General features: G+C 34.5%; 3 protein-coding genes across 6 annotated transcripts; 2 read left to right on the top strand and 1 right to left on the bottom strand.

The window, feature by feature from the left end:
• The first annotated feature begins 16,408 nt into the window (after positions 1-16,408).
• On the top strand, positions 16,409-21,573 carry LOC120627650 (kelch domain-containing protein 3). Its single transcript, XM_039895663.1, has 6 exons — positions 16,409-16,461; positions 16,563-16,815; positions 17,152-17,617; positions 18,329-18,524; positions 19,437-19,613; positions 20,293-21,573. Exons 2-6 carry the CDS (start codon positions 16,564-16,566, stop codon positions 20,354-20,356), a joined length of 1,155 nt encoding a protein of 384 aa, XP_039751597.1. The 5' UTR covers positions 16,409-16,461; position 16,563; the 3' UTR covers positions 20,357-21,573.
• A 2,686-nt stretch (positions 21,574-24,259) lies between these two features.
• On the bottom strand, positions 24,260-28,769 carry LOC120627509 (DDB1- and CUL4-associated factor 13). Its single transcript, XM_039895515.1, has 5 exons — positions 28,522-28,769; positions 27,750-28,294; positions 27,193-27,359; positions 25,869-26,169; positions 24,260-24,572 (listed from the first exon to the last, which is right to left on the bottom strand). The coding sequence occupies exons 1-5, from the start codon at positions 28,598-28,600 to the stop codon at positions 24,321-24,323; spliced, it is 1,344 nt and encodes a 447-aa protein (XP_039751449.1). The 5' UTR covers positions 28,601-28,769; the 3' UTR covers positions 24,260-24,320.
• A 3,056-nt stretch (positions 28,770-31,825) lies between these two features.
• On the top strand, positions 31,826-51,434 carry LOC120627276 (prolyl 4-hydroxylase subunit alpha-1). Of its 4 annotated transcripts, none has more exons than XM_039895212.1 (14): positions 31,826-31,970; positions 36,513-36,715; positions 37,378-37,523; positions 40,806-40,968; positions 41,999-42,016; positions 42,150-42,173; positions 42,900-43,081; positions 44,185-44,324; positions 45,923-46,074; positions 47,065-47,218; positions 47,681-47,905; positions 49,195-49,254; positions 49,763-49,928; positions 51,067-51,434. In XM_039895212.1, the coding sequence occupies exons 2-14, from the start codon at positions 36,540-36,542 to the stop codon at positions 51,183-51,185; spliced, it is 1,725 nt and encodes a 574-aa protein (XP_039751146.1). In that variant the 5' UTR covers positions 31,826-31,970; positions 36,513-36,539; the 3' UTR covers positions 51,186-51,434. The 4 variants fall into 4 exon arrangements, with proteins under 4 accessions (XP_039751146.1, XP_039751149.1, XP_039751150.1 ...); XM_039895215.1 differs by having other exon boundaries at positions 31,826-31,978; XM_039895214.1 differs by lacking the exon at positions 31,826-31,970 and adding an exon at positions 35,568-35,780.
• The last annotated feature ends 6,448 nt before the right edge of the window (positions 51,435-57,882 follow it).

The following is a 57,882-nucleotide window of genomic DNA, read 5'->3' as shown; positions in this document are numbered from 1 at the left end:
TGCACCCTAGCACTAAGTACTATTACTGTTTTCCTTGTATTTTTCCTATTGTTTTGTGTTGCAATAAAGTTTTTCTATTCTATAATGTTCTCAAAGGTGTGTGAAGTCCACCAATCCACACTGGGCCAGCGTGGTTGACTACGGCCTTGACCCCTTCTCATTGTGGGAGAAGACCCGTGCTCTGTAGTGGGCTCGGTAATAGCTTGATATGATGATGATAATGAACCCCTCGTTGGCCGTCCTAAGCGCATATTGAGAAGCTCCGGCATTGAAGCAGCATGGTGGGCTTAAGATATCAAACTCTCTCTCTTATATAGAGGAAACCTGTGCTCAGTGGGACAATAATAGGCTAAGATACATCTGTTAGGATTTAAATTTAACTAGCATTATAATTTCCACTTCTTTGTTATTTTTTTAATTTAATCTTATTTTTGAACGAGACGTTCGGTTGTAATTCTCCGATTGGTTAACGCCGGTAGACGCAAAACGGCGGGAACCAATCAAATTGCTTGGATTCTACCTGGACGCTATGAGTTTTGGCGGGAAATTGGGTTTTCTTCTTGGCGTGTTGGATCGTTCTTTTAGAGGGTCATGAAGTGAATTGCGAGGTTGTAAAACGATAAGTTCATATTGTCATAGTTTATAAAGTAAATTAATAAAGTGATATTTGTATAGTATGTTTATTTGCATCTTTTCGTGGCTTCATCGCTATCCTACTACAGTTCTAATACATCTTAATGTAATTTAAATTCTTTTCAAATGTCCAACTACTTAAACATACGCAGTGATAAATTATTGATAGTGTTACGTCCCAATTACGTGGCCATTGTATTAATACATTACATAATTACTAAAGCAAAGACAACATACAATTTGCATACATTAAAACCCGGAATGAAGGTTAAGGCTATGAACCTATCCATACGTCAGTATTCCTAAACTGCTAAACAGTAAACTAGGTATATTTTTTACAAATATTGGTTCGCCGCAAATTATTACCTCGCTTTGTAACTCTTACACACATATTCGGCGTATTACTAATTTAATAATAATAAGTTTATAGTTTAATTCGTATGATTCCGTCAACTGAAAGAACTTAACTGTGTTGCTCTGTAACAACAACGAAACGACATTTCAAGTTTATTAGTAAATTCACAAATGTTTTTTTTATTTATTCCGTTATGAACATTATTATAAGTCACGCACAATGACACATAAACTTGTCTTTTTGACTGCCATATTTGTTACTGTTTTATCATAACTTTTGAACTGCTTTGCCGACGGCTTGGAGCGCGGGAAAATTGAAGAAAATTGAAACTCTATAGAAATATACTTTCTTTATATATAAATATTTAACAAAAAGATTTTCTTTCAGGCGTAGCCCATATGCAATGCAATTATCTACCATATGAAAGAAAAAATTACATTTAAAGAAACACAAATTAAATTTAATGCAATCATTATAATAATAAAATAAACACTAAATAACTTTAGTAACAAAGACAAAAACAAATATATATATTTCTATTTGATAATTGACTGATATGAGTTATGAATCGTTACATGGTCGTTACATGGATGTTTTGAATCGTTATAGTAGTTATGGTTGCTTACTTCGGACCTCATGAGAATTTGAGACACTCAGCGGGCGATGGAGAGAGTTATGCTGAGAGTATCTTTACGTGATCAAATCAGAAATGAGGACATACGTAAAAGAACTAGAGTTTCTGACATGCTAAGCTAGTTCCGAAGCTGAAGTGGTAATGGGCCGGGCACATAGCTTGAAGAACCGTTGAACGTTGGGGTTCCAAGGTGCTTGAATGGCAATGACATTAGGCAATACCCCGCAATTCTAAACGCAGCGTTGGTCGGCCTACAACGATGTGGTCTATATACAGAAAGCGTTAACACCTGTAATATTGAAGCAGGAAAAGCCACTCCACTTTATAAGTGTTTCTCGAACAGCAGGTTAGTCACTTCATTTAATTTAGTATTTGACAGTAATTGTTTTACTTCTAATGTTAGAAAGTTTGTGAGCTAGCAATATTCCACCGGTGTTAACGCACTACCACGCTGTTCCAACGTGGGTTGGAGTGCTTGAATGATTATTATTATAACACGTTGGTTATACTAACCTAGACGCCTTGAGGTGCCTCCAAAACAGGGCATAGGTACTGTTTTCTCACTATAGGCTGAGAACATTATGAAGATCTCTCAGGCACGCGGTTTGCTCACGATCGTTTCCTTCACTGATAAATAAATGCAAGTGATATTTAAATTGCTTAAATTAAAATGTCTATAGTATCTATACTATCTAAGTAGCACAAAGGACGCTGCTGCCCATACTTCATTATATTTCCTTAGTCACCTCGTACGACACACACACAGGTCAACAACACACACAAAAAACCCCATTAGTTAAATAGCAATGTCGGTAGCACTCAGCCAAACCCGCAACGCTTAGTCGAATTATTGCCTTTTAAGTTTTAGCTACACTGAATTTTCGTAGATACCTGATTATGCACTTTAAGTTTACGATTACTAAATTGTTTAGCAGGTAGTCTTTAATCAATAAAGTAGGTTTACGATTAATTCGAAATTCATTTATTTCAATTAGGTTTAATATTTAAGCACTTTTGAAACGTCAAGTATGTCTGTTTATAGTGACTCTTCCACCGGTTCGAAAGGCAGATTCTACCGAGGAGAAGCCGGCAAGAAACTTAGCAGTTGCTCTTTTCCAACATCGTTTTGAAAGCGGAGCGGCTTGCTTCCAGGCAACCTTTAAGAAATTCATCAGTAGTAATCTCGATGTATTAAATAATAATAAAAGATTTATTATAAATAGAAAAAAAAAGTTTCTGCCTATAAATCTATAAAATCTTTTTATTAAATATATTTCCATGCTCGCCTAAAATGATGTAGTTTATTCATAAAAAAAGAAATCTAACGCGTCGTCATAACACACTAAATTGGAGGGGCAACCTGCAAAGAGCGTTTCAAATGAAGAAATTCACAAAGGGAATAATCATTGCTTATTCCACCTCTACGTGTTAGCAGACGCTGTAGTTTTGAATGAGATATACAAAGAGGATACAAACACTACGCGGGTATCTATTTAGGCTGTGTTTACGAGGTGTGATGCAGTCGGCGTCGCTTTGATGTAAAACTCATCCGTCTCTCCCTTATGAGTGCCGCGACATATTGACACAGCTTACCGAAGTGCGTTGGATTTCACTGAAGACGGAGATTATTCCGTACCTTACGTATTTACAAAGTAAAAATTAGTATGATAATTTATTACCAGTAACTCTTTTTTTTGTTTTTTTTTTATTTTACAAGTTAAGCCCTTAACTGAAATTACTCTACTGGTGGTAAATGAGATAGATCCAGTCTGAGATAGTAGCGGGCTGACCTGTTAGAGGTATGGCAGTTATTTTATAACATTACTGCTAAACGGCTTTAAGGTGGTAATGTACTGGAACGCTAAATCGCTTGGCGTCACATCTTTGACGGTAGGGTTTTAACTAAAATCTGCCTTAGTATCCAGGCTCTGTGTTGCAGTACCATGGCAGTAGGTTCGTGCCAAGGTATTCTGCAACGCTGATTTATTTTAGTAGAGACCGAACGGTCGTTAATAAGCCATAAAGTTATTCTTCAATGACAACTGTTATTTACTTACTGTTATTTATTTCAAGTTTTATTCGTAGTACACAGAGTAATAAAAGACAGAAACCTCATTCGGCCATTATTGGATGCAGTGCATTTTGTCTAAAAACAGTAAAAACGCCCGCGCACGTAATCCTGCACCACACCTGCGGAATGTTGCTAGCTCACAAAAAATCCTATTTTCCCAATTTTATGATAAACTTTTAGAACATCAGAGATAAAATAATTACAGTCAACTGCATAATGGAATGAAGAAACCGCCTCCTGTTCGAGAAACACAAGTCTAAAGTGGAGTGGTTTTTGATGCATCAATATTAGTCGTGTACACGGTTTCTTTGTGTTCTTATTTCTGTGTCGTACTAGGTATTTGATGTGCTCTTTAGCTTAGTTCAAATTAATTTGAAGGCGTAAGAAAAATTGATTTGCATTTTTTAAATAATCACTAAGATAATACGATATCGACTTGGGCCTTTTTTTATGTACGCGATAAGTAAGGTTGACTTATCGGTCAGCTAAGATCCCAGAATAGGACCCCGTGCAACCCGCAGGTAACTGGGGAGCTAGGGGGGGCTCCTTTATTATTTTTTCCAGTTTTCATCACTTCACGCTCAGTCTGCCTTTTGATTCAATGGCTGTGTAATGTGGTGTAGCCGCATTTATTTTGCACTTTTCCTTTGGTGTTGCTAGTTTATTTTGCATTCTCTGCGTGTCGCTATCGCTTTGAAGTCAAAGCTCTTTTGACTGCGCTTACTCGACGCTGACCGCAGTGCAGAGTGAATGATACTTTTGCTATGAATAGCGAGCTGGCTCATCTAGTGCATATTGAGCTTTTTTTCAGCAAACAAGGATTTCTTTTACATACCTATCGGAACAGTCATAAGACAAATCATTATAAAGAGCGTCAAATGACTAGATTCATTCACAGAACGTTGCAACTGAAACTGGCTACATACAATTTTAGATCGCGACTCAAAGACTGAGGCTGATCATTTACGATATATTTGTTCTGAAAAACAAAAGAGTTCAACAAGTGGAAAGGGTCTGAGATAAATAAAAAAATGAGTAATAAAGGTAGATAGACTTATGTTTTGGAACATAGTTTTTTGGTAGGTAAATAATTTTTAAATTTACGAATGTTATACCTAGTTATAGCCATCATCTCACTACTATGTACACATTTTTTATGTAGGCCTATTTGAATTAAAAATAATTGACTTGCCATAGAGTATTAAAGTATGCATCGTCTATACCTACTTATAATAAAACTGTAACCGGTCGTTTATACATTAGAGATAATGAAAAAAAATTTTGAAGGGCAGTTAATAATTGACACAGAAGCCAAAACTTTATTTTTTTTCATTTTTCATATTTATTTCAAGTTTAGAGTAGACAGTGCTTTTGTGCAAATATGAAGTGCATGCAACTGTGTGTCGACACCACGTATCCTGTGACACAGCTGATAGTAAGTCGATACTCATAAAGGGCATAAGAAATGGATGAAAAATTATTCACACACGCGAGTATTGACTTTACACATATTGACAGGGGTGCGTGAGCCTGCGTAATTGATGTAGGGCTGTCTCAGACATGATTTTTGACAATAATTTTTTCATGACTCTAATTATGCAGAAACTATCGACATAGATATCTTTCTTAATAATTAAGTAGGTGTAAGTAAATAAAAAACTTACAAATACACAATAGAGTAATTGATGATCAACTGACTTTAAAATACGTCTACAAACCCATTATTTTACTTTACATTATTGGCGCACATGGTCGCTGACATGTACCTTTTGCAGGTAGTCTGGTACGATGCCACTTAGACACCAAATAGGGGTATGGCATAAAACTGCCATACAGGTTACTCGCTCCTATTAAAGGCTGCATCAACAATTACAACCTGATGAGATTGCAGTCAAGAGCTATTTTTAGAAAAAAACGACCCTGTTCTGCTTTATTTTTATTATTATTATTTAACTCTTTATTTGTACACCACTATGAAGTTAGGAAATTAAAAAGAAAGAAGAAGAGAGAAGAAAGCCTTGAAGAGTTTCCGTCTGTTTCCAGTTAGTGAAATTTCTATTTAATTGGAAATCTATGCCAAACATCTAAATCTTGCCACATTTATGAGAACGGAACTAAAAAGGTTTATTCTTGATTACCTTAGCCATAGGTACACCATTCACCAACTCTGAGGTGACTATAACTATTGCTGAACGGTTTAAATGCCTAGGAATCTCCTTGGATTAGGCGTTACTTATTTAGGCATTACCTTTTTCGTTTTTTCAATAATAAAAGATCTAAGTTAGCAATAAAATATTAATTGGTTGCAAGCCCTGCACCAATTCTGTTTGGGAAGCCACCGAAGTCGGATGTCAACGCATGACGCGTTCTGAATGTACTCCTCCGCGACTCCGTAATAAATAGAATTTTTTTTATCGGCGCCCACACTCGCCGCACGCAAATATTGCGCCCGTAATCTGACTGGGAGAGCCTTTGTCAAATATTAAGACGTGTGCATAAGTCATTGATCCGGGAGAAAGGTATCGGAAATACGTGAATCTGAATCTTAATGGAAATAAAACGCATAGAGAATATAATGTTTAAGTTGTAGTAAGTAGAGGTGACAGAGCTCGTCCGGGGAAGAACCATTGCCATACTTTATTTCTGCATCTACGCTGCATAGCTATGGGGGGTGGTTGCCGGTGTAATTATAAAAACACAAGACTAAACACTTAGGTACTTTAGGCTTTGTGGATACGGGGTGGCACTTTGTAGGACGTGTTTCTCGTATGCCTGCGAAGTTTTTCTCTGTTTATAGGCGATGGATTCCCACTTGCCATCAGGTTCATCTTCTGCTTGGTCCGTCAATTATTACTTCAAAAAAACAAAGAGGACACAAACGCTACGTTACTTGAAACAATTTAGACACATTGACGGCCGATTGGCGCAGTGGGCAGCGACCCTGCATTCTAAGTCAAGGCTGTTCGATTCCCACAACTGGAAAATGTTTGTGTGATGAACATGAATGTTTTTCAGTGTCTGTATGTTTATTTGTATATTATAAATATTTATGTATATTATTCATAAAAAATATTCATCAGCCATCTTAGTACCCATAACACAAGCTACGCTTACTTTGGGGCTAATTGGCGATGTCTGTAGTGTCGTAGTATATTTATTTATTGATTGGTATATCTGTAAGGAGCATGTATTGAGTTAACTTTTCAGAACAGTGCTCATTCGGAGTACCGGCACGCAAGTAAAGCTGAGCCGGCCTACCGCAGGTCTCGCGGGCAGGGGGGGTCCACCCCATCACTCCTCCGTACCGCACCCAAGCGTTACCTAGTCGGGCGGCATAGTTGTCTCCATTTATACTGATTTCACATGCAAAAAATAATATTTGAAATGACATTTAACATTAGGTACAATGTAGCATAACTCGGAGCTTACCAAAAGAAACTACATAGTTAGTATAAAGCTGTTTCTTTTGATATTACAAACAGCTTCAATTCCATTATTTATTTAACTTAATAAATTCATATTTTGAGATTTAAAGTACGTAACAATTTCGGCATTAATTAGTTATTATTATGCGACTATGTAGGTACCTAGTTCCGGCAGCGCTCTTTAATCTAACGTTATTAATAGCACTAAGCTTTGATGCATTTTAGTGAAATTCAGAACAACGTACATTTTGCTTTACGCGCGAGCACCTAATCTTGTGTTATTAGGAAAATGGCAACATAATCTGATGAGGTTATGAATCCACCTGAAAGGCTACATCGAAAATAAAATGTGAAATAATTGATGTGTTTACGTCCGCATATGATATGTTAAAAATAAAGGTTGGCACACAGATAATCAAGAAAGAAAAAAGAAGATGTTAGGTATAAAAGTCTATCTTTCCATAGCTTAACAAAAAGGTTGAAAAGTCGCAGGTGGTCATTAAACCCATAAAAATATGCCAGTGTAACGTTTTCTACATAAGTGCACAAGACGTTACTGCAAACAAAAAATACCTAATACGATATGCTATATAATATGTAGTCATCTATTAGAATTACGTGATTAACTAACCTAGATAGCAGATGCCTAACCTACACCTGTTTTTAAGATCAACTGAGACAACTTTTATTCATCATCTGCATCGTCACCAGATCAACCCATTACCAGCCCACTACAAGGCATGGTTCTGAAGACGATCTTAGTTTTGTTCTTTAATTTTTTATTTTTTATTTTTGCATTTTTGTAAGTGTATCTATATAATATCTTTATTTCTTTTTTAATTTCATTTTATTTTATTTCATTTGTTGAATTAATGTAAATTGTTTAATGTTTATTTGTAATAAATGATTATTTTTATTCTATACTTGTGGCTGTTTACGATCAGCTTTAAAAACAATTCCACCTGAATTAAATCATAAATCCATTGAACCCAAAAAATATTTTATATCGCATACATCGGTCTTTCAAATGCTCCTTATGCCGCATTACCGACCCAATATTACCAATATAAAACATTTTAAAACGCCCCGAGGAAATGGCCGCTGAAATGCGTAATTCGGCATAGCGATCCCCGGTCACCGTCTAAAAATGTAAAAATGGTTCCCTTGCATATTTTCCTAAGTGCCATAAAGTATGACATTTATTACGGTCAGATCTGCTCGAAACACTATTGATAGGCAAATGAGAGAGTTTTTTAAAAGAAAAACGATGTCTGCTTTTTATGTGTTCTTTGGATAAGATATTTTTTTCAAGTTGCTATTTGAACTGGCATTATAATAGCCTAATCAATAACCACACGCGCGTTAGGTAGATTCACCTAACTTTTTTGTTTTTTGCTACTCTGTCCTTGTCTAGTAGAGCTTGGCGTAGTTGTCGGTGTAATCACAGACACAGATTTAATACCTACGACTCATGTTGATGGGCACACAGGGCGGCATGTTGCAGGACGTGTTTCTTGCATGCCTTGCGAAGTGTTGCTCTGTTTATGGGGATGGTTTTCCACTATTCAACCGACTTAAAAAAATGGCGGAGGTTCTTAATTCGACTGTGTGTTTTTTTTTCACATGCCTATTTGTTTTTTTTATTGGTTAGGAACTCCGCCAATTATAAATTTTGAAGTTATTATATCTATAATTGGATAATTGCAAAAGTACCTACGAAAATGCGTGAAAAAATTTCCTTGACAAAAAAGCCGACTTTGTTAAGCAACTATAAAGCAAGAAATACATGTTTTCTATAAAATTGTATAGGCGGTGCCAAGTAAAATGTAAAATTAATAAGTTTTAGTACCTAGCATACTAAAGAAAGTAGGTACCTAATAACTAGGTACTTTCCTCGTTCCTATAACCATGGTAAGCATCCGTGAAATCATACGAAGAAGGAAATAAAAAGGGCTCTAATTTTGCGTAGCTCACAAAATATCGGTAAGTATATATTTTTTTTAATGCGTTTGTTTTAGCATCGTTGCCGTTTTCTTAAATTTTGCTAAATATTTTAAGCGTGTCTTTATCTCTGAGATCCTAGTCCGTTTTCATACGCAAAATGTATTAAAAATGATAAAACGGCGACGACTCTATCATTGATAACAGCAATAACTCCTCGAGTAGGTCAAGCACAATAGTGAGTGTCACCTATAATCGTATATTAAGGCCCTTATCCCAAAGCACCTTTGCGACAATAGAAAGGAATAAATCGCCGAAAAGTGCCCACATAAAAATGACTTACGGTTTTCAATAGCCAAATAAAGGTACGTGCAGATGAAAAGCACTTCTTAAGATCTTGGAGACAACTTAAAGCCCCTTAGGTACTTAAACGAATGTATGACAGAAACAATATACCTTGCGGAAATCCGCGTCATACTTATCGTTATCTACGATGATTATTATGCAATCGGACAAATGATAGGTAAGTATTAAATTGTGGGCTTCATTTCTTGTATTTTAACGTAAGATAAAATTGTTTTGAGGTATCTTAAGACTGTACATGTCATGAAATGGCAGACCTCCATAATTCGAGAAGAGAATCTACAGAAAATACCAAGAGTAATAATTCAGTAGCAGTAAAAAACTTTGCAGGAATAAAAAGCTGCCGCAACAAATATTTATGTCAATATACGGGTCAAACACCTACCACCCCATGTATTTTCGGCGGGGGTTAAAACTCAGTTCACGCACCAGGCGGCAAATGCGAAATCGTAATAAAACTATCCATATCACATGTAAAGTAGGCAGTCATAATATTGAAAACTTCTAAAGTCCATCAATAAATGTGACGCTGAGTGGGGAACTTTACGCTTTATCCGACTAATAGGGCTTACCGCATCACGATATCGATATTTGATAGTCGATAAATACTAATACATATTAGAGCGGTCTAAACAGGTAATATGATTATGCGTTATGCAAGTATGGCAACTAAGAGATAATCACTGCTCGTTTTGGTTACATTTCCCCTCATTTTCTGGCTTTCAGCCTGAAAATCGGTAATCTACTTATTGTAATACCTATAGCGTGTGCAAATCAGGTAGATATTATCTAACACGCACTAAGGTAGGTTATTCGATAATTCCAAATTATGCAATTACTCCTTAAAGACTCATTATTTCCATTGAAGAACTTTACCTGGGTGACAAGACAGTATACTTTCTATTGCAATATAATGCTCAGTGTTTTAAACTACAGGAAACGCTAAGAAAGTGTTTTCATGAAATAAAAAAGGTCTTACAAAATGCATGTTTTCAAAAGGAGGTCAGTAGAGTACCCCAGTAGAGTAGGTTCTATGCTGAGCGATTTGACTGTATAGTACCGTAGTCCATTTAGTTTAAGTTTAAACAGATCTGTTATTATTCCGTTAATGTCTAAAGGAAGGGCAATTAATATACGCACTCGCATTTACGAGTATTTTAGTAAGCTAAGACCGGCTTAAGCTATTACCTACCGACCATATTACAATCATAATGCATAAATTATTTGTTATGATATCGATATTTCTTATAAACCATAATCAATTTATCGATGTTTTCGTTTGGCTACACTATTTGTGACAGCAAAGGCGTCGATTCGAAGGAACCGCAACTATCAAAGAGAAATCTTTTCCGTGTATCAATAACGCCGACCGAGGCGTCGACTAGACACATTGCGCTCTTTTATGTGCCCTGACATCGTAGCTTATCGTATAGAATCACATCGCAAATGTGCTATGATTCTAAGGGTTTCTACACAAACTCATTGCTATTTCTTTGCAGTGTACTTTTGATCGATCACAATATAATCTGCAACGGTTATTAACATTCATTTTCGGGCAATCAATCAAACGATACGACGAACGACGAATTTTTGACGGCTGATTAGCGCAGTGGGCAGTAGCCCTACTTTCTGAGTCCAAGGCTGTGGGTTCAATTCCTATAACAGGAAAATGTTTGTGTGATGAACTGTGAACATTAATGTTTTGCTGTGTCTGTGCTTTGATTTATATGTTATAAGTAGTAACATAAATATGTTGTAAATAATTCATGATTTTTCATCAGCTATCTTATTACCCATAACACAAGCTAAGCTATTTCGGGCTAGACGGTGATAGATAGATAGATAGATAGGAAGTCTTTATTGCACATACAGAAAAAAAACAAATTGAACTAAACAAAAGGTAAATGAATATAAACCCCGCAAAGGCGGCCTTATAGCTTGAAGCGATCTCCTCCAGACAAACTTTGGTTGGTAAAGCAAGTTTAGTACGGAAAACGATTGATGTGTGTATTGTCGTAATATGTTAATATTTATTTATATTTAACAGACTATATGTGTTTTAAAACAGGTTTAGTATCAAACTGGTGTGTATATCACGATTGGAGCAGGCACTTAATTTGTAGCATAGTAGAGCCAAATTTTGAGGGTTTTAGCAAACAAAATATACAACCTATTACCGGCCCACCACAGAGCACGGGTCTCTTCTCAGAATGACAAGGATTTAGGCCGTAGCCCACACCACGCTGTCGGTCACACGACCTTGAGGAAATTATGGAGAACTCCAAAGAATGCCGGGTTTCCTTCACCGGATATTTAATTGCTTAAAAATCACATAACTCAGAAAAGTTAGAGGAGCTTGGCGGGGATCGAACTCGGTACCCCGAAAGGGAAACCCAACCACTAACCCACAAAGGTATTACCGCCTATTCCTATGGATCGTTAATAATATTACCCTCAATAGGGATATCCAACTCAACGTTGTGAAAAAGAACGCTCTATTAAAAAGCTTTCGATTTCGTTAAGTTGAAAGAGAGAAACAAAATTAGCATCAATGTACAAATGGTTAACACCACCGTTACATAGGTAGTACTTTTAAAACTCTCTCCCCTGTTTGTACGCTCGGATCTATTGAACTACAAAACGGATTTTAATGCAGTTTTTAGCAATATATAGAGTTTAAATGTTAGTAGTAAACATGCAAATTATAGGATGGAAAAGAAGATTTAATTCAAGAATTAGAATTCCAAGATTTGTAATTACAAATAGGTACATAGTCGCAAACTTATTCTTGTGTTCTTACAATGCCAATGCGGGGGCCTTACGAAATAAAATTAGGTACATTATATACTACGGAATCGTATTATTAATCACTCTAAACACATCAGTATCTACGTTGCACGCGTGCGAAGCTGGGGCGGGTCGCTAGTTGTAGTAAGTATAATCAATAAGCTCATTAAGTAATTTCTTAAACAAAAAAACTTCCACAGTGCAACCGTAAAGTTTTGATCCTGGCCCCGTCACCCGTAGGTAGGTAGTAGTTTTAACTACGCAAACTACTACAAGGTATATCAGCTAATTTTAAATTTGATACACACAACAATAGAGCACCATCTCAATATAGCGAGGGCGTGAAATTATTTTCTTTGGCGCATGCAGATTAGGGGTGCGTGGCGACGGGGCGCGGGATTAGTTCCGGTTTACTTTTTATAGGATTGCGATGATAAATGTTGCTGTTCGATAGGCTAACGGGTGGCGCGTGAAAAGTATTCAAATAACCACTTTTCCGATGCTTTGGTGATTTGAATATTTTGATAGTACATCAATATTGTTCTTTAGAAATTTCTAAGGCAGTTTATCGTACTCTAGCGAGCGAGTCATATTTATTTGCTGCATTTGTACACGCATGTGGCGAAAAGTTTCTAGTTTTATTTAATTATTTTGAAGCGGCAATGTCGCGTAGAAACTTTTTAGCGCTATACTACCATACTCCCTAACAGGTTAGCCCGCTAAAATCTTAGACTGCATCATTACTTACCACCAGGTGACATTGAATTCAAGGGCTAACTTTAGTTGATAAAAAAAAAGTACCTGTAAGTAGTCGAATATGGCTCAGCCGATGAACGGATCGTTATGAAATTTGTTCCTTTCATCCTGGAGTTGAACGTAGAATATATACATCTAGGCATTATAGTATTTGGACAGTATAGTACGTAATATATAGTATTAAAATAAATATACTTATATATATTACGTATAATATGTTTATAGTATTAGAATTGAAGAAGTTTTTTAATTTTATTTTAAATTAAATTGCCGCACTAACCGGTTCCTTTGTTTTTCCCAAACGCCAAAGGTTGTCTGGAAGAGATTGCTTTTGAATAAGACCGCCTTTGCACTTGACCACCGCTTTCTTATGTGTTTGTTACTTTGTACTTAATGAGTGTGTGCAATAAAGTATTCAAACTAGCAAACATTTCTCCCGGAAAAGCTGTCACCCGTGGGATTAAAAAAAAGTATTTGTTACCTATGCTTTAAGTGACCGCTTAACTAACATTGGTGAAATTTTGCAAAGATATAGTTTGCATAGGTACTCAAGACGGCTATGAGATACCTTTTATCCTGGAAAAACAGACGAAGTCGCGGACAACAGCGTAATATAACATACCGTTCTCTCCTATAACATATATGCTCGGTTTCGAAGTCAGACAAAAAACGAGTAAAATCACGAGGCAGACGGGAGGACGGACGACTGCCGAACCCAAAATATGATTTATAGATCGGCCGTCATCGGCAATGCGCTTTCTATACGTCAGGACATGTCACAGGCTCGGGTGGCGGCTTGGGGGATGAAGAAAAATACATTTCGCTGTGAATTTGGCTCCCTATCTTCCCATTCGCGATGTCAGGAAGCGATGTCATCGAACATGTTATCATACCTACTTCATTTTAATATTTTAATATAGTGATAACCACGTTATCTTTGCATTGTATGAGTCTTTTCTCTGTCTGAGAAAATGCAGCCTTATTTTTGCCTTATCCAACCGGCATTATGTCATGAAAATTCACTGTAATTTTAATTATTTCTTGAAAGGATTATTAATTAAATATGTAATCATTATTTTCTAGCACATTCGTTATGATGCTAAACAATTTAATAAAATTATCAAATACATAAATTTATTAAAGTTATCAAAAGATTAACTATCTATCTACTTTACAAAAACTACGTACTTAACAAAAACCTACCATCGTGGTCAAAATTGCAACCCATTCGACTCACTGTTGGGCAAGGACATTCTCCTTACACAACTATTATGTCGCTAGTGACAATAATAATTATTGGGATCGACTCATCTTGCAAAGTTAAAGTCTTACCGGTTGGTAAGACTTTGATTTTTTTTTGTAGTTAACCTATCTTTTAGCTATTATGTTAACTAATTTATAATAATAAAGCTGAAGAGTTTGCTTTATGTTTGAACGCGCTTTGCTCTCGATCTACCCGTCGGATTTTAGAAATCTTTTTTTGTATTTGATAGCCCAATTCTTGAAGGCTGAGGCTTTAATTTAGAATTATGTAGGGGATGACATCCTAGTCCATTAATCCGCACTGGGCCAGCATGGTGGACTACGACCTTTAATCCTTCTCATAGTGCGACCCGTGCCCTGTCCCGTGCCCTGTCATTACAGGGCACGGGTCTCCTCCCACTATGAGAAGGATTTAAGGTCATAGTCAATACATTTCGCCCTATCATCATCTCAACCAATGGGTTGATATGATGAGGGCATAAAGTTTGTCAAGTTATGTTTATCGATGAAAATTAATATGTAGGCTTGCAAATAAATTGGCCAAAATCCATGCTTCAGGTTTAATAAAAAATCCATAGCCAAAAAGGATAAAGAGGGAAAGTTTGTTTGTTAAAAGTTCTCTTAACTCTGGAACAGTCCGTTAAAAAAAACTTTATTTGGATTTCGTTCGTTTCCCAACTCTTGAGGACCGATCCTACCTCTGTTATAACCGCGCCTATAACAAATTACAGGTGTAATGATAAACTTCTACGAATGATAGCCAATGTTGTATTCTTGACAAAATCTATTATGGCATTACTTATCTCTGCGAAAAAAATCGAGGTAGATACGGCGGAACATTTGTATGAAATCGAACAATAATCGCTCATATTGTCAGTTACAATACAATTTGTTTGAAAACTCGGCGCGTGATAGAAATAATAACAAATGATTCGCGCCCTAACACCGCCTGGCGTTGAAAGATCACGCCTATTGCTCTTTACTGATGAAAAAAGAACAAGCATTAACCTTCGCATACATGTATAACTAGGTAGCGAAACATGGTAGTTCTCATTTAAATTGGTTTGTTTGTTTTTTCTTTTATAGCAAAAAATTAAATTATGGAAGAGACCTGTGATTACCATTTACGACCAACATGAATCCAAGCGTACCTAGGCGTGATGGTGAAATTTTAAATAAATTATAGGAGAATACAATTCTTTACAATTTAACTCCATACCATAAGGCCTGCAAATAATTTATAAATGAAACGGTTGCGTCACAGCAGATCGATTGGGTATCAGCTTCTTGGCACTTGCCAAGCACTTGCTCATCTAATAATAAGCAGGCAAAGGTATGGCTATCGCAACGTTGGATGAACTTTTTACTTAGGTACTGCCTGGCTAGTAGGTAAGCGGTTATCAGCCAGTGAGCGAACGAAATTTTCGTTTCGTGCAAACTGCAGGTAGTGCAGCTGGTTAAGTAAATAGGTACATATTAATATATTATGGTCTTGCATTCCTACTTTGTAATTATTCAACTAGAAATCGAGTCTGAGACTCTTTTATGGATAAATAACATTTATACAAATGCGCCAAAGTATGTTATGCAATATAACAATAAACCATTAACCTGTTTAACCCCTTACTAACGAATACCTACAATTAAAATATAATGAGAATTAAAGTATTCGTCTTTTTTGGTAATCTTCGATGTTTGTCTAAATTTGCATTAATTTAATACGCTACTAGTCAATTTGAATAATATTAGTAGGTTGATATCTATATCAAATTAGAAGGTAGTTTTATCCAAGGTTTGTTAGAATGTGGACGTCAAGTCTGTAAAGCAATCGTTGTTCTGAGTAAAAAATAACAAATTGAAGTGGACGTTTAGTGGTCGTCACTGACCTCTATTTATACCCTATAGTATAATAGAGGTCAGTGTTGGTCGTATATACATAATATAATACAAATATATTATATTACGTATATACGACTATGAGATATAATGAAAATGTTTTTATCTATAGGGTTGATTGTTATAGTCTGTGAAATAATCGTAGGTCTGTCAATGTTATCTGTAATCTGTCAATCCAATGTCAACTTTTTGCAATTGTTTTGCGTTGTGTTTTGCAATTTGCAATAGTATAAATTAATATATTACAAAAATATGTACTAGTTTAGTGAGTAACTTAAAACGAAGAAAATAAACTCAATAGTATTACTATAAAATAAAAAAGTTTAGACCTGTAAAAGTAAGCGCTTTCATTGAGGAATGTCTGAGCATATTTTTCGACTGAAAATTATTTAATAGTATATATTATTAGTATATATTAATAGTATTTATTTTTTTTAGAATGAAATGGACAGTGCATATTGAAGGGGGTCCTAGGAGGGTCAACCATGCAGCTGTATGCATTGGAGACCTGATATATTCTTTTGGTGGTTACTGCTCAACAGAGGAGTACAAAGATTGGGATCCTATTCCAGTGCATGTCTTGAATACAAATTCTCTTCGGTGGAAGTCAGTTAGCTGCACGAAACGAGATAAAGGCATACCCTTGCCCTTTCAAAGATATGGGCACACAGCTGTTGCATATGGAGACAAGGTAAACTCAGCAATAAATTTCTTTAAAGCAGAAGTAGTATGTAGTATGTTCTCCTTCGTCCTATGTTATAAATATTCTAATACCCCGTTTTACACGTACCCTCACTGCGAATTAATATTACAGGGTTTTTAAAAGTTGCTCAAATTTAGCCAGCATTATACAGCGCTATTAGAAAATTCTGTCATTTGTTTGTCAAGCAATACAAAACTATTTAGAATTAAATTGATAGCCAAGTAAACATATCCGTGTAGCAATGCTAATTTTGTCATACTTCATAATACTGTGTAATGGGCTGATATTAATTTGACTGAGATATCTGATTACCTATGTTTTTAGGTTTACATGTGGGGTGGAAGAAACAATGCTGTAGCATGTGACACCTTGTCTTGTTTTGATACAAAGACGTTGGAGTGGACCACACCAAAAGTGACTGGCATGGTGCCATATGCCAAAGATGGGCATTCAGCTTGCATTATTAAGAAAAAGATGTACATTTTTGGAGGATTTGAGTATATCTTTGACCAATACTCACAAGATGTTCACTGCTTGGACTTAGAAACTATGCAATGGAGCTATGTTAATACCCGTGGGGTTCCTCCCTGCCATCGGGACTTTCACACTGCTGTTGCATATGGTGACAGGATGTATATTTATGGAGGCAGGGGAGATATAAACAGTCCATATAACTCTGATGAAGAAATGTACTGCCCACAAGTTTATTACCTTGATGTAGTTACTGAAACATGGGTTAATGTGAATGCCACAGGTACATTGCCAGAGGCTAGACGCAGTCACTCTGCTTGTAAGTAATTTTATAACATGATTGATTTTTTCAATAGTTAGTGAAGTAGCTAAGTTCATGAATGTCCTAGAAAACATGTGAATTTTGCTTTCTTACTGTTCATTTAAACATGTGAATATTTATAAAATACTAATATTATAATACAAAAGTTTATTTGTTTGTCCTTCCTTCATAAGCTAACTGAGCAAACAAAGATCTTGATTTTTGGCATAGAGTTAGTTGAAAGGATGGAGAGTTACATAGGGTACAACAGGTGAATGGAATGGAGAAATACACCATGATACATGGTTTATAAAAGCATTAAAAACTACAAAAAACAGGTTAATGGAGAGACATGGCTTACGCAATCTCTTTAAAGCATTTCAATAGTGCAGAGAATGTTGTACATTTGCTGCTTAGTAGGTAGGTAATCAAAGGAATTTATATGTGGATTTTAAATAATAAAATACCACTTGTTTAATCAATATTTAAATATCCCACTTTTACTGAAGGTGAGGGAAAACATTATGAGGGAATGCATGCCTGAGGGTTCTCTGTAATGTTCTTAAAGGCATGCAAAGTCAACCAATCCGCACTTGACCAGCTTAACATGTTCTCATTCTCAGTGGAGAACCTGGTTCTGTAGTGGTTAATATTGATGATATTTGTCTTTATAGTGAATCACTTTATACTCCATAAAAAATTTAATAATATTGTAATTTTACTTTACAGGGTTATACAAGGAACACATGTATATTTTCGGTGGATTAAATGCAAAAACAAAGACACATTTCAATGACTTACACAGATATTCAATAAATGGGAACTATTGGGAGAAACTGAATGTTAGTGGCATTGGTCCATGCCAGCGGAGGCGTCAAGCGTGTTTGAATTATGAAGACAAAGTTTATCTATTTGGAGGAACAAGGTCGACATATAAATATATATTTAAATCCTTATAATATGAAAACTTTACCTCTGATTACCTGTGTGATCAGAAATGTTTTACATGTAGCTTTTTTTGTAACCATGATATCTGCAAAAGGAGCAGACGCCTATGGGGGTTCAGTGTACTCATAAAATCATAGTATAACTATGATCACAGTTTAACTATGATTTTAAAAGTAATTCTGGAGCTTCCAGTCAGATTACTTAAAGCAAGGTTACTATACCATTTCTTACTTAAATTAAGCCTTGTTGGCATAGAAACAGTTGGGTCAGGCTCGCTCTTATCTCCGAAGATTAAAAAAATTTTTGTTAATTTTAAAAGATGTGGAGTTTGAAAAGTGCTTCAGGCCTACTTGAAATATATGAAGTTTGAATGTGGGAAACACTTGCTAACTAATGACGATTTCATTTTTTTTGTAAAATAAGAGATACAAGTTTGAAAGGAGAAAAAATATGAAACTTGAAACTTAGAAATCCCTAACACTATGTTATGTGGACTTAGTTGCAAGCAGCCGTTTGTAACGTAATAAGAAAGTAAAGTAAATTGGATTCCATTTTATTTTTTATTCATAATAGCACCTGATTAAAGTTATAGATGTGTCAGCTTGGCAAGATTCCGTCTTATTGTAAAAGTTTGGAATAAGAACTCGGATTTCATTTTCAAAGAAAATTAAGCTTAATTTGTTTAATACACTCCACATCATACAGATCGTCCACAATATACTCTACGCATGTTTTGCTCTGACAACGGAACACCCTTAGATGTTGATTGATTTTACAATAAAGTATGCCAAGCAATTAATCATATAATATATTGATCTTAATTTTCTTTATATATTCTGAATAGTAATGCCTGCTTCGATCTAAAATTTCATTTTTTTTTCTTTTACAGCCCTTGTACACTCAACAATTATATCAGACCATTTGATGACTCTTACGATAGCCCGGAGAGATTGATTGACAACAGTGATTTGCATGTGCTGGACTATGCACCAACATTAAAGACATTGGCCATATTAGCTGTTCTAGAGCACGACTTGGATCTTACCTCACTACCACAGGATATTATGTAAGTTTCTATTTTATTTCAACTTCATTGTATCATTACCGCCCAATATGGGGCACGGGACTGCTCCCACAATGAAAAGACTATACTCCACCTTGCTGGCCCTATGCGGATTGGTGAACTCTACACACCTTTTGAAAAAATAACGGAGAAGTCTCAAGCATGCAAGTTTCCGTACGATGTTTTCCTTCGCATTTGATAGTTTCTATAACTTTACTCTACATAACCAGACCGCTATAATAAATAAATATACTACGACAATACACACATCGCCTTTTAGCCCCAAAGTAAGCGTAGCTTGTGTTATGGATGCTAAGATGACTGATGGATATTTTTATTATTAATAATATACTCAAAATAAAGTACATATAAACACCCAGACACAGAAAAACAATCCTGTTCATCACACAAACATTTTTCAGTTGTGGGAATCGAACCCACGGCCTTGGACTCAGAAAGCCGGGTCGCTGCACACTGCGCTGCGATTGGCGCGATAAGAAACAGTATATTGAGGTGTTTACAATATTATCTTTTATAAAATGTGGCAATACACTATAATACTATGAAGACTGTAATTTAGTTTTTATAATAATCTCTGTCAGTCTGGCCATCATAGCATAATGTTGCTATAGCATAACCTTAGTTTTAGTAAAGCAAATAATTTTTGTTTATTTCTTTTCAGACTTGACATAAGAACAATGACATTACCAAATCGCATCAGCAGACCTATCAACCAGTCTGGATGACTCTTGCTATATTAAGGCTCCCACACAAGGCGAGCCTTAACCCAACGCGGCTAAACTAGCAAACCTCTTTAATCTGTCTGTTTAAATAAAAAAGGATTTTGTTCATATAAGGTAGGTTAAAGGCATAATAATGTTACACTTTTGTTAAAAATGGTTTACGTTTTGATCCCGCAATGTGCATCCCATGTATTACGCTATATCAGGGGTCAGCATAATCTGATTTCAAAAAAGGAATCCTCTAATTTCAAACCGCCATTTTGTTAATTTCAATACTCGCACCTCTACTCTATTAAGGTAAGAGTCTTTTTCGAGAATTTAACTTATCTATATTATATGTAAATATTCTACTAAGAGGGTAACCATTTATATGTCTTAAGCATTTCTTATTGAAATACTTTCATGTATGTGCTTTACGAGGTTTGATAGTTTAGCCATTCTAGTCTTCGTTTAAGTAAATTTTGTGTAGCTTTTCGCTGCAGGAAGTGATTGGCGATGCGTTGGGGCTATGTCACTTCAGGGTCAGAGATAACCCACTACTAACTTAGTAGATCTAAATTAGAATAATTGGTTGTATGCCCAAAACTTACATTGCGTTGTGAAGAAAAGCTTTTAAGTAGGTATTCTTCCTTATGTCTATTTGATAACTGACTGACTAGAGTTTGATGTTCAAGTACGGGATATAACTGTAATTATACAAACATTTTTTTAGCTGAGGACATGTTTTTAGAAGTGTTTGAGATATACCCGAGAACAAAGTATGTCCTAAATACAATGACCGTGATGTGTAATATATTGATTTACTATACTACATTTGTTAAGTTGATTCTTTAACGTTAATAGTTTTGCACTTGTACAATAATACAACGATACATGGTTGAGTAAAAAATTTACGAATGCTCTCGGCCTGTTATTGCATGCTGCATGCATGCAAGTTGCATACTTACAATAAAACTAGCAACTTTTGTTCAACTTTTTTTTTAACTCGATAGTTTGTGAAATATAAAATACATAGATACTCTTTTTGTTACTGCTCTAAAATATAACATTGGCACACGACTATCGTGCGGCACTGACCCGACCACGCGACGTCGTCGAATGTAGTCGTGAAATGTCACTTTTCAGAAACAACGTTTTTTTGAAGTAAAACTTCTTCTTTTTTTTTCTGACGGACTTTTACGTCAGACGTCTGTGTAGTTTCCGCTATTTAAAAATAATAATTGGGATTGGTCGTAAGTATATGTAATATACTCCGCGCTTCTTGACTTATACGCCAGTGGCAAATATCATAATAAATTAGGATTATTTATTTCCAATATTTTCAAACGGATAAATTGTGAATAGCAAGTGAATAAAAAATTCAACAGTTTAAAAAAAAATCTTTTAAAATGCAAAGTTTTTTGAAAATCTCTAAATATACTTGTTTATTTATTACTTTTGTAATAAATAAATTATTAATAAATTTTCGGACATTGCGACATTTTATAATATTCAATGACAAGGTTATATTGACATGTGCTGATCTAAACTTCAATTTTCTACTCTCAATTATTCTATTTGAAAATACAAATGAAAATATTTTTAAAATGTGAAAGAGATATATTTATTAACTAACTTCAAAAAAGATCTTAACTCGAAAATATAATTTTTATTAATACATAACTATAACCTAAAATAAACTATTTAAAAACTAAATAAAATCTAAAACGTCCTCGAAACCACCGCAGCGAGGCACAGTTCCTAAGATGCTGGCAGCATTGCCCCTTTGGATGGCCAAACTAATTCGTCGAGAAAAAAGAGAAGAAAAAAAAAGATATTAAAGAGATATTAATAAATTTAAAATCGAATATAAAATTAAATAGTGAATATTGAATGAAATGGCGGAGTCCCAGGAACATTTTACTCTTACATGAATAAATAATAATAAAAGTTTTACTTCAATCGCGGGTAAAGGTTACCTACACAATTTTTAGTATGAAATAAATTAATACTGAACTTTGAAAAATCGTAGAACAAAAGTTGTTATACTTTTCTTATTATAGTTGTTATACTGGCCTCTGCATTACAATTGGAACCTCCCGGTTTGTTCAGGAATGATGGCAAGAGACCAGACGGTATGACTATAGTACCACAGACGATGGGGCGTGCGCTGGTGTGGGATGCGACCTGCGTTGATACGTTGGCAGGTTCTCACTTGCCGAGTACGTTCCATAAAGCGGCAGCAGCTGCCGAATTGACTTTGACTTTAACTTTGAATCTACTCAAATGCTTAAGCGCCGTAAATACTCCGTTATTTGTAATGACTACGTTTTTGCGGGGTTTGCGTTTGAGACTCTGGGCCCACGGACACAAATCGGACACGAAAAATTTTACTAACCCAAAATTTGGACTTGACGTCTGGTGTCAAAAGCTGGCGCTTATTTAGCCCAACGGCTAAGTCTAGCAATTCAAAGGGGCAATAGCGCCAGCATTTTGGGTACCAAGCCCCTAAGTGAACAGTTAGAAGGCTTATATTTATAGTTAACATTAATTTTAGTTTGTAATTATTATTAATTATAACTTAAAGTCTGATTTTAGATAATCATTGTAGTATACCAAGCGAGTCAGGTCTGCCGAAGTTCTTAGTCATGAGCTTGTTAACGCGCCGCATATTTATTTACTGAGACGGGCTGACTGCCTCTTACTTATATGATTATGGTGCTTAGGATTTTAAATTAATCGGGCATTCTTCGGGCTTGACATCACAATGTTAAACCAAATACATGTGATCAGAAAACCCCTGCGTAGTGAGTTGCTAAGTAGAGCATCTATGTAAATATTGAGTATTTAATATTTCACAACCTATAGAGTTCAAAAAAAAAGTCGTAGAACAAAAGTTGTTATATTTTTTATGATAGGAACTACAAGGCGGATATGTTTCCAGTATTTTTTATTTAACCCTTTAAAAGAATAGCCAGACAAGCCCCGAATAAATGTTTTGTAGGTGAATCGCACTCCAGATTACTTTCAATAAGTAGATTGCATTATTTGTTGTGCGAAATTCACCTGTAGGTACATCTTTAGTCCATTTATTGTTACTAGTCTACATACATACATACAATATTTTCAACAGCAACTTTTTAGTGTAAAGTATGTTTTATGAAACATAATTTACACAAAAAGTAATTTAAAGGTTGTACATATATACAAGTTCACAGTATAGTATAGTTTTTATTAATAATAAGTTGCTGTAATATATGGTTGTATTCATTGTTTTTATACTTTAGTCTTTAAAAGATTTCAACCTAAACCAACCTTCCTATTGGGGGGTCTACAAACGCTTTATTTCCAGCTTTCTATCACACCAGAAATAAAAATTTACTCAATCTTCAGACTCTACTGCTATTGCATTATTGTTTGAAAATGTAGTATTACTATTCACAGTATTATTATAAATGACTTCATATACCTACGTTAATATCATTGAATAATCAATATTACATAATACTGTTATAAAGCTATGATAGTAAGCCTTCTCATCCATTGTTAGTGACTACTTTTAATGTTAAAATATGTCAGTCAGTCATATCAACCGATAGAAGTCAACTGCTAGAAACGTTCTTGTGAAATTTGATGTACAGTTAGTTAAATTAAAAATCTACCAGCTAATTATTTATTTATAGCTTTACTTCGTGATGTACAGTAATATTTATTTTTTTTAGCATTATAAGATATAAATACATTAAAGCTTAGATGAACACTATGCTTTCAAAATAAAAATTAATTGTTCTAAGTTACTCTTAAATATTGCATAATTTATTGTTATGAATAAATGGATACGCAAATTTTTTGACAAATTGACTTATAAATACTCATAATAATGACTCATAATATGTGTACTAGATTTTCATTAATAAAAATATAGAATGATGGTTGCAAGTATTTATTGTGTGGTATTAAAAAAATATATAAATGCAATATTATAGTTTCATTCATCTTCTTTAACCACATGCTTCTTGCGTTCAGCGACAAATGGTACTGCGCCAGGTTTACTATGGGCACGTCTATTGGCATCCTTGCGCTTGTTCTTTTCTCTGATAGTCTTAATTTCCTTTTGGGCATTCATTACATGCTTGGGCACATGCCTGTGACGGGCAATTCTTTTAATTTGTGGATGGTTGCTAAACTTCTCCTTCAAAGCCTCTGAATAATTTAATGCTGTGCGTTCACGTGGCTTCAGCTGCAAGGAAAATGGATTTTTTACAAATTTTTATGTTACAGAGAGACAACCTGTTATAAAAACACTGAGGAAGGTCAATAGACATACCATGACAGTGACAATTGTATATCTATTGACCCAAAGTACCCTAAAATAACGACAAACTATAACTGCAACGTGTCACGAGATTTGCCATCATCTCATATCAATTTGCTCAATACTTGACTGTATATTTGAAAGTGTTTATCTAACTTTTCATTACTCTATAGTCTATACAGTAATAAGCAAATGATAAATATACATATTACAATAGCTTTTGAACTTTAGGAGATATTGTGGGTAGGTTCTTGAAATACTGTTTACAGAAAAATATACAACATGTAAATGAAAACCAAAATAATACTTTAGAGGCTTTAGGTATTTAAATAATTATTTATGTACATTATCACTGTCTCTGAGACTTATCTGTGAACCGAAACGCTAATAGTTTTTGAGTAAACCATTGCCATAGTTTTTACTCAAAGAAATCATGTACAGTCTTTACATCGCATGCAAAAATAAAATCAAGTTAGTTTATTATAAACGCGTCGTTCGCCGACACGTGCCCAGTACCTACCCGCGTAGCGAAGGTTACTATGCACGTGTCGGCCTTTTATCATCAATATATTGTTGGTTGTCATAAGTAGATACTTAGAATGTTTTGAATTAGTTTGTATGGAAAAATAAATATGCTTCTTTTGATTTAATATTATTACATGGTGATTCCTTATAATATATATTTATGCACCCTTGCAAAAGTATTTCGTAATTACGTTACAGGTTGTATACTATATATCTTAATATATATAAATCTCCTGTCACGATGTTTGTCCGCGATGGACTCCTAAACTACTTAACCGATTTTAAATTAAATTGGCATACCGTGAGCAGTCTGGTCCAACTTAAGAGATAGGATAGCTTAGATATTTAATTATAGTCGCAATTTTATTTTATTGCAAATTATTTGTCTATAATTAATTGACAGTCACATGTACTCATTTAAGGCTTAGCGATACTGAATACGATAAAAACAAAATCAGACGCAGACGAAGTCGCGGGTAACAGCTCGTATTATTATATGATGACAATTCACACATCGCCATCTAGCCACAAAGTAAGTAGATTGTGTTTATAGGTACTAAGATAACTGATGAATATTTATTAATAATTTATATAAACACTTCTAAAAGGCTTACATTAGATTCCATGAGACATGGCATTGGATCTTAAATGTTACATGAATGTTGCTTTGTTTTAGAAACCAAAAGATTTACTTACTACACCAAGTTTTTCTGAGGCTCTTGCTTTCCACATTCTTATATTCATTTCATCAGATCCAGTCAGTATATATTTGTTATCTAGTGACCACTTGACACATGTGAGTCTTTGCATTCTCTTAGTATGGTATACATCTCTGGAATGACCCTTTAGGCTTTCAAATATTCTCACTGTTTTATCATAGCTTCCAGCCACAAACTCCCTTCCAGTTGGTGAATAGTCTACATCTATGACTGCAGATGTGTGGTCCATGTGAACATTAATTGGTTGTTTTAGTTTTCTAACATCAAATGAGTACAAACTGAAAAAAGGATTTTAAAGATAATATTTGTTTGTAATACTGTAATCTGTACTAATATTATAAAGAGGTAAAGTTTGAAGAGGTGAGTTTGCGAGACTGTTTTTGGGTAATCTCTGGATCTACTGAATAGACTTTGAAAATTATTTCACCTTATTGGTGAAATAATTTTTAAAATCTGTTCATTCATCAAAGCAACATTGTTAATGAGTACCATTAGCTAAATTCTAACCTTATAATAGCTACCACGATCATCAATAAGAAATATGTATTGCAAAAACTCCAAAAAATAAATCTTTTTTTTAGAGATTGCGATGCGTCCGATACGAAAAAACAAAGGAAGTATGTAGTAAGTATGACGAAATTTTTCCTCTACCTTTAAAAAACAGGCCGCGACAGCATATGACTTATCTTTTACGGTTGACTCATACGCGGACAAGGTCGCGAGGGGCCGCTAGTCTTTTTTTATTTAAAGGATCAGAAGTGGTGAGTTACTGGTGTCTATACACCCATACACTGAAATACATTAATGTTCGTCACAACTATTTTCCAGTTGTGGGAATCGAGCCCATAAACTTAGCATCACTTCATACAAGGAGCAGGTCCTGCAACATGCCACTCTGTGTCCAGGTGTAAAGCCTCTTGTGCCCATAATTACACCACCAACAACGCTCTTTAGACAGGAACAAAACAGCTCAAAATGCTGTTTATTGGCAGAAATAAGCACAGCAATATTACTTACCTAGACAAGAAAAAGCTATACTACTACTAATAGCTCTACAGCAGTTGGTTTGCATCCAGTAATTTAAGGGCTATGCTGTAGGGCACTAGTTAGCTAGATAGTTATATTTAAAATGTTGGAGTTTAAGTGGTTAAGATTTAAAAATTTTCTTCTAGAGACTTAAAAAGGGTTCTAGATTCCACTGATGGGTTTAATTGTTATTTACAAAAATACTGAAATCAACCGGGCTGCCATTATAAGAAGTATTGTAGTTAGTCTGTGATCTTTATAATAAAATTAATTACTTGTAATCTTCATTGGCGACAGTAAATATAAATGCTTCCATCGGATTCCATGAGAGAGCATTGGATCTTAGTTCCATTACAACCTTCCTTAAAGGCCCCGACTCACGAAAATCATAGAGTATGATGCTTCTGTCGCTTGCACATGATGCTAGTAAATTGGTTTCTACCTGGAAGTAATATAAAACCAAATAATATACAAACATTGTAGAAACAGGTATATTTAGCTTTGTATCAGATGATTTCCCATCCATAACAATGAATTTATAATAATTTTTTCTAGTGAGAGGATTGCTTGTTATCAAATTACTAGGTTAGCTTACTACCATTTTACTTGGTGGGGAAGATTACATTTAAAAGCTAACTTATAATGGCATACAAAAAAAGTGAATGTTGTAGCAAATGTATGATATAAATAGATATTGCTTTGTGAAACATGTAACAAAGGGAAGTTTATTAAAAAAAAGCAGCCTGGGAGGGGTCTCCATTGCAACACTGTTTTTCACTGTCAGTGTGTTAGTTCAAATCATTGACCATTATGTTATAAAAATTAATAATACCTGATTGAAAGCTACATGATGAAGACTATCTACACCCCATTTAAAAACTTTGATTGGCTCATTCCTTGTGTTCTCCCATAATTGGCATTGTTCGCCGCAAGTGGCAAATATAGGTTTAGATCTGTGATGTGTGATACCAGATACAACTGACATACTCAACAGTGTATTTGTAGGTTCCTCATCCTCCTCATCACAGACTTCTGATTTCCAAGTTTTAATGGTCTTGTCATCTCCAACACTCATAAAATTCTGGCCATCTGGTGTGAAACATAATGAGCGGACCCAACCCTCGTGAGCTGTAAAATGTCTAGTGCACTTTCGACTCGCCAAGTCCCATAATCTGATTTCCCCATCAAAAGCACCACTTGCTAGAATTGCCAACCTACTTGGATGTTTACCCAGACTAGATACTCCATCAGAATGACCATCCAAATTACCAATAAAAGGCTTGGCAAACACCCTCTCCAGTTTGACTGCATTCATGGCTCTAACATACTCACGGGGTCCCTCCAATGGATGGAGCCTGGGATCATAATTTCTTGGTACTGAAAGTATGTAAATATTAAAGGTTATTTTTAACCTAAACTAAGTACGAAATATAAATATAAGCAAGAAATAAGACTGGCTGCTAGATGCATTTCAGGCAACGTTTAATTGTGCAGCTTAAATCTCACATTAAGGTTATATTTACCTAAACTTATAATAAACTCGGCATGGTCAAGATAATTAAATATTATAATGTATGTAATAATGCCTACTTAAGTAAACTTACGTTTATGAATATCCCTCTTTGTAGCCCGTAAGTAATCTTCTGGATTCCGACTTATTACTTTAATTTTTACGTTCGACATTTTAACGTTATTTGCCGACAATTAATAGTAATCTTATTTAGCAGCAAGGACAGTATTTTTTAGTTAACTAACTTGATTGCAAAGAGAATATCGCTATGTTTTAGTTGATTGAAAATTAAAAGAAAACGTGATCAATCTCGTGTTTTGATGGTTTTGTTATTATTATTGACAGATGACACTGACAGCTACGCACAGACCAGCAAATTTTGGTTTAAATTATGGAGGGTAGAGGTAAGGAGGATCATCTGTGTATATGAAAAAGTGTCGTCAAAATGTATTAAATTAGGATGGCGCCACATTTGCATCAAGGTAACTCTTAAAAGAAGCGCCAAATATAAATATTGTTAGAGTAGGCTTGAAAAATAAACAAGGAAGTAAGGTTATATTTACCACAATATTTTGTACAACGTAAGTTGTTGAAATTCTCAATAATTAACTACTTTAGTCGATAATGACATTAAATTTTTTAACTCTGCATACTTCAATTCATCTACGATTGCTACATTCATACCATACCCTGTGCATCCACCAGAGCCATTGTGGAGGATTTATGAACTGTTATTTAGCGCATACAACTGGACACTTTTTCAACTTTTCTCCCATATAAGATGACTCTCCTTACCTCTACCCTCCATAGTTTAAATACAATCCTAGCTTCGGCCCGAGAATTCATCTGCGTGGATTTCAGAATTGGGTCTGAAGCTTAACTATTTAATCTTACCACGGGAACTATTTGAGAGATCATTATAGAAAATATATGTCTGACATGCATAGGTACCAAATACTGCTTAACTCGTAAACAAATTTAAATTTTCCCTCGGAAACTACTTAAGGAATCGGAATAAAAAGTAGACTTTGTTCTTTTACATGCCATAGGCTACATGCATGCCAAATTTCATCCAAATCCGTTTCGCCGTGTTTTTATAATACACGTTGTTTTCAGATTCCTGCGATATTTAATTTCTTAGGATGGGTTCCAGGTCACTCAGGCATCATTGGTAATGAGACAGCTGACGCCTGGGCTAAACTTGCAACCGAATCGGGTTTTATGACCTATTTTAAAATCCACCCGCAAGACCTTCGTTGCTTAGCAAAATCAGACTTGGAGAAATCTTGGAACTCAGTGTGGGTCGAATCAAAATCGGTTAAAGGAAAACAATATGCTCCAATCCAGCCTAATATCCCCCGAAAACCTTGGTTCTTTATTCATAAAAAATCTGTTCGCTGGGTCACGTCAACAATCAGTCGTCTACAGATTGGACATGCTTGTACCCCAGTACATTTGACAAAAATAAGAGTTCGAGATCATTCTCTGTGTGAGTGTGGCCTGGACGAAGGATCAGTCTCACATATCCTTTTTTCCTGCCCGAAATTGCCCTTTAATCTGTATGATATACTTCCTTCTAAAATTCCTCGTCCCTTAAATGTCGAGTGCGTGTTAATGTCAGTGTATAGTCGGGATGTTAAATATCTATGCAAATTTATTAAAATTAACAAATTAAAACTATGATTTTTATATTTTGGATAAAAATTTTGAATTTTATTTTATCTTCAAATGATTGTTAAATTAATGCGTACTTAGTTCATTTCACTAACAACTACTATTGCAGGTCGAAGTTATGAAATAGACATTTCTTTTTCTTTACAGACCACTTTAGTTCGTGCCTTTCCAAGCTACTTGACACTGGCAAAGTAGGTACATTGTGCTGTTTTGGCACTACGAAAAGCCATAAATCAAAAGAAGAAGAAGAAACGGATTTCCATTTACTATTCATACTTATAATAAAAAAAAAATAGTAAGGTGTTGCTTGTTTTATTTTCTTTATCTTCAAATTTTTATATTGTTTATAATACTTTATTTTTCTTACATTTATTTTATAGAACGCTCGACAAGAAATTTTATTTACTCTCCAAATAAGGACTTAAGTTGATCTGGCAGCATCGTCCGAGCGCGAAAAACTACAGTAGAGCTATGCGAGTTGGAACCCTGTGATCACAGAACAATATTACTCCAAGCTGTGATTTCCCCACTGACCTCTACTATAGAGGAAAGTCTTCTTCTTCTTCTTCTTTTTGGTTTATTGGTTCTGCGCGCTGAGCGATTGAACCATAGTCAATTGCTTATTCTGTGGTCAAGTGTTGTTCTTATTTATACATTTTTTTTAAACGAGGAAACTTTTTACATTGAAAAAAAAACTAAGTTTTTTATAAAAGGAAACGGAATTTCGAAAAGAATTAATAGGATCAGGAAAGGATTAAATAGTATAATAATATGGATTTAATAATAATATAATTTAATAATATGGAATACTTAAACTAGCTACTTATTTACAACTTAATATCATACAATAGGATAAATGAGGAAAAAAGTTTATATATACAAGGTTCATTAATGGACAAGAGGATGTCAACGGAAGTAGGAAGTGGGATGTTTAACTTAATAAGACCCTGGTAAAATGAATCCCGGTTATATTTTGAGCATCATAAGAATATGTGGTTCAGGTCACCCACCACATTCGCACAAATCACTATCCACAATTCCAAATTTCGCCAGTTGCACAGGAGAACAAACGTGGCCCAAACGCATACGCGTCAAGATACATGTCACTCTCCTGCTCAACTTTAAACCCGAGAACCATTGCTTTGACGGAATAGAGTTTTGAATCCTAGCGAAAGATTTACCCTTTGACTGGCTAGAAATCGACCAAGCCATTTTCCAAGATTCCTGAAGGGAATGTTTTGGCAGTGCACATAAATCATAGGCATAGTTACAATAGTCGGCAATATCTCCACATGATATAGCCTCATTGGCAAGCTGGTCAGCACGTTCATTTCCAGAAATTCCAGTGTGACCCAGGAAAACACCACTGTATAGCCTTTTTCATTACAAGTAAGCAGGATGTTTCTAATTTTTAAAATAGCATGGCTTATCTGGGCAGACTTCAATGGAAATCTAGATAAAGCTTGCAGAGCACTCATAGAGTCGGTAAATATGATAGATTCCTTAAGTTTGGCAAGAAGAATATATTCAACAGATTTTAACAAACCAAAGCATTCTCCAGTAAATACTGATGATTCCGGTGGAAGTTTTATTTTCTGGACAAAAGGAAAGTCTTGATAGTAGAGGTCACTGTCTTTCCCACAGATTATTTTTAATTAAAAACCATTTCACTTTTGTTATTATTGGTCTGTGGTCTGTGACTGTGTTTTTTGTTTATCTTTCAGATTTCAGATTCCAGAAATCACGGGCTAGTACTTACTAAAACTGTATGAATTTAATATGGAAGAATGAAAATATTGTGCTAGCTTGTGCTATTGTTTTTGAAATATTAGGTTGTGTAAAGTTATACAAGACAAACGAACGTTCGTGGTAAGTAGGTGATTGGAAATTAAATTATTTAGATATTATTTATTTGTTAAAGTTTTAAAATAAAACTGGGGATTGTTACATTGTTTTTGATTGTATCCAACGTTTTTATCAGGATAATGTAATACTATAGAAAACATCTGTATAATTAATTACCCGATTAAATATTACATCTACACATCATTTAATGATTTATATGTTCATAGAAGAAATTGGGAAAAAAGAATTTTCTATGTTCTATTTATTCAGCTTTCGCATAACTGTTTTGCTGAAAATGTTTACACAGTATTCATAAAAACAACAAAAAATATTTTTTGTTGTTTTTATGAATTAATTTTATGGTTTAATTGTTTTAAAAATCAGCCTAATAATATAAAGTTATTTCATTTAACAAAATGAGATCTAGTCTTCTGTGTGAGTTTTCACAGCAGAAGACTATCAACCTAAGATATGTCAGGTGCAGAACTCTGTTCCTTTCCATGAATTCATATCTGTGCTCCTTCCATATTATTAAAAGACCCAAAATAGTAAATACTAAAACAACTTCATCAGCCTAGAAATTCCCACAGCTGGGCACAGGCTCTCTTAAGGGTCAAAGGGAATTAGAGCAATAATCCACCACATTGCTTAAATTTGGGTTTGTGGGCTGAAACATTTTATATCAAAATTAAAAAAAGAAGTATATAAATGATTTAATGGTTTTATGGCTATTAACCACAAAACAATCATTTCTTAAATATTATTATAGATTACTAAAACACTATTTAAAATATTGAATATATACACACACATATAATATGGTTGATAGTAATGAACCATATTATTTATTTTATTCAGATTTCTGTACCTTTATTGTTTTTACATTCAATATAGAGGCTATGTTTGAAAAAATTATAGCTCACTAATTATTAAAAAGTGTCTTGCCACTATGAATTATGTGGGGTCAGCGCAACATGTCTAAGAAAGCGTTTCTGCCAATTGGTCCTTTTTTCTTTCTTCTTTCTCACCGAGACCCCTCTTCAAGCTTTAGCAGCTGTGTTGACTTTTCTCTCTTTTTCATAATTATATTGCAGGTGTCTAGCCTCTGGTTCATGGCTGCTATGGGTATTTCCACACAGGGAATCCGGTCCACTGACTGATCCACTGCCACTGTCACACGCAACAATGTATTTCAATATCAAAATGGCTACATATCCAAATAAATGTTTGTTTCTAGCCAAAATATATTTAGTATAGTAAAATGTTTTTTTATCCACATTTCTGATAGGAGTCAGCTCAGTAGCTCTTGGTACCTGTGTTTCTTGCTGATTAGTTCCTATGCAATGAAGTTCTCCACCAAAATCTTACTACCCATAGCATACAAGGCTCTCCAAATCTTTGAAAGCCGCGCGGCACCCTATCCCGCTACGGCGACAGGCGTCCCATAACCCTACAATCCCGACCTCAACGCCGCGCCGCGCCGCGCCGCGCCGCGTCGCTCCCTTGAGAAGACAAACCACGTCTTTTTCGACGCAGACGATCAATTTCGACTTACAAGTGACAATTCATTACAACCGTCCAACCGTACACATTTAACATATCGACTCCTACGAGATTTTTAGCTTCACTCTCCAAGAAAGACCAAACGGTAAAAGCGCCGGCAATTTCCGTTCTTTGTGATCTTATTATGGACGCACCGCACCAACTGTGTTGTTTACACAGTCCGATATTTAACTTCATCAGACTTAGCCTAACTTATACCCTGCTCTAATGAGAGTTTGAATGATTATTAACATGTTAGTGATAATAACCGCGACGCGCTTATCGTGCTCTCCGAGGTAGGTGGGTTGGACACCGCCAATTTCTTACTCCAGAAAAGACCAGATTTCTTTACAGTAAAACCTAATCTTCGCGATGAGCCAAACAAAATATCTAAATATAAAATCCGAAAATCTAACCTAGGACCTAGTATCGTATTTTGTTAGCATATTGAACGGGTGTAGTTTAAGATGCTTAATAAAAGACCAAAGAGGCATTAATTAAAAACTATAAAAAGTGGGTACTTATCATGAAAAACTTTCAATACAGTAACACAAATTTAGACATTCATGTGAGATAATTTATAACGAGACAGGGATTTTTTCAGATAGTTACTACTAAGGCATAAACTAAATCTTTTATAGGAAAACTTGCTCTTAGATAGTAGATACCCATCTGGTATTTCAATCGTATTTTTTTTTAACATTGCAAAGATATGTCATTAAAGCATATGGACCGCGTAAGTCGGTACTTTATATAAAGACGTAAACTCCCCTCCGACAACGAGGCGATTTAATGTTTAATTATTTACTTACTTATAAAAAACACTGCAACACTTATAATAACTAATTATAGTTGTTAGGTACAGGTTAACTACCTGTACCTAACAACTAGCTAGCTAGCTAGCCTAGCTTGCTTAAAAAATAAACTCTCGATTTGTATGTCCATCTCACATAACTAATAAGTGGTATATGGGTTAATTTTTCATTGCCTTACATTGATTTGGATCAATAATTAATTACAATGTAAGTAGCTACATTCAATATTGACATAACTATAGGTATTAGCATTCAGAGTCAACTTTATTCGAATTGCAAAATTGTTTATATAATGTATGGTAAGATGGATAATTTATTGAAATCCTTTGAATTTTAATTGAGAATATTGAACCCTGTCAACTGGTTTTTCATTCTACTCTTTTATAAGCACGAAGGTAGTATGTATTAAATGTTAAAAAATATGCACATTTTTGCGTTTTATAATAAACTTTTGCGAAAGTTTGTTCGTATGTATTTTACTTAATCACGCCAGAACGGCTGAACGATCTGGATGAAATTCAGCACAGGGATAAATTATAGGAATAACGTATATAGGCTACTTTTTATACCGGGATAAAATTGTTTCAGTTTTTTCACGGAGAAAAAGATCAAGTTTTGCTTACTTATATACATTAAAAATTAACAGATATACAGTTGGTTCCAATTCAACGTTAAATCATTTTCGGAAAATTGTTAACTATTGAAATGTTATCATGCCTGCCCAGTGCATACCCTCCAGTGGCGTATACTATTGGCGGTATGCACTGGGTATGCACTAAGCGGCCAGGTGATAGGTATCTATAAAATGAAAAAAATCTCCAGTAAGAGTTATAAAAACTTAGGGGTGGGCTTTTTATAACTCGTACACTTCTGTTTTGATAACTAGTACCGGAGATTTTTTTCCATTTTATATCATTTCCTCGCTTAGTGCATACCCTGTACGCCTCTGCATGTCCCGAACCATTACGTACGATTTAAGTACGTTTCAAGAGTTATTTTATGGACTGAGGAACTCTGCTTTAAGGCTTTACTTTCGAATATTTACATTAGGGACGGATATTGATTTTTAAATACCATCGTAATAATGCACATGAAAATATCGGATGTACATAGATAGGTACGAGGTTAGAATTCCATAAAGCTCGTGTGGTCTGTGACACTATCTCTCTTTTTTAGGAACGTTATTAATATAACGTCACAGTTTGATAAGGTCACTGGTTTGTCGCTAGTTTCTGCGCAAGTTTATTTGTCCGTTGACCCGTTGTCGGGGTGTTGCGCTGGCGCACGTAGTCATCATTGCTCGTATGTTGCCGCCGGATGAAGGAAGTCAGATTTGATTTCATATGAATTATATTTCGTTTTGTTTTGTGTAACTTTTCTCGACTGTTTGAGATAAGTTTCGATGTTTGGCCCGTTATATTTTAAGTGATTTATAAAGTGTATTAGAAATAATAAATATTTCAAGATAAGAATTTACGTACGTATGTATAAAATATCAATATGTTTATTCGTTTGAAAACACCTCATAAAATGTTTGCTGCTAACTCGCATCTAATTTATTATTCCGACCATAAAAATTTCACCTTCATTATACTAATGAAATTTAATCACCGGTTTAAATCAAATGCGCTAAAATATCGTTATTATTAATGTTTCAAAAGATTTATTACATTTTACAGAAATTAGTAAAATTTTATGGACCTAATAATATCCCGCCGACATAGAATAACAGTAGCATAATAAGATGGACACATCATAAAAGTATTTAATAAAACTAACTTAGGTAGAAATATTTGTGTAATTTATTGCTATATGAATTCTTGTTTAAAATAAAATGTCGCTTAATTTCCGTTAAATAAACAATACCTACCTATATAAATAGAAGCAGATTTTTGTAAAATGTTATTGTACATCAATTGTTAACCTACATTATTTAATAATAAGTAGATATATATATATGTGTCCTGGAGACCAAGCCGACTAAATATTGCCATATTCAATTGAGACATGTGACGATAGTAACATTTAATCAGTTTTAAATGAACCCGATGGTCAATAGGTATTTGCCCTAGATAAACTCCGAGGAAATAAATGGACTTTTTTGTAACTAACACATGCTTTTGTCATTATCAATTGCGCTCATCACAGTTCTGTAGAGTGATGCAATGAGTGGCAAAGTTTAATATGAGACATGCTTCACTTGTTATAGGAAAGGCTAGAGACAATATCCCCCACGATGAAGATTTCATATGTTATATGCTTCACCGTATTAAATTTATGGACATTTACGAGAGGGGAATTGTTCACCGCCATCTCTGATGTAGAGCCTCTATTGGAGACACACAGGAAGATTATAGATGATTTAGACGATTATATAAACAAGGAGGAGAGGAGGTTATCCATTTTAAAGAGGTATTTATTGTCTATATATAAGAAAAAACAGGACTTGGTGCGAATAATTAGAAACATAGAAATATCCGTCAGAGACATGGATTATGTTTTTTTAACTAAAACAATCCGGAAAAGGTTAAGAAGTAAACCTCAATCTCCATGTCTCACGAAAAATAGAGCTTCCATTATTCCATAGATTTAATTTTCAGTGCAATCTTTCACAAAGCGTTAAGTTAAGTCCTAAGACTCCTTACGACAAAAAAAATTGGTAAACGAAACTCTTTACCTCAATCGTACGTTATTTATGTACTGATCTACATTAAATATAAGAAAAGTAGATATATAAGTAAAAAAAAAAGTTTTTTTTGTTTGTTGACTTACATTAATATAGGTGAATCTTGTATCTTTTATTCGAATAACTTATTTACTTATTTATTTATTCCCATCTTACCTTTTTTTTTGTCATTACAGGAAAAAGTTATCCTAATACTTGTATTTTATATTATATTTCGCATTGTTTAAGTTGTATTTGAACTAATAATTTAGTGATTGAGTAATTATTGTTTATATTAGCTTTTATGTTGCAATCTTCTTGTACGTTATATGTAAAAAAATATTTCATTGATTAGCTTTGTGTACCGACCATATAATACTTCAATCATTAATTTGAACATTATTTCCAGGCATCTATTTAAGTATAAAAATGAACACGAGAAAGCGATGGATGACATCCCCAATTATTTGGGTAATCCAATAAATGCATTTACATTGATAAAAAGACTGACAACAGATTTGGATATAATTGAGAAGGACATCGTAGCGGGCACAGGTATGATATTAAGATGTTTAAAGCTTTTAAATTCAACCTTTCAATGCTTAAAATTTATGCACGTTGCCATAAAACTGCATCGTCCGTCGACAAATTGTAGGTATATTTAGCGCGCCTTTTCCTTATGAAGGTTGGCGATCATGAGAACATTTTCAACTGTGGAGAATCAAAGCTCTGATCACTCTGTCACATACGTGAGGAGGCTTGTACACAGCAGTGGGATGGCTCTTCCCAAAAGTAAAGCAAAAGTCGCTTAAAATACTTACTTTTACGATAATTTAGGTCAAAGAAAAATTGACATAATATATCCCTATATTTGTATTCTTAGTATCTTTTAAACCTTTTCCATTCTCTGTAGCTAAAAGAAATATATAATTTCTAATTTCTAAAATATATAGATAAACCTGTAAAGTTCATAAGTCGTTTCAGTTAAAGAAAGCTAAAGAAGTCTTAATTAACCTCATTCAGACAGACTGCATAACGTGCTGCACGAGCACAAGTAAATCTATCTCGTATCACGTGCTTACACCGTGTCAAATTTCTACCAAGCTAGTGAAAACCCCTTTTTAACCGACTTCAAAAAGGCGGATTAAGGTAATCAAGTCGGATGTCATGTATCTCACTCATGGATTTGCAATTTTCTTTAATTCGAAATGAATTTATTCTGAAATTGTCCGATTTAAATTTCATAATTCAAAAATTCAGAATTCATTATTTCAAGTAGGCCCAGTTTATAAGCACTTTTGAAACGTCAAGTCAGTTTGTTTGTAGTGACTCTACCACTGCACCGGTTCGAAAGGAGATTGCACCGAGAAGAGCAAGCAAGAAACCCAGCAGATTGCTCTTTTTCAACATCATTTTACAGTTAACAATGAATAATACATATAATATAATAATATTTTTTTTAATCTATATAATCTTGTAAGAGATAAGAGCGGAGCCTGCTTCCAAGCAGCCTTGTCGTTAAGAAATTCATCAATCCTATAGTGGCCACTATTTATTAAATGTGTTTTAACACATTATTTTAATTTATGCATTGGCAGGTCATATACTCAATCCCACAAATGACTTTTGCAACTTTCGCAAACGATATGCAGATGTGACTTACTTATGTCCATTTAATATAGATCTGTAGATGAGTTTCGGACACAGACATCGGAACTCTTCAAAAAATGACAGCAAATCAAGTTCGATTGCTGTTATCTTGATTTATACAAAAAAAATAGGTATAACATTTATTTAGGAATGCTGTTTTTTTGATTTAAAAAAATCTTATATGATATACTAAGAGTGTATGCATGCATTTTCAATAAAAAACAGATATAAATTCTGTAAACATTACACGTTCTTATTCGTCGTTGATTTCACGAGCACGTGAAGGGTCAATTTATTTGCTGTCCCTGTCTCCCTAATTCGAGTGTGGGTCGACAAGCAGCTATATCGAAAAGGTATATCTCGGCAAACCATCGAAGATATTTCAAAATACACTCCGCTTGAGAATATTCTCGCTACCTATATAACCAAGAAATATTTGTATAAGGTCGGTTCGTTTTTTTATGTTTTGGTAGAGAATATTAATAAACCTTTTTCTGGTTTGCGTTATTATAGGACTTAGATTATGTGTATGTTAAAAAATTTCTTATATAAACAACTAAGTATGAGTAAGATTTGCCCGCTGTGAGGGTTCCGTAGAATAAATAGGTGGTAAATTTGGCATTGAGATAGACCGTGTCGAAAACATTTTCTAAAACTGGCATCTGAATGGCCAAGCTCTCAATTTATATTTTGAAAAAAAAATGTTATAAATAAATACATGTTAATAAATAAATTATTAATTAAAATTAAAAAAGGTAATGGAAATTAAAACAGTTTTGGGCCACCACTTCAAAAGCTAAATTAAGTGTTCGTTGGCCAAATAACTAAACTAAGTTGATAGCTTATTGCATTTTCGCTAAAAGGTATGGATTCGTAGCATATGGAATGGTGGAAATACAAAGAGCAGAGTAACAATAATCAGCTTCCGTTTTGCTATTTGAGTACGGAATCCTAAAAAGTTTTAACTTATCATCATCTTATGTATATTGTATTTAACTTGTTGTAGGCAATAAAAGTAAACATTACCAAATCTCATACTAAGTACGATATGTTAGCACGTTATGTAATCATTTGGTAGGTAACAAATTGTAAATATGTACCCACCTTCTTATTCCTACTATATAAGTAGGTAGGTATATTTTGAATTGACATAAAACAAGAGTTAACTTAGGTACTTGACTATAGGTACATTAGAAACGTGCATCACGAATTGTATTATGACCCAATCGTGCAATGATTACGGCTTCATCATATTGACATTTTATTTTAGTAGATATTATTTAATTTACTTTATATTGACTATCGTCCACGACTTCTTTTATCGTAGAACTTTATTTATGTATTTTTTTTAGTGCGGTAACTATTAAATATCAAGTAAGTTATAAGTACTTATCTACTTAATTAATAGATCTATCTAAAAAGTTATGACAAACTTTAAAATTGTGATCTCCAAGGAGATTGTTTAAATAATTTCCTTTGAATATCTCTGTCGTAGTTCTGAAACTACCTTTACTATACTATACTTGTGAAACTACACCTTAGGGTTGTTGATATACCTATCTGATATTTGCGCGGTCAACCTTTGAATACAAACTCTTAAGTTTTATGTTATATATGTATAGAAAATAATTATTGAGAATACAATAAAATAATTAATATAAGAATATTTTAACACGTATCTCGTTGTCACAAATGTTTCGCAAAACTTTAAAAGTTTGCCCAACTTTGCAATTGTTCATTGTTTCTGTAAATCCTTGCAAGTTTGAATACAGAAACCGTTTGGAATTCGTTGGTAACGTCATTATACGTGAGAGGATTGTTATATCGATTATGTGACTTTAATACAATGGGCAACCTTTGATTCTCTTGACATAGCGGTACCTTTTATGCACGAATACACTATCTCAAACCGCCTTACCTACATTTAAATCGCGACACTAAGGTGCTGAGTGCTGCTAAATGACGTTGAAAGAACTTAGACTATTAATAATCTATGTAGTTCTTCACAGCGAAATAAAAAAAAAGAATATTTTTGATTATATTTCCGACTAAAAAATGGGTGTCGCTTTACACGTTTCAGTAAAATTTATTGGATAGAAAATATTGTCGTAAGTTATTTCTAACGAACTTTAGAATTATGTACGTTTTTTTTGTTATTTATTGTAATTTTTTTATTTATATTTACAGCATATATTAAGAATATTACGATACTGAACAATCACAGCGAAGTGAAGTACCCAACACTTGAGGATCTAGTAGGTGCCGCACAGGCGCTCACAAGGCTACAAGAGACCTACCACCTCGACGTGACCGATCTCTCTGAAGGAAGATTGAACGGTGTGATTTATAGGTGAGTTTATTTATAAATCTTTATACTCATGTATTTGAGTTGGTTTCTTGATTCTATTTTCGTTCGTGACATTTCGCCCACGCTCTATTAACAATATAGTTATAAAGCGGCTTTGAATAAAAAGTGTTCGATATTATTTTTACTTTTAGGAATTTTAAAATAAGTGTTATGTGGATTTAGTTGTTGATGGATGTGTGTTCGTTGTTTTATAATAGATTCGTTTAGAAAAAAAAGTACTCGATATTTCTTCCGTGGTTTCGATTATGAATTGTACTGCTGAGTTTCTTGACGGCTTCATCTCTGTAGAATCTGCCTTCTGAACCGGTGGTAGAATCACTACAAACAGACAGACTTGACAATTCAAAAGTGCTTATATTAGGCCTACTTGACATAAATTAATTTTTAATTTAGTTTTTTTTTTATTTAAGATTGTAGTCTTGTGCCAGTTTTCACCAAACCTAGGATACGCTTAGATCGGATGCCTAATGATTTAGTTATTCGTAGAGAAAGTTACGACTCCGATTCGACGGTGCGTCATATACAGGGAATTCGTAAACTGACACTTAATAGATGGAAACATACATTAGTGTTTTTTTAATAACCATTAATCCATACTATAAATGGAAAATATGATAACACAAATACAAAATACCACATCCTGTGGCAAGAATCATAGATAAGTTAGGTTATAAGAGTTCGTGCCTTGGGAAAATGGAATTTTCTTTGATTAGGCGTTACTTAATTAGGCATTGCCTTGTTTGTCGTTACTAAATACGGGTATTAGTAACTTAAATAGTCTTTAAAAAAGGGATCAAATTTAGATGTTATTGCTAGGGTTTGGCAATTTTATGTTTTGCATGTTAACCATGAATTCACCCCAACATTAAGCAGATACTTAGTATTTTTTATTAACTAGCTTTAAAGCTATCGGATTTTAGTTTTTTTGTTAGTCAGATAGTGGAAATCATCAGTCTAGAAAATATAAATTTATTGTAACCTTTTATTTAATTGTCAATATGTAATTTTACAGAGATTCGCCAACAATTTCGTAAGTAGCAATAATTATAAGGATGATAAATAAATTTGGATTTAAAAATATTGTTTTGTAAAATATATAGCACACTTTTTTAATAGTTTTTATTTTTATTTTATTACTATTTTCACTAGTAGTTTCTTTACAGTAAAGATGATTGGATAGCAGTGTCGTAAGTTACTTTAAAAATTATTTGGGATTCTTCGAGTTAGTTCGTTTGCTCTATCTATTATTTTGAATTTGAATTTTTGGGCCATCACACCGGACTTCTAACTTTACATATATATTATTAATATGGTGATGGAAATTCGAATAGGCACTTAGAGTCTTTAACAAAGCATTTCTTGACTCAGTTACATATCTGAATAACAATATAGGTGCATACTTTTGCTATATTTATGTTGATTTTTATCTAAGATATAAGTTTTATTGGTGTGTTTTTTTTTTATAGAGTTGGCTCACACAGGCATTAATTGCTTGACAGAAAAACAATACCCCTTAACCGGCTCGCCTCGCGAATCGAACCCAGAACCACGTTATCCATAGTCGAACATTGTAACCAATAGACCAAAGCAGCATTTAATAAGGGGAATAAAATGATACCTTCTTAATTTGAAAACTATGCCCAATAAAATAAAACAGTCGCTACTTCTACAATCATAAACTCAGTCTCATAACTTTTTGTTCAGAATACCAATGCTTATTATGAATCGTATTTTTTATGTAAAGGTGATGGTAATAACAACATGCATTAACATGAAACTAAAGCTCCGAAGGTTTAAAACATCACCCTCTACCATTTTTTGTCACCGTTGTAAAGGTTTATCCTGGGTACATGAGACGAGGTTTTTATGTCTTCAAAAATTAATTCAATATTTTAACAATTTTTTTTTCCCAGTACGTCTATGAGCTCCAGCGACTGTTACGAGCTAGGCAAGGCATTGTACAATGAAAGAGACTATACCAACGCGCTGGCGTGGATGATGGAGGCATTGCGCAAGTACTCCGAGAACGACGTAGAGCGCACATTCACAGAAGTGGACATTCTCGAGTATATTGGCTTTTCTCATTACTTGCTAGGTAAGATAATAATCCATAACCATAATCTATATCGACCTATTATCGGCCCACTACACGGGGCTCCTCTCCGAATAAGAAGGATAACGGCCATAGTAAATCACGCTGGCCAACTTGTATATCATTTTATAACAAACTACTAGATGAAATCCTTAAGATGTCTCTCAATAACTTCAAAGTTTATATAAAACGTAAGCTTATAGAAAAATCCTATTATAATATTAAGGATGACATGTATGATGAAAAAGCTTGGGTATGAATGGCTCTAACTTCATAGCTAAACATTAACTCCACTATGAGATGGTGATACCAAAAAAAAACCTAGCTAAGTTTGTTGTGGGCTCTTCTTAGACCAGGACGCGTTGTGAACCCCTTCTAGCTTTAGTTTTAAGTTAACGAATGCAGTTATCACCATCACCTAACTTTAGTAGTAACATTTTAAATGTATAAACGCGCCTAAGTGCGTCTAAGTGCCATAAGTCTGTGACAAGGTCAATATGAACAAAACATTTTTTAATTTGATTTTAAATTTGAATTAAATTGAGGATTGGACTGTACACGTCTTTGAGAGCATCACCGAGAACTCAAGGTACACAGTTTTCATGATAACGTATTATAATATTCGATAAATTTATTCATTTTAGATAAATAACAGTACAATTTAAAATGTAACAAAATTTACAACCACTATTTTTTTTAAGTTGCAACTATAACTATGTTAATAATTGCAACTTAATCAAAAACTTTTTAATTAACTATGTTTTATCATCTTGAGTTGAATTACTCATAGCAATTTTATACTCCGTAAAGTTTATTACCCCAATTGGGGTCATTACACTTAACCTAGACGAATTATAGTTTCAAAAAAAAGTAAAAAGCTTGAAATGATAAATGTGTCGGAAACCAATTCTAAAATCTCGCCCGTCAGATTCTTATGAAGCATAACGAAATAAGGCCACAGCGATCCTCTGTAATATTTAGTTTAATCCTGCAGGTATGACATCTGCATCACGACGTAAATTATGTCTACCATTTCTAGTCTTATTTCTATAACATAAGACGAGAAAATGGGTACACAGAATTATCTTTTAAACAAATCTTTATAGATGATGTGAAAACGGCGTTGTTATGGACAAAGAAGCTACTTGAATTGGATCCAAACCATACGCGCGCCCTTGGTAACCTACCCCATTATAACAAGGCCATGGACGAGATTGAAGCAAAACGGAAGCAAAGACTGCGCGGGGTGTGTATTAGGGTCTATGCACACGACGTGTTTTTTACGGCACGACACGCTTTGGCGCAACCAAGACACGAAATAATCGTTTCTTTATAACTTTTAAGCTTTTCAAAGTATAAAAAAATACGTGCGATTTTTTTTTTTCAATTCTGTAATAGTTGCAAATATATACATAAACCCGCGCTTGACGCGATTCTGTGCAGCGTGGATTAAATTCGCAAGAATATTTGGTCGTCACATATTAACATATACAGAAAGTGATAAAAATTACGTGTATATTTATTAGCACACAGTGCGGTCTTTTATCGATGGCATATAGGATACATACGCGCCGTGCTATTGGTTGATTTGGAACTTGAACTAAAACGAAAACTTGACTGCACAAATATCGTGCGCAAAAAAACACGTCGTGAGCATAGGCACTTAGTAATATTAACTAATTAAATATAACAAACCAGTTGGTCGCAATCAACAAGGATCAATTCTAACACGTGTAAATTACTACACTTCATCATCGCTCGCGGTCAACGACACGCCGCTTTCAGAGAGATTGCTCATGCAAATCAATGCAAACAATTCACATTGTTGAACCCCCGACCCGCATGGAAGAGTCTTCACACAAAATACTTCGCTGCTGATTAACGATGCGTACTCAGACCGCAAATAGTCAATAATTTGTCATTCACTTATCAGCTGAATCAGTTGAATCCAGTACTCATCGCGTATACACTTGGGAAAGGGGTTACATGCCAAACACGCCTGGTGGGTTATTAAAGCATTATATATATTGAAAGTTTTTAACTTTTTACTGTAAGCGAAATAACTTAGTACAGTTATGTATTTAAAAGTCAGAATCTTTTAAATTTTCATTAAAAAATACACATTGACAACCATATCATAGCACGGGGTCAAATGGGAGCTCTTGGATTACTAAGGCAGCAGGAAAAACAATAAGTTTCTAGATAATATTAAAACAATTATTTACAAGCACATTCACACACACACAAATACGTGATAACAATTGTAACTATGTGTCAGTATAATAATTAGTTTTAGGGATTAAAAAAAAAATTGTTTTGTTTTATGACATCTAAATAGTACATTATATGCTGATATCTTAATCATTTATTTTTATCGATTATAAGCAACGATCACTAATAAAAAGTTACTTTTTTTTAGTGATCGATGATTATTAGTAATACTTTCTACATGTGGTTTGCTAGAACCACCTTTTAAAATGACTTTGTTTACGTACTGAACATAATTTATATTTATTATTAATTCTTACATAAAGTGTTCGTTCAATATATTTTATATTGAGATCAACATCCTGAAATGAACGAGATATTATCAATATTATTATTAAACTTCATGTCTCTTGTCTCACGGGGATCCTTGTCTCCTGGGGCGAGCTAGTGTTAATGAGCAAAAAAAAACACGTTGTTTCGCGGATAATTAATAAAACGCGCATTTTTCGGTGAAATGAGAATTTTCTAATTTTGTCATTATCCATCCGAAAATCTCACCTGTCAAAACCGGATAAAAAAACTACTAAGCCATTGTAAAATAATAAAATTAAATATAAATTACTTTAAATTGAACAGGATACCGGAGAAGTGGATATAGATGAATATATAGTAGATGATGATATTACGCAGAAAAAGCCAGTAGAACTTACCACGTATGAAAAAGAAAGAAAGGCGTACGAAGCTTTGTGCCGCGGGGAGATGGAAATATCTAAAGAAATATCTAAAAAGTATGTCGCTATTTTCTTTTGTGATTTTGCTTTTTTGTACAGGATTGTGTTGCCTCAATTTAAATTAAAGCCAATTTACTTTAAGAAAATTGTTCACAGTGTCTAATTGCCATTTGCTTAAGGCGCTTCAAATGAAATTGTTGTGTTTTTGCGCGATTTCCTATTTAATTTACTTACTTTAATTCTTAAAACAAATACCTCAATTACATAATTCTTGAAAAATATACCTATGTGAAAATATTGTAATCTAGTGATTCTGATTAATATATATTGTTAATGAATTCATTTTAATTTGAGATAATTAAATATATTTCTATTTACTTAACTTTTGAAATATATATTTTTTACCAATTTGAATACACTACACTGCGCAATATACTAGACTACATAAAATAAGTAATTCATTTAAAAAAAATTGTATACTATTTTACAATAAATTACCAGTTGATATCTTGGCGATGTCTCTGAAAAAGTTCAAAGTTTGTATTAAACGTAAGCTTATAGAAAAGTCGTATTATAGTATTAAGGACTACGTTAACGATAAAAATGCTTGGGTGTAAATTATTGCTCTAACCAGGTTGCTTCTTTAATAGTTTTTAAATGACATTGATATGAGATGGTGATAACTTCTTCTTAGACCAGGGCGCGTTTGGAACCCTCGTAGCTTTAGTTTTAAGTTGACGAATTTATTTATCGCCATCAACTCACTCCTATTTCATATTTTACATGTAATGTACGCATCAAAAGTGCCATCCATGCGCCTATTTGAATAAAGAAATATTTGACTTGCCTTGACTTGAAGTTTCTGGGTTGAAGAACTATATTTTAACTTTGACATGATACCTTTTAATGTCCTTTGCAAACACGATTGCTGAGTGTGCATCGCTTAGAAACACTAAATTACTTACGTCTTAAGTTTTAAGATCTTACATACTACGCTTCTATGATACGCAATAGAGAATAATTTTAGATTTAAAATTTATTTCCCAGATTATTTTGCCGCTATCTCACAGAAAATCACCCGTTCCTGAAATTGGCGCCTGTGAAAATGGAATATATGTACCTGAATCCTGATATTATGGTTTTCCACGAGGTGTTGAGTGATTTAGAGATAGAACATATCAAGGAAATGGCGAAACCGAGGGTAAGTATGTTATTCACGAAAACTAATAAAGTTAAAGATGGAAATAATAATTTGCAGGGAAGAAACTTAGCAGTTGCTGTCCAATATCAACAATTTTACATTCAGTTTTATGTCTTAAATACCCTTTGAAAACGCCAACTGTTTGCAGTGAATAGTGTTGCTATGGGAATGCAGTTTCTACTGGGAAGCCAACATTAAACTGAGTTTACAATTATCGCTTTCGGTAAACTTGATACTTGCACATTAAAATTATAAAACTTACCCAACAGTTCCGACGTGCAACAGTACACGATCCTAAAACGGAAATTCAAAGGCTACTTTAAATACCCTTTGAAAACACCAACGGTTTGCGGTAAATACTGTTGCTATGGGAAAGCCGTTTCTACTGGGAAGCCAGCATTAAACTGAGTTTATAGTAATCGCTTTCGGTAAACTTACAAAATTATAAAACTTACCCAACAGTTCCGACGTGCAACAGTACACGATCCTAAAACGGGTGAACTGGTTCCCGCTAACTATCGCATCAGCAAATCCGGCTGGCTCAAAGATGAGGAGTCGCCGATGATTGCGAGAGTTTCTCGCCGCGTTGCCGATTTCACTGGTCTGAACATGATGTCCGCTGAAGAGTTGCAAGTGGTCAATTACGGCATCGGCGGTCACTACGAGCCACATTTCGATTTTGCTCGGGTGAGTGATGATAACCTTCCAGAGTTTAACGATAGAAGTCCTGAGATTGAAGCTTGAAATTATAATGTTCCCGATGACAGCAAGAGTATCTCATGGGATCGACTTTACTGGCCTGTACATGATATACGCTGTAGCCTGATCTAATACGGCATCGGTGACAACATGAACCGCGTAATAATTTAGGTCGATTAATTTAACCTTGCTTGAATAAACTTTACGCAATTCTATAACGCAATACAAATGGCCAAAGACAGGAACCGATGGAGAGAGATCTTATATGACAAGATTACTCGCCATACCAGTGATCACGATCCTCAGTCATGAGGGACCGACTAAAGAGAGAGAGAATAAACTTGAATGCTTTAACGATTTAAAGATTTGAAAGTGCGTTGAGGAAATGGCTCATAGAAAATGTATTTAGTTATTCGTTCAAAGTATTTATTGGGCACATTATTATTACCTCATTACTTAAACTCTCATTAATCATCATCGTGATATCAACTCACTACCGGCCCACTACAGGGCATGAAAAGGGTTTAGAACGCAGTCCAATACGCTGGCCCAGTGTTGGTGGACTGCAAACACCTTTTTGAACACTATAGAGAACTCTAAGGCATGCAGGTTTCCTTACAATGTTTGCCTTTACCTTTGAAGCAAGTGATATTTAAGTAGCTAAACACGCACGTAACTTCTAAAAGTAAGAAGTGTTAGCTGGGATTCGAATTCGAACTCGGCCCCCGAAGTGAAGACCACTAGGCTATCACCGCTTCACACTGACATTACATTTATTTTCTCAGTATTTGGACGCCGATCACATGTCAACCAAGTACACGTAATACACAAAACTTAATCATATATATATTATAGGTAATAGATATATTATGATTTCCATGATATATTTTCATAATATAAAGGATTTAAATTTGAATTTAACATATTTCGAATGATTGCTTACATAGGTTGTATGTACGTTTGTTTATTACTAATTTCCTTAAGCAACTGGGCCAATCTTTTTTCTCTGTACTGTTCAATCACAAACTGGCTTACAAAAGAAAGATTGCAAGCTAAAGGACATAAGTCTAATCCTCTTTGCGGCGATTGGCCAAAGTGTAAGTGTAATTATGTTTTTTTTCCATGTCACCATTTTCTATAATTCTACAGAGCCGATTTTTAAGCGGTTTATGAAATCAGAGATTATAAGTCAAAGGCGGTAAAGCGGAAGCGGTTTCGGCTTTCTTGATAATGATTTTTACTTTTTCTATTTATTTTTTTGTTTTGTCTCGTTATAGAAACAAGAACAGGCATTCGAAAAATTCAACGGGAATAGAATAGCGACTGTATTGTTTTACGTGAGTATTATTGTTAATGTATCCAACGCGTTTGTATCTTCTGCAGACGAACATAAATTATCTTATATAATAATATAAGATAATTTATGTTCGTCTGCATGTTTTTAACTCCTGCTAAGAGAAGATGTTTAGTATCAGCCTGTCTGTCTGTCTGTCTGTACCAGTGATCTAACGAATGGGTAAATTAGGATGAGGTTTACGGGTTAAAACCACAACTATATTACAATATTTTAATGCTAAAAACGAGCGCGTCGAAATATTTAAGTGGGCTTTTTATTTAAGCTTTTTTTTAAACGAAGCTACATCAGGCGAGTCGCTGGGAGCCGCTGGAGGCAAGCGGCCCAGGACCGTGCATTGTGGAACTCCCTACAAAAGACCTATGTCCAGCTGTGGACGTCAATTGGGTAAAGTGATGATGATGATGAAGCACTTAAAACCACAGCGCTCACCGCCAGGAAGGTCGTCAAAATGTAATCTTCGACGTCTTACCAGCTTAAGTTGTCAACAGATGTCGGATGTAGCGCAAGGCGGTGCGACAGTATTCACCGAGCTTGGCCTGAGCGTTTTCCCCGTGAAGGGCGCGGCTGTGTTCTGGCTCAACTTGCACCCTTCAGGTGAGGGTGACTTGGCCACGCGTCATGCCGCCTGCCCCGTGCTGCGAGGCTCAAAATGGGGTAAGTGGTGTTTATTTTTCTTCAAAGTAACATTTCTTTAAAAAAAGGAATAATAAACAAAAACATACAAGTTAATTTACTCGAGCTCTGCCTCGATTACCATCGCAGGGGTTTCCAACTTTTTTAACCGGCGGCACACTTACAAGTTACGGCGCCCCAGGGTGCCCCAACGCCCAGGTTGGGAAGCCCTGTTTTAACATAACTTAACTTTACGTTTTCGTAACAACCTCAATAAAGACATGCGACTGTTTTATAATATCCGCTCTTTTGCAATCATCCTTGTTTTTACCGATTGTCTAATTGAGAACCATTTTCTCAAGCGATACACCAATCTTCAGCATAAAAGGATTTTTAGACAGCGATACATAACCCATTCAATTTGTACTGCAAACTACAGTCGTAAGTATATCTTGGAGAACGGAGCCGACGGAGGTTAGGGTCCCAAGTTACTGGAATGGCAACCCCGCACTGGTACGAACAGCATTGGTAGACCCCCATAGTGGTGGGCAGACGACATCAAGCCCATCTGAGGGGAGTCGCAGTTCGCAAGTGACACAACTTCGTGGAATACACGACAACAGATCTGAATATAGTGGTCATAACCTGAGATCACCAACCCGTCGTCGGCTCAGCGTGGAGATTAGTGGGCAAAAAAAGGCCTTTACTGCAGCAGTGGAAAGTTGATGATGAACAGATAAATTATGACACATAATAAATGTTCAACTATTTACAGGTTACTCAAAAAAACCATTCTTATTAAAAAAATTAACAGTATAATATTTTATAGGTAAAGAAGCTAGGGGCACAGAATTTAGAACATACAGAAACCGTGTACACGACTAATATTGAAGCATCAAAAAACATTCCACATTAAAATGGTTTCTCGAACAAACTGTTTGTCACTTCATACCATTTAGCGGCTGACAGTAATTATTTTACCTTCTAAAGGTTTACCATAAAATGGGATAAAAAGAAAGTTTGTGAGCTGGCAACATTCCGCGGGTGTAAAGTGAGACGTGCCTGGGGCGTTTTCACTGTTTTTGGACACAGTACACTGCATACAATAATGGCTGAATGAAGTTAGTTAGTAGAAATGAGTTAACTAATATGATGATATAAATGTTGCCCTTGTTTTCAGTGTGTAACAAATGGATCCACCAAGGAGGCCAGGAGCTGATAATGCCATGCGACCTCGAGTACCAATCGGAGGGCATGACCCGCACTCCCCTACGACCAGTGTCAAAAACTTTCAGATAGAGGTTCCTTAACAAGCTACTTAAAAGACCTGGTGTGAAAGGGACTTGAAAAAAGTGCTAAATGTGTTTATACTATTGTTACGTTCTGATTGAGCGTTGATAGGCTTTATAATAGACTTCATTACAAACTGAAATCCAGTGAACAATATGTGAGTACAAAATTAATCGCCATTTTAATTCCTTTTTCTCCGTCGGTTTATATATACATACGAAAAAGTAAACAATTTTGATATGTACTTTAATGTAAATTTTCATACTACAAACTATTTAAAAAATTACAAATTCATACCACACTAATGTTATAAAAATATTTTATATAAATCATCAATCATCAACCGCTACATAAATATTGGCATCCTGTCATGGATATGTTTCATCCACCGAAATCAACTGGTTACAGTTCTGGTGTGATTTTAAAAGTATAATTTTATACCTATGCAAAGCTAAACTGAGTGAAAAGCCTTGACCACATCTAGTTAGGAGCTTACGTCCTAGAAACCGACATAGGATACTTTAAATCCCAGGGAAACTAACCGTCCCTGCATGACAAAAAAACTCCTTTAAGTTATAAACTTTAAGATATCCTTAACAGATTTTTTTATTACAAAGGCATCTCAACCTTGTTTACATTCTATAATTTACCTAAACCGATATAGTAAAGCGATTAAAATGGAGGAGAAAAATAATGCCATTATTGCCAGTAAAACTTTTCATCTATGTTAGCATAATTCCTACAGTGTATAGTAATCTGTAAAGTATTTTAGTCAATGTATTATACCTATAACAGATCGTTCCGATCTTTTGTAGTCGCCCCATATCTATTTGGGAAGTTAATGTTCCGTGTTTTGTGTCTGTTGAACGTGAATAGTTTTAATCAAAAGTACTAATGTATGTTAATATTACATTTGGAAATGTGATTAATATTAATAAGGCTGTGGTTAGTACGAATGCAATTTCTTTGCTGACTTAGCAAAAGGTGCCTGTTTTTGTACTTTAGCTGTAGGAAACGCTTTTCGATGCGAGAATGAGCGTTTTATAACGCTTGTCTATGTTGTTACGACCTTGGTTTCAGGGTTTGGAAAAGCAACATGGATGCCTCAAGTTTGTATTTTTAATACCACGTACACAATCTCATTAGAAACTCAACTCTCACTATTTCTAGACGGTTATCGTTTCAGGACTTTCCTTCTTAACCTCTACTGTATTTGGCTTCTGTCCTTAAGTTTTGTCGTCTCGAGATTGCCTATTTACCCAAAAACATAATTTTTGAAAATCGAATTATTCTGTTCTGAATTTGAATTTGTAATCTTTTACATTTTCTGAGGTTTCTGTTTCTGAAGATCTCTGTTCCATTTTCACAGCATGGGCATCCTTTTTTTTTGAAAGGCCTTAAAGGACTTGAATCCATGGCCGTAAAATAAATTTAAAAAAAATGGGCATCCTTGGTCTATGAATTCTTTAAATATTTCAATCATAGATATTTCTTAAAGAAATCTATCCTTTTATTGTATTGGCCTATTTACTAAACCGCCCTTGTCGCCTCGAGGTTGATTTATTCCTAGTGACGTCGATCACCTACAATTAAATCTTTGAAAATCGATCTAAATTTGAATTTACAACCTTAAGATTTACAACCTTAGGATTCTTGAAAAATATTGACAGATCTTTGTCCCATTCGCACTCAAGGCACCTTCAATCTTTTCTCTTATAATATTTCGATAATTGTAGTTCAATTAGTAATTGAACCAGGATCTATCCTAACCACAATCCACGGGTTAATACGTTCCTAACCAAAAGACCACGTAACAATCTCGACTCGTTAAGTTCATTAATTTCCACACATGCAGAAAATCCCCGCATTTTCAGTATTATTAATCACTATGAAAAATGCGCTCGTAAAGAAGTGGAAAGCACGTAAACCTCACTCATCGTCACCACATTATTTAAAAGTTACATTAACGGCAACTAGGAAGATAGTCAAATAAAACATAGGTCTAACAATTACTAAATTTATTGTAAAATCCTTTAACCTAACTAACTTTTGCATAACTATGTGTAAAAGCGGATGTTTCAAATTAGATCTAACTAAAGCTAAGTACTCTAACCTAGGCTGTCTGACTACATATTATCGCAGCCTTAACATTGGGTAAAGCATTTAAAATTTTTACCACGTCTTGATAAACTTTTAGTCTAGTGTATACTTAGAGAAGAAGTTAGTAATTTTGCACATTGCAGTTGATTGCAGACTGCCTTAAGAGACGCTATGCTCTACATAAAAATCGCACCCAATCCGTTTCTCAAGTTCAAAAGAATCTAAAGGCTTTAAAATGAAAATGTATATGCTCTCTAATTATTTTTAATGCTGCACTGTCGGAATAGGTTTTCATAAAGTTATTCAATTTAATAATATTTAAAATTGAATTTTGATTTTTTAAAGCCATAGTGTGGGTTTCTGCTTTTAAATAACTAAAGCTTAATGTTATAGTTTCTTAGTTAAAAATACCTGAAGCTGTAATCTAACACTTTTATTAACTTATAAAATTTGAAAAAATAATCAATATCTAGTGTCACAAAATAAACAGATATGTTTTAATAAATTTAGAACTAATTTTTATATGATTTGTGGAGTTTATGGTTTTGTTATCTCAACCTTTAGATATGAACTATAATAGCGTTCAGAAGGTTCCGAGAATGATGACTCTTAAATCTTATTTGGCTCGAATGCTAACTGGCTCCCAGTGGCGTGCATAGAGGGTATGCACAGGGTATGCAGATGCTATAGAATGAAGAAAATCTCAAGTAAGAGTTATAAGAATCTTAAGGATATGCATTTTAAGAGTTATAAAAAGCGTACCGTTGAGTATTTATAACTCGCACTGGAGATTTTCTTCATTTCATATCATCTGCATACCCTGTGCATACCCTCTATGCACGCCACTGCTCCTTAACATTTTAGCCCTGGCCCTTAAAATAAGGGCTAAAATAATTTTCGCCGCTGCTGAGTACTGTTGACGTAATACGCATGATCATGAAGTGATAAAAGATCCGGTTTATTCGGCCTTTGTGCAGTCTGCAAAAACATAACCAAGTCATAAAAAGGGTATAAAAATAATTTAATGCTGTAGAGGCTGTCACGATGAGTTTTTATAAGTGACATTATTGCATAAAAATATATTAAGTACCTAATATATTATATCTGTATTAGCTGAATAATTAAAAAAATAAAGTTTTACTTTATTGTTTATGGCCACTAAATGTTGCATTTATTATTCCTTTAATTATATGTTATGTTTCACGCTTTAATATGTTTTATTAATATAATATATTTACAAAACCTTTTACGATATACTTAGTTACATTAAATCGATGATACGAATTCAGTTGTACATAAATAACTATGTTGAGAGATCCTAAATTAGTGCCATCTTTTTCATAATATTGCCAGCGGAAAGGCGTATAACTTGTTTTAAAACAGTGTTTTTAAGTTAAGAGATTTACGTACAAGCAAAATAAACCTTATTTTAGATATATATAAAGCAAACGATCAATTAAAGCATCATATTAATAATTAAATAAATGATATAGAATTAAATAACTATACTACATTATCTCTATAAGATATTTTGTAACTACACAAATTCAAGAGGGCAATTCCGCTGTCGTAATAAACAAAATTGTACATAAGCAGCGAGGTGGGAGGAAAGGTTTCTGCTTTAGATTTATATGCTGATGCTTAACTTATATATTAACATCTGGCATAGCTCGAGTTCCAGAAATAATATTTCTTTTTTACATCAAGCGAAAAATCCTTAAACACGATTGCTGTAATAAAGATATTGCTAAAGCAGAATCACCTCTAATCTTTTATTATCAAAAGTAGGCATCAAGCCCACTTAGAATTCGATGCACTTATGCTTTAATTGATAATAGATCTGATACCAATACGTTTCAAAATATATTTTTAATATTAATTACATATAGTTGTTGAAAATGGTTTTTATCATATCAATCATGTACATTAAGTAAATATAAGTCTGGTTTTTATACGTTGTATATTAATTGAATATTTCATTATTTTATTCCTTATTACAAATTAGAGCTGATATGATATGAGTACTGTCTACGAGGCTTGTTATAAAACCGAATGGGCGTTGCAATTTTCATATTACTGAAAAACTTTTGTTCCATAACTTTTTCTTGAGATAAAAACTGTAATGAAATACATAACTACAAAGATGTCATAAAAATACGCTGTGCCAGCCATAACAAGTCCCAAGTGTTTCATAACAATTGCGTGTCAGTTGTATAGCAATGAAGAAGTAATTCGTGACTTACTTCGGGACTACTAAATCGCCATTATTTTATTCTGACATTTTCTAAAAGCCATCACACACCATATTGCCTAAACATCGATTACTCTCAAATTAATGCATTGAAATGTAAGCTTTATGTTACGTGACATAAGGTAAACAATTAATTCGAGTCGCTTTAGTTGATATTGTGTGCGAAGGTCAGTACTCACAGTTATTTACTTGAAGTCAAGACGAGACAAAATTTACATTCCTTAATGCATTTTCTGATTACAGAAAAATAAACATACAAATTGAAATAAGAAACCGCAAGTTTAAATCCAGAGTAGTATAAGACCGCGCCGCGCTGTCAAAAACTCTTGATTCGATCTTTATAATTGTTGATTTCTTGAGCCATCTTCACATCGATGAGTGGAGAGCAATTTAAGACAACAAAAACGTTACATATAGAATTATTCGTTTACTGTACATAACATTCCTGTTGTTTATACATTACCCTAAGCTTCTTGAGGCGTCATAGAGACATATATCTTGAAAATATTCTTGAACGTCCTTGTTGCTAGTTGAGGCATTTCAGAACAAACAAAGTAAGTACATGCATGATGAACTTTAGCATTGCACGTTACTGTGTTTGCTGTGAAACGTCCAACATTGTTTGAACTTCTTCAGTTGCATCTACCTTCTCTTGTTATTCTTGCTGGCCTATAACCTTAGTAAAGAAAATTCTTGTTTTTGGATGAACCGATGATGACGAATTATTAGGCTTTTATTGTGTTACAGTTGGGAACATGCTCAATCTCAGATATGTTAAGACCATTCATGTCTTGATGTACCGAAAAAGATTGAAGCAAATTTCTTTATTTTTTTAAATAAATAAATATACTTCGACAATACACACATCGCCATCTAGCCCCAAAGTAAGTGTAGCTTGTGTTGTGAGATAGCTAATGAATATTTTTTTATGAATATAATACACATAAATACTAACAATATACAGATAAACACCCAGACACTGAAAAACATTCATGTTCATCACACAAACATTTTCCAGCTGTGGGAATCGAGCCCACGACCTTGGACTCAGAAAGCAGGTTCGCTGCCCACTGCGCCACTCGGCCGTCAATTACATTACATCGTTATCATTTTATTTTACGACCTTCCTGGCTCAGCGGTGAGGGGCTGTGGTTTTAAGTTGGAGGTTCTGGGTTCGATTCCCGGCAGAGGCAGTTTTGGAATTTATAATTTCTGAATTTTCTCTGGTCTGGTCTGGTTGTAGGCGTCGGCCGTGGATAATTACCACCCTACCGACGCAGACTAAGCTAAGCGATTTAGCGATCTTGTACGATGTCGCGAAGAAACCGATTAGGGGTATAGTTTAAATATAACTGGCATACTCCCTTACAGGTCAACCCGCCTGCCATCTTAGTCTGCATCATTGCTTACCGTCAGGTGTGATTGCAGGCTATATTGTAGTGGAAAAAAAAAGAAAAGAAAAATCATCATTATCACTACAGCCCTATTAATATCCCATTGCTGAGCAAAGACCGCCTTGTTACTCCATTTTTAAATAATCTCATGTCAACAGCGACATAAGTTTAATTGAATTGAATTTATCTCGCTGTTGAACGAGGTTATAAATGTATTCAATCCCTTTGTTTATAGGTGTATTCAAAGTAGATGTTTATTAAGTGTAATTATTGTTACGTTGTTACAATAGTTTAAAAAAATAAGTGCACGCTTCATAGAAGATACAATAATAGTAACTACGTATTTTGAGGTCGGACAATCGATTATTTTCTTATTGCAATTAACAAAATAATCGTTTTTTTGTTTAATGCAAGTGATCCAGAGATAACTTCTCTATATAATCAGAATTTCTCAGACCCCACGACAATCTGCAGTGTTGTCTTTCGTCGTCAGAGAATAATGACTCTTTGTTGTAAGGTCAATAGCGTAATGGTTCTCGTATTGCGGCGACGGATTCCATTTTAACCGGACAACTGTCTTTGGTTGCCTTTGAAACAGTAACGTATGGAAATGTTGGTATTTGGACTATATGCAACTCAGTGCGCGCGCACTTAACTTTTGCACAAAAGCACTGCCTACCGTATAAATTGAATAGGCGGAGGGGTTTTTATTTAAAACTTGATCCCGATCAAAACCCTGTGTCCACCACTAATAAGACTGTTTGGATAAAAGCTAAAGTTTTTTTTTTTACTTTATTTATTCGTGATACGTAATGCGTTCTAGACTTTTTAGCTTGGGTAACCGGCTTCCCTTAAAGGGTTCAGAGTTCAGGCTCCGGGACGGTACTGTTTAAGGTTTCTGTGCTTAATTAAATATCACTGGCTTGTACGGCAATGCAAAAAATCGTGAGGAAACCTGCAT

The sequence above is a fragment of the Pararge aegeria genome, chromosome 11 (assembly GCF_905163445.1).
Source record: "Pararge aegeria chromosome 11, ilParAegt1.1, whole genome shotgun sequence".
Classification (NCBI taxonomy): Eukaryota; Metazoa; Arthropoda; class Insecta; order Lepidoptera; family Nymphalidae; genus Pararge; species Pararge aegeria.
This window is presented reverse-complemented; position numbering and strand designations above follow the sequence as displayed.

Bases quoted from the DNA above. Each gene is read 5' to 3' on its own strand.
- LOC120627276 (XM_039895212.1), top strand. From the start codon at position 36,540: ATGAAGATTTCATATGTTATATGCTTCACCGTATTAAATTTATGGACA. The intron at 47,219-47,680 runs GTAAGTATGTTA...CTTACCCAACAG, and splicing joins AGGAAATGGCGAAACCGAGG to TTCCGACGTGCAACAGTACA. The intron at 49,929-51,066 runs GTAAGTGGTGTT...CCTTGTTTTCAG, and splicing joins GCTGCGAGGCTCAAAATGGG to TGTGTAACAAATGGATCCAC.
- LOC120627509 (XM_039895515.1), bottom strand. From the start codon at position 28,600: ATGTCGAACGTAAAAATTAAAGTAATAAGTCGGAATCCAGAAGATTAC. The intron at 28,295-28,521 runs GTAAGTTTACTT...ACATACTTTCAG, and splicing joins AAAGAGGGATATTCATAAAC to TACCAAGAAATTATGATCCC. The intron at 26,170-27,192 runs GTAATTAATTTT...TCCTTTTTTCAG, and splicing joins GTCGCCAATGAAGATTACAA to TTTGTACTCATTTGATGTTA.
- LOC120627650 (XM_039895663.1), top strand. From the start codon at position 16,564: ATGAAATGGACAGTGCATATTGAAGGGGGTCCTAGGAGGGTCAACCAT. The intron at 17,618-18,328 runs GTAAGTAATTTT...TTTACTTTACAG, and splicing joins TAGACGCAGTCACTCTGCTT to GGTTATACAAGGAACACATG. The intron at 19,614-20,292 runs GTAAGTTTCTAT...ATTTCTTTTCAG, and splicing joins TCACTACCACAGGATATTAT to ACTTGACATAAGAACAATGA.